The sequence below is a fragment of the Haemaphysalis longicornis genome, unplaced genomic scaffold (assembly GCF_048455015.1).
Source record: "Haemaphysalis longicornis isolate Haplotype H1 unplaced genomic scaffold, Haemaphysalis longicornis Haplotype H1 scaffold_1, whole genome shotgun sequence".
Classification (NCBI taxonomy): domain Eukaryota; kingdom Metazoa; phylum Arthropoda; class Arachnida; order Ixodida; family Ixodidae; genus Haemaphysalis; species Haemaphysalis longicornis.
In genome coordinates this window covers 419,264,230-419,336,318 of record NW_027526203.1, presented here as the reverse complement: position 1 = coordinate 419,336,318, position 72,089 = coordinate 419,264,230, and the positions used below count along the sequence as shown (strand labels likewise).

General features: G+C 47.0%; 1 protein-coding gene and 1 long non-coding RNA gene across 2 annotated transcripts; one reads left to right on the top strand and one right to left on the bottom strand.

The window, feature by feature from the left end:
* The first annotated feature begins 14,395 nt into the window (after nucleotides 1–14,395).
* Nucleotides 14,396–68,825, top strand: LOC144155621 (calcium-activated chloride channel regulator 4A-like). The gene is made up of 13 exons (XM_077687179.1): nucleotides 14,396–14,737; nucleotides 18,755–19,022; nucleotides 23,630–23,780; nucleotides 25,461–25,581; nucleotides 26,435–26,562; nucleotides 29,257–29,374; nucleotides 32,037–32,276; nucleotides 34,350–34,634; nucleotides 37,205–37,411; nucleotides 37,605–37,739; nucleotides 40,693–40,849; nucleotides 42,033–42,356; nucleotides 67,149–68,825. The coding sequence occupies exons 1-13, from the start codon at nucleotides 14,546–14,548 to the stop codon at nucleotides 68,279–68,281; spliced, it is 3,459 nt and encodes a 1,152-aa protein (XP_077543305.1). The 5' UTR covers nucleotides 14,396–14,545; the 3' UTR covers nucleotides 68,282–68,825.
* LOC144155620 (uncharacterized) lies at nucleotides 47,846–53,319 on the bottom strand. Its single transcript, XR_013319602.1, has 5 exons — nucleotides 53,204–53,319; nucleotides 51,916–52,084; nucleotides 51,579–51,724; nucleotides 51,370–51,492; nucleotides 47,846–50,318 (listed from the first exon to the last, which is right to left on the bottom strand). It is a non-coding gene; the product is annotated as an uncharacterized LOC144155620 (long non-coding RNA).
* Nucleotides 68,826–72,089: the final 3,264 nt, after the last annotated feature.

Sequence of the window (72,089 nt, the reverse complement as noted above, 5' to 3'; positions counted from 1 at the left end):
CGATGACTCATCGGGAATCTCAGAATGGCCGTAATGGTGACAATGAACTTGTACGCTGTGGCTCGTAGCAAGCTCGATCTTTCCAGACTATGTCTTTGAGCCTTCAATAAAAGCATAAATAGAAACAAATCAGGAAGCCTCGATCTCTGAAATTCAGTTTACAGCGGCAATATCAATCGCTTTCACTGGTAGCATGACGCATTCTTGCATTTTTAACTGCCCCGAAATTCTTTCTAAGAGCTTACGATATTTTTTTGTGTTCAAAAGGCAACATAAAATTACTGAATTTTGATCAGCGCAGAGATATAAATGTAACCGCTCTAACGGGTCTTTTAAATGAAATTTTAGCGACTCTGAAGAAAGGTTTGATGAACAACGGTTTCGGATCTTATTTACGGCTTTCGTCGCAAGTGTACTTGCGAATTGAATTGTCGACGCACGCAGTACAATCAACATCTCATGTTTAGCTAGGTTTTCGCAAAGTGTAAAGCAGGTTTACAGTGTGCAAAACAATTAAGCTTCTGCGACCTCACAGTGAGCACAAATTTTCTTTACGGCTGCTCTGTTGACCATTTGCGTTCCTTTTAAAATCTAACGTGTGCCTGCAACAGCAGATGTGTTTGCATTCTTGCGTATAAGGTCGTATACGAACCCTAAAGATGGCAGTAAATGAAGTTGCGCTGTTGCAGATGTAGTAAAACATTTCCTTTTTATTTCTCGTTGCAAATCAGCGCAACGGGTTCCCGGTAATTACTTTGTTTTGTAAACTGAATATCGCCTTTGTCCTGGAATTTAATTCTTTAGGATTGATTAAAAAATTAAATTCTGTGCATTTCGTTTTTTTTTCGAGAAGGGGGAGGGGGGGGGGGGTCCTGCCAACGTTGCAAGAGCAGCGAGAAGAGAACGCATGTAACGCGCGCGAAAAGCCAAACTATGGTTATCAGTATTACTTCCAATCGAAACTACACTAGGCGTCGTGTTCTGTAGCGGTGAAAAAGCAGTACACGTATTTTCAAAACTGATTAACCCCCCTTTGGTCCGAGATTGTCCAGGAATTGTGGGACGCCTTTTTCAAAATTTATTGAAAGCAAGCATTGTGGGAAAAAATTAAAAAAAAAAACAGCGAGTCATGGCACACACCCCACACACACGTGGGCAACAACGTGCATTATATATTACGCGTTTTCTCCTCTTTCTTTAAACTTAGATGCACCTTAGGAGGTTAAGACGTGACCAAATTAAGCATTTGGTTCTGCTGAGTGAGGCACGTTTCCGGACAAGGTGATTCATGTCGGATTTGAAAATGATATATATGAAAATGACACACGAAATGCCACATGACTGACGCAAACTCACAACTGCTTAATTTTACCGAAAAATCCCCCCTAAATACTCTTGCGCATCCATAGAAACGTATTTTAAATAATACGTAAAATTAGCAACTCGATACAGTTGAATAAATGTTTATTCCTCCTCCTGAGTATAACCAACGACTGTCCAAAAATGTTATTTATTTTAGAAAAGGTACAGGAAGGACACGATCACACAGGCGCTTGCGGGTGTAACATACGTGTCCGGTAATGTATGGGCGATAGCACACGGGTCGTGTGCAGTGTAAATGTTTTTGTTTGTTTCTTCTTTCTATAAGGACACAGCGTAATTTTGCAAGAGTGGGGAATTTGCACGCGTATGCACAGGTTTTGTCGCTTCTTACCCGTTTCGCGTACTAAACTTTTATCCTTTAAATAATCACCACGCCACCTTCAAAAAGCACCCTTCGACGTTCCCGAAACGGCAGACGACTGCACTCAACAATACGAAAAGTGCAATGTGTGGAAGCAATATTTATAACACGTTTCACACTCAAGCGGTGACCACAGCGAAGATGTTTCGTGGAATTAAACCAGCGCATTAACCCGCAACGGCCGCTGATTAATGCGTTTCTAGAGGAAATGCGCACGCAGAGGTAACTATGTCACTGCTTACTGCCAAACGAGCACATATATTGGTTGTTTTGTCGTGTGCAGCACACGTCTTGCGCCGCACGCAACGTGAAAAAGCAGACGACGCGAGAGTGCCATCCACACTAGGAGCGGTTCGTCCCGCCGCCGCCAGGGGCCGACTGTGTTCGCGCTCGGGGCGAATAGGCCTCCTGCGCTGGAGTTTTGGCGACATGCAGCGCCCCTAGCGGCCGACGCCTCTGGGTAGTACAAAAGCAGACGACCATCGCCGCCCTCCATGTGTTTTCAATTACAAGCCAGAGTGAAAGTTGGTTGTGGCGCTTTGTGGCGTGTTTAAATGACTGCATACTGTATGAAATAGCCCTTAAAGTAGTTGCAGAGGCTAAACAAAATAATATCCGCTAAAAGAAGCCGATTTGTCTGCTTTCTTTTGAGCGAGCTGTCGCGGCGTGGGACAGTATCGCCAGGTCGGGTGGTTTAACTGTTTGACGACAGTTACAGTTTTTTCTTCTTGCGTGCGGTCGACAAAGGAAAGTTCACGAGTAGCATAAACACGGAGCGCTGCTCATCCTATATCCTGAGGTAACTGCAAAATGTTGCTTCAGCGGGAGCATGCAAGCGAACGCAAGAATAGCGCAGCCGACTCACCTGACACTTCTGGCCTGGCACCGCGATTGAAACGAGTGGAAATTTTGTTTCGTATTTTCGCAAACTAAATGATTTTTGCGTAACGTTTTACGCCGCACGATTTACGAACGGGAGGGTACATGTATACTAGCGAGTAGGGGTGGGGGGGGGGGGGGGCAATATATAGCGCCAAATAAACGCATTGCGCGCTATTAAAGGACGCAAAACTTGCACCAAATCACACGCCCGCTGCCTGCAGAGATGTGTACTTCTATAACATCACATAACACAGCCGCATACACGGCACGGGGCCCCGAATATTTACATACGATCATCACTGACTGCGTTGGTTTTCTAGCGCAGGGCTCGTCGAGTCTGAACACCGACACGCCAGTTTTGACTTCAAATGGAGTTAGACAGCAAGACAAGAACAGAGAATTGGCGTCCTCCAGTTGAACTGCCCCCCCCCCCCCCCCCCCCCCATCTTCACACTTCGCCAGATTATTGCTAAATATTATTAGAAATTCGCTGATTTTTTTCTTTTGCATTCAAAGCCTCCTCCTCCTCCCACCCGATTTGCCGTCCAGCCCTCCGCCGTGTCGGCTGCATGGAACTCGGCCGTTGCTGATCATTATAGGCTATTAAGTGCGAACTGGGAATGTATGCTGCAAGAGCGTAATTAAGTAAAGTGAGAGCAAACAAGGAAAGCGAGCGTCCTCTTAGTTCGCCCGACCACTTTGTTTTGCGGCCACTAATTTCTTATTCGCAAAACAGATTTCAGTGACGCTTCTGACGGTCGCGGCATTTTGTCACTGAGACACACAACAAAACGGCAAGCTAAGCTGCACACCATGTATTCGTAACGGCGACGCAAACGAGCACTGTTTAATGAAAGTGCACGCATAGTGTGCAGGTACGCAAAAGAGCGGCGCACGGCAGCAGGCGAGCCTGCGGTCCGCCGGCTTTTTAAAGCGCGATCATCGCCGATTGCGTCACTCTTCTTTTTTGATCGGCTGTTTTTGAGAAGTCTACTAGAAATTTCACTTAAAATTTCACTTCGTACGACCATCGATCGGTGAACCTGCGAGTAGCAGACGCCGTGACGGTCCCGACACTTTCGTCGGCGCTGTAAACGTGTTTAGCGCTGCAAAGCTTTTTCCAGTAATGCCAAGTTGGTCGCTGAAATAGATCGGGCGCGTCGAGGATGAGCTGGTGACCACGTCGCAAAATAATCGGGAGCGTCGAGCTCATTTTGCTTCTGTCAACACTGGATCCTATGGGACCCGCGCAGCTTTGTACTACCCGGAAGTACAGCCCGGAAGCCGTTTGCGCAGCGCCCCCTGGGCAGCGCAGGAGGCCTATAGAACTTCTGGATTGGAGATGGTGCTCGAAAACTGACGCCGACAGCCGCCATCTTGCCGTGGGTAGAAAACTCGTTCCGCGGTAGCAGACGCCTTGCATTCGTCGCATAATGTACTTGTTTTTGCGGCGGGTTACGTTATATTTTTGCTTCCGTTCTTTTTTTGTTTTGTTTTGTTTTGTTCTGTTTTGCAAGTTGATTCTCTCATGCGGCTACCTTCAAGCGCACCGAGCTTTTCTTGCGCGCGTTCATTTCGCCGCATGTGGTTTCGGTTATGCTCCCCTCTCCGTGTTTCTAGTTAAGCGCTTCGCAAGTCGCCCGTGCGTGCGCCGGGGGCGCACACATCTGGTAATTATTTACATTCTTGGGCGCTAACAACTAAAATAAACAGTAGACACAATGACATTTTTTTCTGCCCCATGTGTCGTTCTTCCGAGTTCTCTCTTGCCAAAGAGCAAAACTCGTGTTCGTTCGATCCTCGTTCGCGGATGGATGCTCCAAAGGTGTAGAAAGCAGAAATGGTCTGCTCGTGCGTCGCGTTCGGCTGCGCTAATCGCGCGAAGAAGGCGTCGGGGATCACCTTTCATCTGTAAGTACTGAGGGTATCTGTTTGTTTTGAGTTTCGAGGGCATTACTAGTATTATAACGTTATGAGTGCACATTTGCCCGCCGTTTGTGCGTGATGTAAAGGGAAAATTTGCCGTAGCACCTGCCGTCCGCGTACTGAGCATACCGTACGCGCTTGTTTACGCAGATATGCGAATGTTTTCGCTCGAAGTTGTGGTGGTCCTGTAGTCGCTTGGCTGCGCGAAATCACGTGTTTGTAAATATGTGGGGCGGAAATTGTTTCTCCGCACTAATTTAAATTCAGAGTATTGCTAAGGCAGTTACCGTCAAAAATCAAGGCGCTCTTGTTTAATACATTTCCTTTACATCCGGCCATACGTGAATACACTGACGTTTCTCGTTAGCGCTGTTTCGTAGAAGTCTTTGACGCACCGCAATGCTCTCCCGCGTTCTTCGTCCGCGTGATTTTGTTACCTCAGTGGCTAATGCACTGTGCTGCTCATCCCTAGTACGCGGGTTCGATTCCCGGCCGCGGCAGCCGCTTTTCTGGTGAAGGCGAAAAGCGAAAACTACTGTGTGAACGAGATTTCAGTGCACGTTAAAGATTCCCCAGGTGGTCAAAACTAATCCGGAGCCCTCCACTACGGCGCGCCTCATCGCCTGCGTTGCGTCAGCGCCTTAAACCCCACAATGAATCAATCAATCAATCAACCAATAAATCAATCAAAAGCTCGTGCTTAATTTGGTCTTCGGCAAGGGCAAAACTGGGCATGTTGTTTAAACCAAAAAATGTGCATTTGCACTACATATAAAGATTACAATATCCTGATGGATATGATTCTTGCAGTACCTAAATCTTGCAGTACTTAAAAATCATTCGAACCGCTACTGCATTATTATTTATTAATCATTAATGAATAAGCATTCATTAATCCTAGCCACGCCGCCAAAAGAAACAAGCGTCAAATAATCGCGCTTTAGCGTGTCCCGCACTTCCAGCGTGAAATCACGGCTAATAGTAACCTTGTAACGCGGAATCTCTTGCAATGGCGCGCAACATGAGGTAATTTTAATGTTAAGGGGGCGGTCTATAGCCTTAGCTATACCGAATAAACGTTTATTGAAATAAAATCAGGGGTGGTGCCTTTAGCATAGCGCTGCGCGTTTTCCCGCATCGACAGCTCTGTTGACCACCGTAAGATATACTCGCTGCTTGAACCATATCTTAAGTCAAAACCTTACGCGTAAGGTAAAATTAAGTCTGCCCTCAAATATCGTAATCGATACACTAGCTTACCATCGTTTTCTCCCTTGTAAAGCCAAAAAAACGCGACCGCACTTCAAAGTCCCTGCCGGCGCAGCGCCTTTTCTACCCACGGCAATATGGCCGCCGACCGGTTCGCCCGGCTTCACCTCCCCACGTTGCCCGCTATGGGCGGCCTCCACTCCAGAAGTTTTATACAACCTCCTTGGCGGAGATCACGTATCGGATGGCCGTCGAGGCGGTGGCGCCATCTGTCAGCCCAGCGAGGTACCTTCTCCTGGCGTGACAGGCAACATTTTCGCCGGGTGTGACAAGCAGCGCCGGACTTTGCGAGCCCCTTAACAGTTGCGCAGTCGCTGTTATCAAAGTTCTCATTGGTTGCGAAACCTGTCATCAAAATTCCCATTTGCTGCGTCTAGCCCGAGGCCTACCATCAGAATTATCATGGGCTGCGCTGGCCTAACGTGCCCACTCAGGTGGATTTACCAGTGATGATGACAGCAGCCTTCAGAAGCTCACGGCACAATTCCCATGCGGCTACAAACGGGAGCATGCGTCAGTGTGATGTCCGCATCGTGTTTGCGAAAGCCCGCTTGAGCCTCAACGTTACGGTTTGAGGTCTAGCGTAGTCAGTGTGCCCGCAGCTGAAATGAATTTGACGTTGCATGGCACATCTCAGTGTAGACGTAAGGTGCCCTATAGAGCTGATAGCCCTAACAACGTATCCACAGGTTCATTGGCCAGTGAAAATGACAGCAGCTATCATAATTAGACCATTCACCAATTTCTATTTGGCTAAGACATCAACATACCAAAATTCATACACACCCACTCAAGAAAATTGGAAATTGATGGATCGTACGGTCAATTCCCAACTTGAAAGAACGCACTACCATTCAAATTTCACGATTTAGTATTAAGGGCGGCTCAACTCGAGTGGTGTATTGCTAGTCTCCTACGAAGTGAATTAATTCTACAAAAGACCTCAACAATCGGCTCACGATGCTCAATACTGAGAACTCCACTCCGCGTCTCCTCCCCTCCCTACCTACCCACTACCACTCACAGGCCTCGTGCCTTCCTTTGACCAATTAATTAATGGTTTACAACAACCAATTTGGCTGCGACGTCAATATACATTACAAGATCGCGTTATCCCCATCGTACCGTGCATACCTGGTCTTGGACTCCGTATTCCACAATCAGGCTCCAATACGGACAACCTCAAAGCCCTCTCTGCAAGGTTCTTACAAATAAGCCGCCTTATTTCGCGAATTGCGCACCGCTACCATGGACTTCGAGTTGGGAACTATGGTCTGGGCTGTAGAAATAGCAGGGGGGACCTACTAGTTGAGTTTGCAGAACGGAATAACCTACGCATAATGAATACCTTCTTCTGTAAACGGGAGAGTCGGAAGTGGACCTGGAGGAGCCCGAATGGGGAGCACAAAAATGAAATAGACTTCATATTATGCGATAACCCTGGCGTCGTGCAGGATGTGGAAGTGCTCGGAAGGGTAAAGTGTAGTGACCACCGTATGGTAAGATCTCGAATTAGGCTAGAGTTGAGGAGGGACCGCAACAAGCTAGTACGAAAGAAGCCGATAAATGAGCAAACAGTAAGACGTAAAGTAGAAGAATTCAGGATCGCGCTGCAGAACCGATATTCCGCCCTTAACGAGGGAGCCGAGCTTACGACACAGGAAGCCAGCGACAACCTTACACGCATTCTCACGGAGTGTGCAGTAGAAGTCGGGGGCACTATGGCTAGACAGGATACTGGTAAACTTTCACAGGAGACGAAAGATCTAATCAGGAAACGGCAAACCATGAGAATCTCTACCGCAGCTGACAGAATAGAACTAGCAGAGCTCTCGAAGTTAATCAATAAGCGCAAGACAGCTGACATACGGAAGTATAATATGGAGAGGATCGAATACGCTGTAAAGAACGGAGGTAGCCTGAAAGCAGTAAAGAGACGTCTTGGCGTGGGGAAAAATCAGATGTATGCACTTAAGGATAAGCAAGGCAATGTCATCACAAATAGGGATAAAATAGTCACAGTGGCCGAGGAGTTCTATAGGGATCTGTACAGTAGCCGGGACATACAGGATAATGCCGAACGAGACAGTAGTTCAGAGGAGATAGACATCCCACCAGTAACGACCGAAGAAGTAAGGAAGGCTTTGAAAGAAATGAAAGGGGGCAAAGCACCTGGTGAGGATCAGATAACAGCAGACCTCTTGAAGGATGGCGGAGAAATTGTACTTGAAAAACTGGCAAACCTGTATACGCAATGCCTAATGACCGCAATGGTACCGGAATCTTGGAAGAACGCGAACATCATCCTAATCCATAAGAAAGGCGACATGAAGGACTTGAAAAACTACAGGCCGATCAGCTTACTGTCAGTCGTCTACAAGGTATTTACCAAGGTAATCGCTAACCGAATCTCTGCAACCTTAGATTTCAGTCAACCTAAAGAACAAGCAGGGTTCCGTAAAGGTTATTCAACAATGGACCATATTCACACGATCAATCAGGTGGTAGAGAAGTGCGCTGAGTATACTCAACCCCTATATATAGCCTTCATAGATTATGAGAAAGCATTTGACTCGGTCGAAACCCTAGCAGTCATTCAGGCATTACGGAACCAGGGGGTAGATGAGCATTATGTAAGAATACTAGAGGATATCTATAATCGGTCTACAGCTACTATCATCCTCCACAAGGAGAGCAGCAAAATACCTATAAGGAAGGGTGTCAGGCAAGGAGACACAATCTCTCCAATGTTATTCACAGCATGCTTACAAGAAGTATTCAGAACGTTGGATTGGGAACAGGTGGGAGTAAGGGTTAATGGAGAATACCTCAGTAACCTCAGATTTGCTGATGACGTTGCCTTGCTAAGTAACTCGGGGGACGAATTGCAAAGCATGCTTTCCGCACTGGGCGAACAGAGTAGAACCGTGGGCCTGAAAATTAATATGCAGAAAACTAAAGTAATGATCAATAACCTCGGGACAGCACAGCAGTTTGAGATAGATGGCGAGGCAGTGGAAGTGGTAAGCGAATATATATACTTAGGCCAAGTTGTGACCCCAGATCCCAACCATGAGGCAGAGATAATTAGAAGGATCAGAATGGGGTGGGGTGCATATGGCAGACATTATCAGATAATGAATAGCAGCCTACCATTGTCGTTGAAGAAGAAAGTGTATGACAGCTGCATCTTACCGGTACTCACCTACGGGGCAGAAACTTGGAGGCTCACTAAGAGGGTTCAACTTAAATTGAGAACGACTCAGCGGGCAATGGAGCGGAAAATGATAGGTGTAACATTAAGAGACAAGAAGAGAGCGGAGTGGGTCAGGGAGCAAACTGGTGTTAAAGACATATTAGTAGAAATTAAGAAGAAGAAATGGACTTGGGCAGGACATGTAATGCGAAGGCAAGATAACCGCTGGTCATTAAGGGTAACAGAGTGGATCCCTAGAGAAGGCAAGCGCTGCAGGGGGCGGCAGAAAGTTAGATGGGCAGATGAGATCAAGAAGTTTGCGGGGATAAATTGGTCACAGTTGGCACAGGACCGAGGTAATTGGAGAATAATGGGAGAGGCCTTTGCCCTGCAGTGGGCGTAGACAGGCTGGTGATGATGATGATGATGATGATGACCATGGACTTCAGGAGCGCAATCTCATCCGGTTAAGGGAAGCCTTTATTATACGCCTCGAGCTTCGCGATCGCTGCGCCGGCTGCCGCCGCTTCTCCGCGGCGTTGACGGGATTTGCGCTGCGTGACTGATAGGGGCTCGTGCAGTGTTTTGGTTCTATTTCGCTTCTTTTCGCCTTTCCGGGCCCTAAAAAAACTTGTTATGGTGACGACTATAGGCAAAGAGTACGTTTAGGTCACTTAAAAAGCAGCTGCGTCTTCGTAGAGTACGCGATCGCCTGCAAGAGCTACCCGGGGACGCGGTTCTGCGCGCTCCGTCGCCGCTCTTCCGGGCGTCGGCGACGGCAGCAACATATCACCCATGTCACCCCCAAAATATCAGGCACAAATGAATTCTACTGACGCCTCGTTTAGACCTGATACTGGCACAAGGAGAGGTTGGCTTCATTTTGCAGCGTGGACAACGAATGCGGCTTCGTTTCGCATATATACGCCGCAGAAAAATATGTTTCGGGGATGTGATTACCCAATCCCGGACAATAACTTATGCCTTTTATAAAAACATAAACCATGCGAAAATGTAAAGTATATTCCAAGCCTGTGCGTCGTTAAATATGTGCCCACACACGCCATATAGCAAAAACCAAGGAAATGAAACCACAGAAAAATAAATGCTGTGCCAATGCGGAATTTAGAAACATAATAGCTCTAACGGAAATGAGAAAAAAAAAAAACAGTGCAGCTTCTGGCATGATAAAGACGTTCGTCTAAACTTAAGTCAGGTAGGTTTCACTAGACCAACTATACGCGAAATGCACTGCTATTTCGCGAGAAATCGGTGGGGAGGCGGGGAGGGGGACGCCGTGTACAAATGCGGAGCGGAATCAAGCAATGAACGTTTTATTAATCCCACACATAAATCTCGCGTTCACTTTCCTTTTGTTTTTCTACTTCAACGAAGAGCTGATCGTACGGCGGACGCATTTTTGGAAGTAAACAGGGTAGGCTGTTCAACAAGCGATGAAATGTGTCGTTGGAAGAGTGGTATGTGATAAGGCCCTCTGATTTCAGTTTCTGGTTTATTCTGCAGGCTCCCTGTGCCATATGACGATATTTCGAAGAAGCATTTAGTCGCGGACGCGGATTATATTGTAAGCCCGTCTCCGCGCTGCTCGCAGAGGATATATGTAGCAGATGAAGGTCTGCGGGAGCGCACCTCACGACAAGACGACTCTGTCGTGTGCTAATCCCCGAGTATAATTATGCATTGTCCATCGTACTTTTGTTGAATATTCCCGAAATTAACACAGACTGGCTTGTAAATGGTGGTGATCAATATCTGAGGTATAATATTGGCAAACGTAACTGGTGTGCTGTCAGGTATGAGTGCTCCGCTGATTATGTAAGCGCACAAAACCGATTTAAATCGTAGTGTATAGCCATATCATGAACATCTGAGGAACCGGTGGTTACGGAGACACGGCTAGTAAATTCAGGCCAGTGTAACTACAATAGGCTCCATCATACGCCGGTTCCGCGACGCTGGCCTGTGACACACACCTGGCGCTTATACAGACCGAAAATACCACACTAAGGTCACGTCGGAAACATTTACACTCTTGTAAACACACCCAATTTGCGAACAGAGTGACTGCTCCACACAAACATGAATTTCAAGCGCCCACAAACGGTAAATCTCAGTCGTGAACGTGCCGCAAAAGCAGCGGCGGCACTGGGGAGCGCGGCGCGGACTCCCGCGCCTGCTTTCGAAACGGGCCGCTAGGGGGATTTCAGTGGCGCCCCTACAGGCCGCGCTCGAGGCGTATAAGCCGTATCACGTATGTCATTCCATACTTCTAGCTCGAAAAAGCTGAACAATGTAAAATTGACTGCATAATGTGCAAAGCCTTTAAACAGGCTGCGGGCATTCTCATCCCGGTACCCACCGTACGCTTCATGGCTGTGGGTATACATAATACTCTAATGGAACTTCTAGAAGCGCAGCGCACCGCCCAATACCAGTGATTATCTAGCAGTAACACAGGACGCCTACTATAGAAACTACGCATTCTATACGCCAGCCAACACGGAAGCAAAACTTCTATCCATCACCGCCTTCAAAAGGCGATCTACGTCTTCCCCATACCTAGAAACATGCACCCGATACACCACCAGGATCGCCGTCATGCACGAGCGTCTGCCCCGCACCAGCGTTTCAGAGATGACGCTGACGTATGCTACGTTGACGCTGCTGACTACCACCCTACGCGCGTCATGGCCATCGTGGCAAGAGATGCTAAACGCAACTCTCCGGCATCAGCCTCTATTTACACTAATCACGCTGAAGATGGAGAAGAGGCGGCTATGGCGCTTTCCATCGCCTCCACAACGGCTAAAACCACCGTGAGCGACTCTAAAACAGCTCTCTGGAATTACGAGCTTGGCAGGATCTCTAATACAGGCCTGCGCATCTTACGCTGCGTCCAAGCCCCTCGTATGCGAAACGTGCAAATAATCTGGACAGCGGCCCATGCATCTCTCCCAAGCAACGAGCTAGCACATAAGGCGGCCCGAGGTTTCAGCTCCCGAGATTGCTCAGACGACGCTGCTGGCTCGGACCAGGGGGCTAGGGACAGGCTGGAGACCTACCGGGACATCGCTCAACACTAGTCGCATGGAGCGCCAAAAATATCCCGCAGCGCATCCCATGCTCAGCAGACGTAAATCTGTAGCCTAGCGTCAGATACAGGCTAATGCATTCCCCAATCTTGCATTATTCAGCCACATTTACAATGACCAATGCAAGTGGTGCACCCAGCGAGCTACACTCACTCACATGATTTGGGCTTGTGATGCTCAGCCACGAACTCTACGAGCACGCTTACGAATCACCAGTCGGAGCAGTGGGAGACCGGTTTGCTTAGCTCCGACCCCGTAATACAGATCAAGGTTGCCCAACTGGCCGAAGTTGCCGCTCGCGCCCAATGGCTGAAGAAGGCCATCTGAGGGGGAGGAATTCAGGGAGACTCCCACTTAGCCTGCCTCCTTTCCCCCAGTTTTGGGCAAAATAAAGTTAGTATCACCATCATTACCTGTCTGGTGTCCAACTCAGGGGGATTGGCCAGTTGCCATGATAGCAGCCGCGAGAGACTCAAGGCCCATCGGCCAATTCTCATAGGCAGCGACGTCCGCATATGGTTTAACAACTCAAGGAGAATTTATTCTTTCGCATTCTTGCATCAGAAGAGAAAGCTTAGGTGGCCGCATAACTTTTTCAGCTGGAATTAGGTCGTACGTGTGATCCATATGTTGTTCTATACTGCACTTCTGAACGCGTCCAAGAAGGTAACACGGCACGTGCTTGACCGGTGGCTTGCAGCATTAAAGACTCTTTGGATTTAGTAATGCAATTTGTTTTATTACTTTCTGCCAAGGAAAAAAGTACCTGGGACGGAATTTTGAGTTTGTCCGTTTCAGTCATGACGTAGGTGCACTTGAGACGCCGCTAACCAATGGCGTGTCATGAGCAGAAACCGACGCCTCGCCTTGCTTCACACATTGCTTCATGCCTGTGTCACACCTGAGCGTCTGCTTACAGCCAGTCAGGGTTCACTTGAAATGGACACTTTGAAGCGGACCTGAAATAAACAAAAGGGAGAATTCCGCACCTGATGTGGCATTTTTCCTCTAGGCGTTCAGTAAACAACTAATTGAAATACTAAAGCAAAATGATCAAACCGATGATGATGATTAGTGGCTCTCCCTTTGAATCGGGGAGCTGGTTGTTAGCAACCGACTTGCCTGTTTTATTCCTCGTACTTGCTCTACTCCTAGCTAACCTAATAGATTTGCCTCCCCCCATCTTCACCTCACTCCTTTTATAAACTCTCATCGCTCCCACTCCCTTTTTTTTCTCCCCGCGCCCTTGTAAATTTTCACCCGTATGATTATTCCGCCTGCGTGCCCCTCCCTTCCCTACTTTTCCTCCACCACCATTCCAGCCGCTGCTGCGTCATCTCTATGGCCCTGAAGTGGAGGCTCCCCCTCACCCCAAATCACAAAGCCTCCTCCTACCAAAAAACATTAAGGAGGCCCCTTGGTGGGTGGTAAATTAAACAAGTATGCACAATGCCTAATTTAGAGAACAGAGCATGCAATGAGAGCGGTATACATGGCGTTGCGCAGGAAAACCGTTGCGACATGCTTTGTAGCTTCCACTGTGCTGCGGCCAGCTTGTGAAATGGAGTTTGGGAGAAGCCATGCCGCGCCACCTGCTCACCGCACTCAGGAGCTGTGTGAATGTGTGTGTGACCCCATGATTACATACCGTGTCCTCATCGATCCCTTCTAAACAGGAATAAACCCGCAATTATCATGCGCGATTGTCCAGCGGGACATATTACCCATCCTAGGCGCACAATTGCCGCACTGCATTCCTCTGAGTATTGCAGCTAAGTTACCCCCCCCCCCCTCCTCGGTGGCTCACTGGTAAGGGGTTGGGCTGCTGAGCCAAAGGACGCGAGTTCGATCCCAACCATGGTGGATCCTTTTCAGATCGAGGCGAAAATCAAAAACGCCCGTGCGTCAAGATTTCGGCGCACGTTAAAAGTCCCCAGGGGATCGAAAACGGCGCGCCTCATAGCCCAGGTGTAGCTGTACCTTCGGCGCGTCAAACCCCATATTGTTGTTGTTGCTAAGTTTGAATAAATCCTTCTTCTTGGCGCAATAGGTATTGAAGTAGGAACCCACGAAAACGAGGGTGAACGTTGTAGGTCTGAGATAAAAGCAAAGCCGCACGTCGTACGCAATCGGGTGGAGAGCAAGAACACAACGCGCGCCTTCCCCTTTACGAGCTACGCAACGACTTTCGACCTGCCCTCCGTTACCCCGACAACAGAAGTGCGTCCGATAAGAGGATAAGCGTATTGTCATACGGCAGGCCGACCGGCGAACACATCACACAACTGCCCGGTATCTCGGAAGCTCGGTGAAGCACGCAGGGTGCTGGGACGGCGTTTGGTGTTGTAATCCCGGTCCCCCCGCCATCACACGTTCGAACCAAAGCATGCAGGGTCTAGTGACCATTCGCGGATTATGAACGTGAAATCGGGAACCGCGTTAGTGGTTCTAGCCTTTTCTGCGCTATGTTGGCCCCGAAGAAGTCACGTTGGCGGCTCCAAGCTCGAGGCACCCTGCCTCGAAGGTAACGGCTACGCAGACATCATAGTGCGTTTGCCGCGTGGCCTCAAGCCGAGGGATTCCGGGGAGTTCTTCGGACAGCTTGAGGCAAGTGGTTACCCTTTCTTGTGGAAGAGGCTACGTCGTCTTTGTTCGAAAAGATGTACATGCTGTGAACTGAATTCTAGTTGATTTTCCACTAAAAATTCCGCGCACTGTGCGCATCGTACACCCGCCCTTAAGCGCAGCCTCCACTTCCTTTTACGTATGTATGAGTAACATCGCCTTGAATGTAGCATCTATTGTTCTTTCAAACAACGCAAGAGCACCTCACAAAAGAAAATGAGCTTGCTTTGTTGTACGGGCAGAAAACCGCTTTAGTATCTGTAGGAAACTTTCCGGTTTCCCGCAGATATTTGGAAAAGAAAAAAAAAAAACGGCGAAAGAAAGGTGGCTTCAATAACGAACAATTCTATTTTAGTGTATTATATTCTCAATCCTACGGGACCAGGAAAATTGAAGACTTTGTGCACTGCGGTTTACAGCAGCGACCCCATTTCATCTTACGAAACCTATATGGGGATGACTTCAAGGGTCTGATCGATGCCGTTCATAATATCAACGCAGAATGCACAACTGCTACAGATAAACAATGAAAGCGGAGTTAAAAATATAGCTTTCGTTTGACAGCTTTTAGGCACAACAAATGAGCCATTGAAGTGGGTCTATGTTGATTAAAACATTACCACACCATTATGATTCCTTACTTATGGACAACGCGCGCATAAACCCACCCTGTATCTGCATTGTTCAATGTTTTTTTCAGCATAGCAAATTGCGCTATTTGGAACGAGGTAGCGGTAGCAATAACTCAATGAATTCAACACGTGAGTACAAGAGGTGGAAGCGAGGATGCGGTGACGACCCCAGGCCAACAAAAGAATCTTGCTTTCGGTCGTCCTTTTTTATTTTTTTAAAGAAAGAAATGAGCTGTTCTTTGAACATTTTTTTTAAATTAATGGTATGGTATTGAGACTCACCGGAGACGGTAATTTAAGTGACGCCGGAATTAAAATTCCCGCTTTGGCTGTTACTAATTGTCAAAGCTGCATACCTCGGCCAGCTACGCCCATGTATAGGTGGAGCTGGTTGCGCAATACTACTCGGTTACAGGCATGCGTCTAATTCGATTAAGTGGGAGCAATTCAAATAACTCCAAGCCCTCGCATCGCTATAGTTGCAGATTCAGATCGCTATAGTTGCAGATGCCTTCAAATAGTTGCAAGGCCCAATGCTCGAGTATAGAGTAACTCGCTGCACATGTTCGCATATTGTTCGTATGTTAAGCTCTAAAGCAGTATTTAGTGAAAGTATACGAGTGTGAAACTATTTAGCGAGACTATACGACAGGTATAACACCTCTGGATACCAGAGGAGGCTACCGATACTATAGGTGCAACCATACGAAAAAATGTTCCCTGGGATACAAACGGTATTCCATCACCAGATCAGGATTTGCCCCTCTGGTGTGAAATTCAGCTGAACCCTCCCAGTTACTGAGCGACCTTCAACGTTCATTGGACAGGAATAGGCAGACAATGATGCTGATGATGACAAGAGTGCGCTTCCAGTTAGCGTCTGCAGCCAGCCGGAACAAACGTCGGCGAATGATACGGAAATTAACGCGGTGGCAGCGATCTTTACAGCCGCACAGAAGGGATTTCGCTGAGGCCCTATTTGTGTCTGCGTTGTGCCGTTTACGCCTTTTATTCATTATTTTGGTATTAAGCGAACGTCTAGAGCCTTAGTTTATCCGCAGTGTGGGGCAAAAAAAGAAAGCACCATGGGCAGTGGGGGGCCGCTTCACTAACTACCGTCATGGCGCCACACGTGTTTTCACTGTGCTTTAATCCTATCGCAGCCTTCAAAATTTCAGTGTTAACCAACTTGATCATTAGTTCACGCACAAGTTGAGCAGGTTAAACATGCTAGCACGTCCACTATGGTTAGTCCTGTCCTCTACGGCATGCTCTCAGGCAATTCCATGGTTCAGCTTCAATGCAACGCACTCGAGTGACCAATCTATGCCGCCAACGAATACAATTCGGCGAATGACAGCAACATGCATATCATCTGACTCAAAAATTGGACCTGCGCTGCAGTACTGCGGAATGCGGAACGTCATGCTTGCATTGCGTGATGCCACAGTGCAGACCAAACCTTTTGAGACAAATCATATGCTCGATATCGCCATTCGCCGAAATTTTATTCTTGGATGAATGAAATTGGCAAATTGAGTGCATTGTGGTGAAGCCAAACCACAGGAATGTCTTCGAGTGTGCGGACCTGCCAGTATACCGTCACACAAGACTTAAAGGGATTGTGCAACGCTTCCTATAAACGCTTTCACTCTTTCCTTCGTGTCTGGAAGAACTGCGAAAGCTACATAGTTATTGTCAGCACGGAGCGTCACTGCGTGATTTATTCGTCACAGCAGTTACGTTTCCCGTTCCGGTTTTGCTTTTGTGGCTTTCTTTTGAAATTGGCTATCGAATGCGTTTATTGCTGCAACTGAAAGAAAGCCGACCAATAGCCGCTACACCGCTGTAAAGACGTAATTCCAGCGGCCGAAGAACGCCAAGACCGGGAAAGAGGGAAAAAATCTTTTGAGCAACTTGCTAAGTTATCTGATGGGCACAGAGTAGTCAATTTTGGCTGAGGTACATTGCGGTACCCTAATTTAAGTACTGAATTAGGTTGGTTGACTACGTTGTGCAAGCATTTAAGATTTCAAAAAAAGTTGAAAAAGTGTTGCAGGGCCCCTTTAAACAAATCGGCAGAGGGGATGATACAAGGAAAACAACTCTTTAGAACAGTTTTCTTGTTAATAATGAGCATAAATCGGCCGGAAAAACCCGAAACATGGTCCAAATATTCTGGACTTTAATATGCTAAAGTAGGTAATTACATAACCTTTGCATGTAACTTCTGAGTCTCTTTAAAAGCATTTATAGTGCCCAAATGCGAAACTGCCCTCCCATGGTTCGCGGGGTAGATAGAAAGTTTCCGCACCTAGGTTTCCATTCAGCTCCCGGCTAAGTTTTGATTTGTAATAGATTTTAATGAGAGCACGCTTCATTTTATCCTCAGTAGCCATTATCTTGGAACAATAGGATGAGTAGTAGAATAAAAAATTGGCTGGTGATTACGATACTCCCTAATGCGATATTTGGGCGCAGCAGCAGTGCGCTGAGGCAGCACTCACTCGTGGGTTCTCTCGACGGAAGCGATGATGAGCCTCTGCGTCGGCGGCGCGAAGTACGCCTCAGGAGGGGACCGCGAACTGCGTCTTAAGCGAACGCACATCGTAGACACGCGCACGCTTCCCTCACGTTTTCGCCAAGCGTGGCGCCGTCGAGCGCCTCGTGCGGCCACAGCATGCTGCCCCGTCCCCTCCCCCACCACACACTTTGGGAGAGCGCTGGCTCGCGCCGCCACAGCGAACCGCCATCCCCTCCCAATTTCGCGACACCCTCCACCTTTGCTTTCGTTCACTCGTCGGTCTTCCCATCATTCGCTCTTTCTTTCACTCGTTGGTCTTCCCATACTTCGCTCGGTCATGACGACGGCGACGCGGCTTAGCCCAGAGACGGGCGGCAAAGGGATGCTCCCTAAAATAAATTAAATAAACACCGAAGTTATATACACATGAAATCGAGAGGAAGATTTTTGAAAATAGACTAAACCGCAAAAAACAGGCTACAAGTTGAGTTTTTTATGGGAATTCTTCTGTTAAAGTCGTTTATCCCGCTCTCACGTTTTCTTAGTGTATTATGCCCGGAAAATTAAGACGTGCAAATTATGAGCTAGGGCATGCTCCATCAGCTGTTACGCCTTTTTAAACGCGCGACTTGAGGTTTTTCTGGTTTCTTTGTAAATGGAGAAAGCAACTACCCGACCTTTCTACGAGTTGTGCTTCTTGTGTCATCACAAAGAAGGATTCTGTTTTTCTTTCCACAGAAAAAAAAATTGAAGTAACGCTAAGTAAACGCGTCCTCTGTAGGGTGTTGCATACAGTCATTCTTGTTGCTTCTTTTTTCTATCGTTCTTCACACAACATCTCAGAGGCTGCTGCGCAGTGCGTCAGGCAAACTTCTTCGTGCGTCTGACGGACTTTGGTACCTGAAAAGTGTCCGAGTGCTCGTGCCGCCAGAGATGGAAACTCCCAGAAACCTGCTGCTTCAGGACGCCACCTGGGAACTTTTCCACGACGCTCACATAGTGCTCACCAGAGAAGGACACAAGTGCAAAGCTCGGCAGAGCAGGGGCTGTGGCGAGCTAGGTGACTTCGTTGCCGTGCCCATCAGCGCACTCGAGTCTTCAGCGGACATCGGTAAGGAAGCGGCATTTTCAGTAAACATGCGCGTGACTCCTTTGTGCCGGACGGCGAAAACACAGTGTGTACTGATGCGTACCGCCGTTAATAGTGAAATAAGGGCCAAAATGACGTAACAAAAGCTTGGCCAGACGGTTTTCTTGCAGTGAAGCTGCGTTTAAAGTGTCATTGAGCAGGGAAGAGCAAATTTTGTTTACGAAATCAGTGCCCTTCCACTCTGTTAAAAAGGATGACCAGCGAGCTGGCTGTAGTGCAAGGAGTGCACGAAACAAAACACGTTTGTCTGTAATTTGCGGTCGAGCCTACTTCCTAGCTAATCAGTTGAATGAAACTTGGAAGGACTACAGTTTTACACTAGGGAATAAGCATGGGGCTGTCCGTTTCCCTCCCGAGTCGTAGGCATCTTCGTCTCTGTGTGGGTAACACACCAACCCAAACCACTCGACCGCGGAGGACAGCGGTCAGGCCGCATCGGGAAGTGAGACGTCCACGTTGAAATCTCCCCCCAGCAGAACGGGTATGTCAACGCTGAGCGCTGGAAGCTTGCCGGAGATGGGGTAGGCGCCGCACTCGGGAAAGAGGCGGCGGTGGTGGAGAGAAGTATACATTATACTCTATCCGTAAACGGCCATGCTTCACTGCGCGACACATAATGTGGAAAAGCCAGCTTACAAAAATCACGCCCACACCGAGCTTTTTACAGTCGGCTCCACCTCTAAAAACAGATGCATGGCTGTGAAGATATTTTTTAGGGCAATATAAGGGATCTTGCATTAAAATACGGAGGCCCCAACAACCTTTGTTTAATTCTTTTGGAATTTTTCCATACGCTGAACACAGATTTTCCTTCCACGCGGGTGCGAGAACTGGGGGATCAGACACATACAGCTTCGCTGTAAAAGAGAGGAAAATTTTAGGCAGGAGGGGGAAAGTGATTTCGTCCTAGCAGAGCTGGGCTACCAAGCAAGCTATCTCACACTGTCTGCTCAACTGCACCGCACGTGAAAGAGCAACCGTTGCTATCGAATGGGCCAGGTAATCATTCGATGAGGTTTCCGAAACGGGCGGTGTGCGCTGTGGTTTACGCAAGGAAAAAATTACGTTTTACGATGTTTGGCGCCACAGAACAGATAATAATCTGAATTGACTCGTTTATCTAGATTTGTGAGATTTGCTTCTTCGTTGAAGTGATTGGTCATACAAGTGCAGCGTTCAACGTACACCCACATATTCTTTTAGAGTGCAAAAAAATTCAAGTCGCTTCACTTGTACACGAACAGAGTGGCGGATGGGTGCGCTGTGACTCGAGGCTGCTGCTGTTGTTGTTGATGTTGATAATGATGATCATGATGATGAGGACGATGGTGGTGGTGGTGACGACGACGACGATGATGATGATGATGATGATGATGCGAAATACGAAAATTTTGTTGTGGGCGAGTTTTCGGAGTACGTTAAGGATGCCCAAATGAACTAAATTATTTCGCAGCACCTCCACTCTCCTCATAGCCTGAGAGTAGAGCCGATGCACGAAACACGAATAATCCCAAGACTGTCAATCTGATCAAACTCTGCGCATGCCAACACTCGACAAGACAGGCCTTGCTTCAGTCGCTTGAACAGTGACTGGCTATGCGTTTCTTAGTCACCGTGCCCGGTGAGATTGGTGTATGGATAGAGGGGGGTCCAGATGGACCAGGGGGGCGGAGGGGTCAATATCCTTGACAAAGACCCACCTCCGCTCCTTTGATCTACTGCTGCTTGTACGACACGAATATACTAGCACAGAAAACGATAACCGGATAAAAGGGACAAAGTTTTATGATCATGCACCTATGTTATCATCCAAGAACACGAGTGATAATGTAGCGACACGGGATAACACTACCGTTTTCTGGTATCTTCCACCTTAAGGTGAAATCTAAAAGTACACATGGATGTGATAGCAGATATATAAAAACAAAAAGGTAAATGACCCGAGATGACACCTTGTGCATGTTTCTTGAGGCCTCAGCATATCTTTGGTTCAAAGCTGGTTTTATGCTGCATTTGTGACTTGTGCGGTAGAAGTCACATCCTGTGAATCGCAATCGTTTGAAAAGCGCTTGTTCTATGTGACGAATTTATTTTTTTTCTCACGGAAATCTGTACGCTCCGAAATCCACTAGCCACAAGCTGTTCCGTGTGACAATCAACGTTCGTTATCTGACACCGGCGACTTATTGCAAGCGCAAACAGAACTCTGTATATACATTCAGTGAAGGTGTATTCAACTAAATTTAGTTGTACAAAGAATAGGCGTAAACAAATAACCAAATTGTAGTCGTTCCTTTGAATTATGGCAAGCCGAAATGCTTTCTGATTAAAGAAATAACTGGGATAGGCAAATCCAGAAAGCACTATGCCTTGATGGCTGTAGCGCTCAAGGTAGGCTAGGCTAGAACGAGGACCTGCTTATACTGTCACTTGCGTTCGAAGGGGATCAAATGGCCTCTATAGCATCATTGAAACATCTCACTTAAACTGGTTTTTACTACCTTACCTCAACCCTAGATTCACCCTTTAAGGTACACTGAAGTGATTTTGCCAAGTTTCTGCGTTTATTTGTATTGCATAAACTGGCTCAAGTAAACACACTTTTTAACGTTTATCCGGTCTTTAAACAGCATTTAATTTATAAAGCCTGAAAGGAGAAGTAATGTCATGCGACATTTGGGGCGGCAGCAACAACAGCAGTGACGCGTATACGAGATGCGATCTCATTGGACGATGTCCAATATTAGAATTCAAACCAGTTTCGGTTTTGGTTCTGTGAAACAACATGCTTGGCATCCGACGTTATCGTTGGCAGGTTATTCTCGATATCTCAGTAGTCGGCATACCGCGCTTCTCTTCTAACATGTTGCCGGCTGTAAAATCCGTCAGATAAGCCTACCAGCAAGCCTTGGAATCGTAACAATCACTAGCCGAGGCGGACGCAGTGAATGAACGCCCTCCGCGTCACCGGAGACGCCCCGATGCGATGCTCTTTGCCCACATCTTTGGAGCTTGCCTGGATCGTGCCTGCATTGTAAGAGGCGTGTTAACACTAGGCCAAGGGTCGGCTGATTCGTCAGTGTACCCGCAAGCAGTCAGTGCTTATGGCAACACCACGCAAACGAGAACTCGCCAGCCCGTCAGTGTCAGTCTGCACGCGTTCTGCGAGCTCGCTCGTAGGGCAATGGACGTTACAGCGCAAAAATGGCGAATAGAGCATTAAAAACATTACACCAAAACAAATAAATCAGCTTTAAAAAACACAGGCTATCGAGCATTCGAAATTGAAAATTGAAAACACTGCGCCTACAGCTCCAGAACACTCGGCCATAAGCCAGATTTCCTTTTGTTTATTACGTGGAAAACTATCCCTCAGAAATATAAAACCGCAGGCTATCTACAATATAGCACATTCAATAACATACATTAACATACATTAGGTTTACCTGTACATATTTTAAAAGTCAGGCAGACACACACAAGCTTGGAAGAGGGGCAACCAGTCCGCAGTCAGGAACGGAAATATGAAGCATATATCGTACAACCTGTTTACATTTTTATTTAGTTTTAGCATTCCAAGCAGCTTAATGACTATTTCTTGAATAACGCGCGTGCATTAAGCACCCCCAAAATTCCAACAAATATCTCATCTCTAGCGACTGCATTCCCTAGGCAGAAAAGCGATCGCAAATGTGTGGTCGTGCTTCTGACCGCTGTGCTAGTTCACAGAGCGCCAAAAGTGCATCCCGCACTTCGGTTTTACACTGTACAATTGAAGTTTCGGTTGATATTAGTTCCTTAGTACTTATTAACTTCGCTGACTCTTCTCCCACCTTTAATTGGCCTTTGATTTTTATACTAGCGTTGATACAGTCTCTAACTAACAAACTAAAGGCATATTCTTCCAAGCACAAATCGTGTCGTGGCTTAGTTTCAAATGAGAGAACGAATTGCGACGACACTCCGGCGGCCGGCCGACTAAACGCTGGGCCGACTGATTCTGTCGGAGGGTCGGCGATCCGTGCGGTATCGCAGTCAAACCAAGCCATCTCGATTGAGCTTCATACGAAACGTCATAGGAAATCGGCAAGGAAAGTGCAAAGAGGGGGACAGCACTTTGGAATTGGTTTTTCTACTATATAAATTCGCGTAAACGCAGCGAGAGTGGTCGAAACATAGAGACTTCAGACTACAATTTGCGCAAGTAAATCCGCAACGCTTACAAATCACTTCAGTGTCCCTTGAATGACGCAAGCTTACCGCAACAACATCCGCAAGTGGAGAGAGGCAGAGGAAGACAGAGATAGGCAAAGAGAGAGGAAAAAGCGAAACAGACAGACAAACACAAAGATGGATAAATGGAGGGCATGGGATGGAATAGGAATTGGATGGGATGTAACTGATTGCTTGCTTGCGCGATTGATTGATTGATTGATTGATTGATTGATTGATTGATTGATTGATTGATTGATTGATTGATTGATTGATTGATTGATTGATTGATTGATTGATTGATTGATTGATTGATTGATTGATTGATTGATTGATTGATTATATTCCGCTTCCAGAAACGACGGCATCGTCCGTAATTCGCAGCTGGGCTCAATTTCGATACGGCGTATTTGAAGAAACTGCGTTCGGTTCCGAACCACAATGGTGCTTCTACGATGGAACTTTCTGGCGTCCCACGGGCTGTTACACGACGGACATCACTGCGAGGTACTCCATAAGTTGCTGTTGTGGAGCAGCACGCTTTCTATGTCTGTCTTTGCACGTTTTCAGTCGGTCTGTCTCTGCGCATGCGCTACGCATGCACATTAAGTCCGTGCTTCTCTCCCTTCCCCGCGGGGAATCCGGAGGACCCTCTCTGTGCTCACAGTCCTAACAAGGTGCTCAGTTCCCTAATCGAGTGTTTAAACAGTGTAGCTTAAAACATGCATGCTATTTGGCACGCAGTGATTTCCAACGGATTGGAGGCGATAGTCCGCAAACAATAAACTGAATTTTATAGCGAATTCATAGAGAAATAAAGCCTCTCGTTGGCCGTGGTTTTTCATGGGTCTCCGCGCACACAAAGAAGGTAGACGCCAAAAGGAGGAGAAAGCTACGATAATGAACGTGACACTGCCGTTCCCGTGCCCCGACAGTAAAAAAAAAAAAAAAAAAACGAAAAGAGAAACAAACATGCCAAACCGTCTACAGTGACTGAGTGGCTTAGACGTTGTGGCTCTGATCCTAACTACGCGGGTTCGATTCCGGCCATGGTGGCCGTTTTTCTTGATAGAGGCGATAAACGAAGACGCCCATGTGTCGAGGTTTCGGCGCATGTTAAAGATCCTTAAATGGCCTAAATTAATCCGTAGGTCTCCAATGCGGTGCGCTTCAAAGCCCAGGTGTAGCTTAGGCGCGTTAAACCACCAAAGTTCGAAACTGTAACAAACAGCCCGAGAAAAGAATGAACGCGACGCAGGTTATCACGTGGCTCCTTTCCATTGGCCTGTCGGGAGAAGACAACATGAACATTTGAAGCACGAAACCTTCAAAGGCTACGCCACGCGCAAAGCCAGCCTCCGAACGCATGGCCATCTGTCGCGGCGTCTCAATTACTGCAGGACGCGTTTCCAGGCGCGATGAATGTACTTACCCTCCCCAATCAAGAGAGCCTGTATGCTAAGGCGAAAATGTTAAGTGCCCCATAATGGGAAAAACCGTCGTTGTCGCTGTACTTTTGCGGGTACAGAAAATGGCTGCCGTTGTAAAGAATAAATGGAAAACACAATTGAGTTCATATGGGGATTAAGCCCGGTTGTTCGGAGTGGTAACGTGCGTTACCACAGCGCTATCTCCGCCCACTGCCAGCGGTGGAACAAAAGACCAGGGCGTTCCCAGGGCAAGTGAATGTGACGGCGCGTGAGTAGAGCGGGGGCACCCAAGCCACGCAGAACTCTGACTCTGGGGAGGCTGTGGCGTGTGTCACGCGTCTGCTTGTCGAAATAATTTAGGCCAAAAGATGAAGAAACTATTGCGAAGGAAGAGACGCAAATCTGACGCAGCAGTAAAGGAGTCCTTTGTAAATATCGCCACGATTTCGTCCTTAGAGCACGTGAGCAGACGTACATACGTGACCCGAGTAATTCTTTTGGTGTTAGCTAGGAATGTGGCGCGGGTTGTGACCGAGCCGAATTGAGTGCACCACAGTGACCACAAGGCCATTCTCGCTATGGTTCGGACGAAATAAAACTCTTCTAAAGTGTATTTATTTGTGACATTGATTGTATCGTGTCTTCGGCATCCGCTCACGAAAAAAACGTAACACATGGACAATCGGTGGCATATAATAATGTGACACTTCATTTTTGTTCCGCATTACTATAATACAAGAAATCTTGTTTTTCCTAGGCCTGAAATGACAGAAGATGGGATTTTACAATGTTCAAAAAGGGATGTCAACACCAGACAAATTTTTCAGTCTGCAAGTGAACCCGCGTCATCGTTAATGTTTACATCGACCGTCCAAAAGGTACGTATCGCGTTTCCGTGTTTCACAAATCAGAGGAGTGTAACATTGAAACCAAGGAACATTGGCAGAAAAAAAAATGATAACAATAACAATAACACTCTAAAAATGGTACCCCCTGTGCCGCTCCTAGACATAATTGATATAGCCAGCAGCATGAATTCGGCATTGCCTTTTAATTAATACTGCGCTTTTGCCGCTGAAATTTTACCGTTAAAAAGTTTTCTTCCTGGGACCTGATAACGAGCGATCAAAGATCTAGCAACAAGAATTGGGCAACCGGCACAAACCTCCATGGTAAACATGATACTTTTCAGCCGGATTGAGCGTGAATGAGGCACCTGGTTTAAGACTTTTTTTATTTAAAAGATTAACTATACGTTGATCGCTCGATCAACTCGACTCCGGCCCCTCAAGGACATTATCATTAAGACTTCGTCAATATTTGGAATATTTTTCTAAGTAGTTTCTACAAAAATATCCCTAGCTTTTGTAAGCGTTCCCAATAGCAGGAACTATGCCCCTTTAACGTTATAGAGGCAATGCGAGAAAGCTGTTGGTAGGTCTCCACTCTTCATTTGTTTTTGTTACGCCACGTCAGAATCGCCACGTCAAAACAACCACCATGCTTTATGCATGATAGTTATTCTGACGTGGCGATCTTTTGAATGAACCAAGCTTGTATTTTGTCGTCATGGCTCTTTTCTCCTATAGAAATATGCTCAGGCTGAAAGCTATAAGAATAAAGTAATTAAAACGGCGACGTGGTAAAATCTTTGCCACCCCCTCCCCCCTTCCCCTTGTCATAGAAGTTTTGAAGGATTGCACAATGGCTTACAGCGTGCGCTGTCTTTAGGTGCAGAAGTTTTGTGATGCCCGCGGCAATCACAGCCATTTGCACTGGGCACCAACCAAGCACAACCTACTTTGCAACTCCCGCAGCGTCTGGGAAGTCATCAGGAATTCCCCTGACTACTTGCAAAGGTGCGCAAACGTTCGCGGAAGTGTTATCGATCGCAGCCAGGACTTTTTTATGTCTTATTCGTAGCGCATCTTTAAGCATTCCATGGCCCTTTTCAGCGAGCTCTACTCCAGCAATGCGGCCTTTTCTAACGTACTTTGTCGCAAATTGAAGTACTTTGTATTCAAGTGCTTTTTTTCTGTGCGCAGTGCACTTCGTTAGAAATGCAGAGTCGTTCAAGATTTTTTTATTGAGGTGTTACTATTCTCCCTAATGGTGTGCTACAAGGAGTACATGGCTCATTGTATCGAGTTCTAGCGTCGCCTTTCTTATATGCTGTGGATCACCCCTCATTTCCTCTCGGTCATCAATTAAACGATGGCCATTTCAGACTCTATAGGCAGGCAGCTCTTAGTATTGGCCACTCGCAAACTAAAAATGACAGTGTTCTTTCTCTCATTTTGTCACAGCCCTAATTTAGTTGAGTTCCCGTAGCATTGGAGCTGATAAAATGTTATGCTGCTGAGCCTAAGGGTGCGGGTTCGATGCCGGCCACGGCGGCCGTTTTTCTGATCGAGGTGAAAAACAAACACTTCCGTGTGTCCCTATTTCGGCGCAGGTGAAAGATCCCAAGGTGGTATAAATGAATAATTTAACACAAACTGCGACGTGCCTTATATCCCAAGTGCAGATTTGGCGCGTAAAACCCCAGAATTTGTACTTTGTTGTTACCTTCCCTCGATATAATCTATGACGCTGCCGCCGCCGTACGCCTCACATCCTGGCTCGAAAGATCAATCAATAATTGTTTATTATCAAGGAGTACATACAGAAGCAAAATGGGGCCGCCAAAGCCTACAGGTGGGCTTTGGCGTCGTGGTAAAGACCACCCCGGCAAAGACCAGCGTGGTAAAGACCGGCAAAAGATGAAAAGGAAGTTTATGAGCTGAGAGATTAGCCACAAGTGACGCCAGTCACGCTGTGACGTGATAGACGTAATTTTAAAAATTCACTGCTTCTGATCGCACAACCTGAGAGATATATGGGGGAAAGCTGGTGGGGCCTCCTATAAAAAATCGGCCACCTTCGCAGTTGAGATGCGAAGACTGAGGAAACAGCGGAGCTGGCGTTCTTCACTAGGTTTAACTTGGCTTTTCTTAGGTCTGCCCCTTTCTTAAGAGAAAGATGGTTGAAAAGCGAAATAGGATTTAACAAAACTTGTTGCTGAGCTAGTTGGTACATACTTAAAGAAAGAAGAAAACGTGGCGCCAAACTAGACGTGGACGAAGAAAACAAGGTAAGACAGATGAACAGTTGAAAGTTGGCGCCTGTGTCTGTCTTACCTTGTTTTCTTCGTCCACGTCTAGTTTGCGCCCCGTTTTCTTCTTTCTTTATGAAAGCGAAACTTTCTCCATTCGAACTGAGTTAAGTCAAAGTCCACAATCACCATCCTAAGCCTGAAATTCAAACTGCCAAAGTCCGACGCCAAAGTACACTTTAACTCAGCCAAAGTCCAAAGCCAACGCCCGTGCTACGAACACATTCGGTTAGACACCGGTTTCATAACGCGAAGCAGCCAATTTCGATTCCCACCCCGGGATGATGATGAACAAACGTTTATTATAGAGCAAAGGGTTGGTTGAGGGAAGGGGGTGTGGTCAGCCTCCTACGTCCAGGAGGCCGCGAGAGGACGCCGCCGTCACCGCCCGGTCGACCAGCATAGCTTGATCTTCACGGTCGGAGCTGGTCAGCAACCTCACCGGGAAGCGTTTTTTTTTTTTTTTTTTCTTGAGGCGCGCACTTCCAACACCTGCTCATGGCCTCTTTGCCTCCTCGCCATTTTCTGTCACACTTCTTGGCCTAGCATTTTCTCCCTCTCCACTTCGCAGAACGGAATTTCCTGTTAACGATATGCACGGACAGAAGAATGCTTAAACAGCTCCACTGTTAGTACAACAGTATACCCTCAGATGTCATCGTAGCAGAAACTTCAAAATTTCTAGGAACAAGTCGTGAGTTCTTTTTTGGGAGTGATGTGCCACTCCCTTCTCGCCTCCGCATTGCGGAGAGCCCTCGTACTGTTTCCCAAATGACTTTGCTGCACGAACACCTTCCAAGAGAGTGGCGCTTGGAGCGGGTGAGTTCGGGTCGGCAGCCCAGCTTGTCGACGCCGTCCTTCCACTTCTACCGCGCGCGGCTCGACTTTTATTTTCTAGGTATCTTAAGAGATGCCCAATAAATGTTTTTAACACCACCACCACCACCTCGACGAGGTCACATTGCGTGACTTTGCCTGCAAATGAAAAGCATGGCGTGTTCTGTGTTAGCGCACTAGCTGGTTCAATAGCAACTAAAAATTTGGACATCTTCAGAAGTCAGTTTACGTGTATTTATGTGGACTCAGTACATGTAGCCACTTGTTCCCTTACGCATATTCCCCAGGAAGCCCTTGTTTCGCGTGCACACGCAGCCGAAAACTGTCAGCTCTTTCTTCATATCTCAGTTTTGCCTGTTCTCGTTAATCTTTGATGCCAGGCTTTGAGCACACTGATGAAGACGCCGCAGTTACCAATGGCGTAACATTATGGAATTGGTCGTTGAAAACTAGTTAATGTCTCCTAAGAGACTTATAAATGCTTACATTGACCTGTGTCTGTTCATGTCTGGCTTACAGTGTTATAAATACATGCCGCTGAACAGCCGTCTCTTTTGCGCAGTGTTTCACGGCTGAGCGCACAGCCGGCCACCTTATTCGACTACGTCAAGCCACGCACGCACCGCTTCTTCTACGTTGTGCAGGCGTGCGCACCTGATCCAGCCAACCAAACATATAGTGTAAGTGAGTCGTCACACGATAAAGGTCCAAACTCTCAGTTATAAGAATAAACGGCATAGTAATAGCGCATTTCAGCTAACCATGCTTGCGCCTCACCGATGAGCGGAGGCGGACATCGGCAAGCATACCTAAAGCCTTCCCGGGTGTTTTGCGCATGCGCTTGTTTGCTCATTCGCCCTGCAAGGAGCAAGCACGCTGGGCTAAAACAGCTTGATGTGTGGTATTTTTATCTTCACTTTCCAAGAGTGCACATCCATGCCGCGTCTATTGTTTTTGTTTTTTTGTTTTGCGAATGGGTATTCAGTCGTAAACATGCATACGTTTATACAATACATTCGTGCTCATTCAAATCGCTAAAAGATTTGCGAGCATTTTCTCTTCCCTCATTGGGGTACCTTTCGTTATTTTGACTACGCATGTGGTTGGGTTTGTTTGCACGCTGGCTCGTGTTTTAGTAAGACGCTAAAAGCGACTTGGCGACTTTGTTTAGCCAGTTATTTGTGCCTGAGCTTCGTACCTGTTCCCAGTGTAATACACGCCGTCAGCATGCAGCGCAGTGTGTTTGCTTGTAGCCCATGCACGTTCGCCGTGAGGCGTACCATGTGCCTTCGTAAAAAAATCTCCCCGCATGGCTTTGAGGGATACCGTACAGAGTTATAAACAATATAATTTCCTTTTTATCAAATGCAAGCTTATAACATGCAACTTGCTTTCTGAGTTCTTCCGGCCAATTTATTCGATTTTTCCGCGAGAAGTGTGCGCGAAAGCGCCCTTTCTCGCTCACCCTCTCCCTGTCATGATCTAGTGGCCTCGGCTGTTATTATATCTATAGATTCGGACGAGTCCGCATGGCACCAACCAGGCTTTTTTTAACGTGCATCGTGTATAGTGCATAGCTTGTGTCTGAACAAAGCCAAAGTCAAGAATAGAAGTATTGAAGACATTGATAGCGCTCCGAATCCGATTGCAAGCCAGCGTGACGTCGGTACGATAGTTCGCGGGCAGCCGCAAAGAGTTTTTGGTGATTTAATTTTCTTCTTTTCGTAATTATAAATAAACTAAGGAAGCCAGCCGAAAAGAATGTCTAGTGTTTGGATTCTTTTTCTTTTCACATTTACACATAAACTTGAAGACTTACACCGCACAACGACGTAAAAGATTTCAGGAAGCGCTACATTATCCAATCACAAAATAGGATATAAGCTTGACAGTTTACTTTATAGTGTCCTTTCAAAACCTTACCGTATACTTAAGCCAGATCAAAAACTTTTAAGCGCCCCGACATCCCCATAATCAATCACAACAACAGCATGCAAGACGTTCCTTTTATAAATTCACATGAATCAAATGCATGTGAGCCACAGAAAACCCGAAATATACTGAGATTAAGGAGGAATAAAAAAAATCATGAGCAATTTCACTCTGTGAAAGTGCATGAGCAACGATAGCTAAGGTGACAGAGAATTTTGAGCACAGGTACGAACTCATTCATAGTGAACTATTTATGATAAGTAAATCAAACTTGGTTTAATAATATGGTTATCATAGCGACTAATTATCGTATAATTTTTTTAGGAAAGCTTCTATAGAAGAACAATTACAGGCGTTCTCTGGAAACATACTTCTCCCGTAGATGCCCATATTCACAGCAAACTGGAATTCTGTAACGTTTTCAATTTCGCTGTTAAAGAATTATGACAATTAAATGAAACACGTCTTAACGGAAAAATGTCCCATACTTTTTCGTTGGAAAAGTTCTGATAAAAGAGGAGTTACAGCCGTTTTTTCTAACCGTACCACTCCCGTATATATGCCCGTGTATTGACAGGAGACGGGATTTCTGTAACGTTTGCAGCTTCACTGAAAACTAACTATGACAAGTAAATGAAACTCTAAGAAATGATAGTGTCATCTTAGCGGCCAATTGACACATAAATGTTTTCGACAAAGTTTGATAAAATAAGAGTTACAGAAGTTTTCTGCTGAACATTCGCGATGAAGTTTGCTTTGTCGCAAGACATTTTCGCACACCCACAGGGAAAATGAACCGAACCCTACCCATAGTGAAAAGGAACAAGGAAAAGAAAGACGACAAGACGAGCGCTGTCCATGTTCCTTGTTCCTTGTCGCGCTGTTAACTATTTCAATATGACCTACCAACTGGCCCACAGTACACTTTGCCATGTAAAGCTCTGCTATAAAACACTCGCGAAAGAGGTTGTCAATTTTCTGTGTCTGCTGGAGGTGTTCACGCTGCCTTCCGTGGCTTCGGGAGTAAATTTCAATTTTAAACTCAGTCAGTAAATTTCTTTTCATTCATAGCTGAGAGAATTATTGTATGAATGATGTACCCGGTGCAGCTTCTACGGCGACTGCAGCTGTGAACGGGAGGAGACATCTGTGATACCCCTTTTAATCACCACCTGTTTAGGGCCCCTTAACTTCGTATCGTGCACATGCTGCTCGATGTTTCCATAGCTGCGAGATGTTATCGCTTCCCCGTATGTAGATGGCAAAATCCAGAGGGTGTACCCTCTGGATTTTGCCATTTAACACCTAAATAGGGGTTGAATGCGGGAAGAAGAAAAACTTCCAGCTGCTGCAGCTGCCGGTGACTACTTTTCCCTGACTGACAACTTTACCCTACCCTGACTTTCGCAGAAGATAATGGCTGCCATGAATGAAGGACTGCGGCGATTTCTCTATGCCGCACCCCGCAGCGCGCGGTGGAATTTGGTTCTCCTTGACGGGGGAAACAGCACCGCTGCTACAAACGCTGAATTCGACACCAACAACACTACGTGGCAGGCCCGACGGGAATACCTCCGGGAGCTGGACAGGAGCGTCAAGTACTCCTGCACGGACGCCAGTGTCGAGAGCACTTTTAAGGACATTTTACAGGTAATACCTGAAATTTGGTTTGTTTTATATAGGTGTAAGTTTTACAGAGAGAAAAAAATAATTCGATTGTACGGCAGTGCATTCGCATTATAGAAGTATTTGTATGCTCGTTGTAATCTGGTGCTGCCATAGATTTTCTTACGAAATTAAAAGTGTCCTCCTCGAGGGTTGCTCAGCCGATGTGATGTTTATGTTTGCTCCATCGCGTAAAAGAGACTCACTGTGAGGGATCGCTTGCATGTCCAGCCATCTGGTTAAGGTTAGAACGTATTTTTTTCCACTGGCCTCAACTTATGCTGCGGAATCCTCAACCCAAAGTAATGAGGCAGCGCTGGCAATTGTAAAGAAACCAGCTCGCCTCTTTCCGGCGTCGCTTTTTTTAGTTTATTGTGCAGCAACCAATTCAATCAGTATATTTAATTAAAAGAACACTGCGAAGCTTTGCTTAGCGCGAAGCAATGATGGCATGTATGAACCTCGCAACCAGTGCTGGTAGTTGGCAAAATTTGTGCCTATATTTGTCCCGTATTCACACTCACCGTTATGGAAAAAAGTGTTTTTGCAGCAGTATACGCAACCCCAAACTCCACCCCCGCAGCTTAACGTCATTTTGCGAGGTGAGTTGGGTATGCTGCTCCTTGGCCATTTTGGTTATTATTGCGAAAGGATTACATGTCTCCGTACGCGAAACATTCGGCTCCACCCACAGCGGATGTCGCGAAAATTCACGTGTCGCGTGCCGTCATCTAACTAAATATAAACCATGGCAAGGACCGGAATAGAACCTGGGGTTGAGAGGGGGGAGGATGGGCACGGGATTTAACAACCACCTTGCGCCGACGCCGCCCGTAACACAGCAAAGCAAGCCAAGAACACACAACACCAAAACCAGCACGCGTCCCTCGTGGCTCCTGAGAGCGTCAGCCATAAGGATTTCAAATTCGAAGTATGTTAGCAGACTTAAGTGCCCCGGGAAAGTTTTCTTGCTTATGCAAGGTTATAGTTGCATTAACGGTGCTTATGCATATACAAATTAGCAAAGCCATTCACACACCCCAAAACGTGTTCCACACTCTTAATAAAAAAGGTCGTAAAAAGGTAGTAACGGCCGTATTTACTAACTCCTTACGAACCTTACTACCCCGTGGTTTTGTACGTAGACTCTGGCACTAACAACTGCATGGTTAGTAAATTAACTGAGTGTAGGAAGTGGTAGCACTAGATTAAGGTCGTGCTTATGACTAGGTTGTGCATGGCCAGTTAGTAAACGCATGTAGCTCAGAACAGTGCTGTCGCTGGGACTTTACTAGTGGGGGTAGTGGTGCTTACTGCCTGCTTCGGTTAGTAATTTTGACAAGTGCTACATTTACTACCTCCAGTTACTAAGTACCTAGTGTATACTGGGACAAGTAACTTGTTAGTATTCCATTAGTGAATGCTCCGACCTTTTTTTTAAGAGTGCAGGTTAAGATATACAGCCCTGAGTATAAATTTAAATTCATATTTAAATTTAGATGCACAGAGAGACGAACAAAGCGGACGCTGTCGATGTTCTGCTTTCTTCGCACAACGGTCCGCCTTGCGATCAACTGACTGTGCGCTTTATTAATGTCTGCACCAACGCTTTGCTTGGCCTTCTTGGTACTCTTGACACATTTTCACAGCCAATTATGTTTTAAGCCAAGTCAATGACAAGGCCAATACAGATCTTTACATTGCCCATAATTCCCATTTTGGCACTCCCTTGCAACGTTAGAGTCTCAATATAGTATGTTTTGTTAGGAACTGAATGGATGGGTGCCACGCTCGGCGTTAGTCACGTGCAAAAAGCGCGGTCTAGTTAAAGGAACGACAATCCGCACTTCAGCCTATGACACCCGTCCCATCCTAGCATAGTCTGAATGGAGGTAAAGTACTGATGGGGCGATCAAGCTATCAAAAGGAAAAGCCTCGCGAAGAATTGGTTTAACGCACGGTGCCAACCACTGAACCGTTTAAATAAGACCACAAGTGAAGTAACCTCGCTGCCTGGCCCACCAAGCGCTAACCAGGAGACGTGCGTTGTGCTTTCAGGTGGCGCAGAACGAGGCCACGACTGTGCTTGCACTGCTGCACAGCGATGCGGTCACCGCGAGAGCCATCCAGGCACTGGCCGCCGTGGACACGCTTCGGCTGGCCCTAATACTGTTCGACACAGCCACGCCCCAGGGCAGCACATGGAGGTCGGCTGCGTTAGGAGGCAGCCAGCTGTTCATGGTGCCCACAACAGCCACCCAGGAGACCATGGCGGCCCTGGTCGACCTCGCCTTGCACACTGTGCACCACTCGACAGCGGCCCTCGATGGAGACGTGGTCAAGGCGAGCCGTCTACGCCCGCAGGGTTGCATGAGAGCAGCCATGTGTGCAGATGCCTGCAGTGGGCCGCCATGTAGTACCTTTTTTGCGTCATTGCTGGGCAAGACCTAATGGTGCAGTAGCTATGTCTGCGCGATGTGTTGAGGAGTCAGAGCCACCAAACCTTTCGCTCGTAAGATCAGCTCGTGAGTGGCTCCATGTTTTCTGGAACCATGAAAACGGAACTACAGGAAAAGGCAGCAAATAATGATGACATCACGAACTGTTCTTACTACCCACCAGTTTTGTAAAGGAGGGGCGGAAGTTTTGTTTTAAGAAGAGGAACCCAAGTGGTGCGAACTTCTGCTGTTATGAAATAATTGACCAACCCACGCTTTGTACTTGCCGCCTCCCACGCTTACCGTTACGCAAAGATGCCTTTTGTAGCTTGATCTACACTGGCCGAGATTGAGGGTGTTTCGCGTGGCTCCTGGAGAGCCGTGCTGCGCATGCGCGAGGAACAGTGACGTCACACGGCGCACAGAACGTTGCTCGCTGCCCGGCGTCTCTCTGACACCCCACGCGCCCTGCGTCTTCGCCGACCTCCGTTCCGCACGTGGCGGCCCGGTCCACTTGATGATCATGCGAGGAGTGGCCGGGTGTGGAACCGATGGCTTGTGCGTCGCAGCAACACCGGCGTGCGCCTGTGGAACCAGCTTAGCTCTGGGGCGATTGGTGACGCTGCGCCGTAGCCGCTGGATATATATACATGTGTCACATAATGCGTATACCGTGTGTGTGTCATTGAAGCAGCAGTAAGCATGATAATCAAGCTAATCATAGACAACCAGGAAAGCTAAGAATTACCAGCTGAACCTTAGCTCACGCTACGTATATCCTGGCATAGCCGAGCTAAGCCACTGCTAATTTTTTTCTAGTAAGCTACATGACTATTGGATGCGCCGAGAGTAAAAAGAACACACCATCCCCATCATCAGCCTGCTCAGGTCCACTGCAGGACAAAGGCTTCTCCCATTGACCTCCAACCACTCCTGTCCTGCGCCACTGGAGTCCCCAGTTTACCCCCGAAGTTCCGTATTTCATCCCTCCATCACATTACTGGCCTTCCCCTTCTTCTAGACACATCTCTTGGTATCCACTCTGTTACCCTAATGGTCCACCGGTTCTCGGTTCGTCTCTCTACATGGCCAGCCCTAGTTCGCTTCTTTTTCTTTATTTGAACTATTATATCGTCAACTCTAGTTTGTTCTGTGATCCTGGTAGCTCGTTTCTTGCCCTTGAGTGTTATTCCTAACATTATTCGTCCCATGGCCCGTTGAGCTAACCTAAGTTTCAACTTCGTATGTCATTACCGGCAGTATGCACTGGTTGTAGATGTTTCTTTTTACCTATGATATACTGTTATGGATCAAGTAGACACTTATACTTGGGGAGAAGGGCAATACCCCTAGGGCTGTGAGCCACTTCGACAGAGAGATGGGCTGGGGAAGAGGAAAGGGGGGGGGGGGTAGAATAAAGTTAGTTCCGCGGCGTTTACTATGCAAGCTTTATTTTCGGATTTCAGATCTATGGAAATAGGATCGAGAACATTGTCGAAAAAACAAAAAAATCGAATTAGTGACAAGGTGACACAGTTTCCATATCAAACAATATTGCATGACGCGATGTACGACAAAAAGAGAGTCGGTTGAAACACCAGATACGAAAACCGGAAGCGGCCACGCGAGGTTGCGAAACAAATAAAACGAATCCTAAGCGATAGTTCGTGGAAATATGAAAAGTAAAAGCACAAGGACATCACGAAGCTTTCTTTACATGCGAGCCTGAGCGCAAGGCAATACAAGTTTGCTAACAGGTAATGCAGCACAGCTACCTGACTGATGTGACAAAAATCCGGTTTAAGTTAGCCTTGTACAATTATAGGTCCAGGAGGCTCTCAAAAGGGTACATTGCTTTTTTTCATTCTCCCACACATTGCATTCGCATACACTCTCACATACTTGGAATCGAAGCTGAATCGCCCGTTTCTTGCCTTGGAATGGCGCGCTTTCATTTCTCACGCAGCTCCCCGTCGCTCGGTAAACAGAACAAGGAAACTTTTTCTGTTGTAGCCTTGTGCCCGGAACGATATTCCGGACACAGCACGTGTTCGGCATCGTCGTTGCATTACTTAAGTCGCACCACAACAGCGCGAGATTCACGTTACATTTCTTTCCCGCACAAAATAAACACAACTCGCCGCGTCTCGAGATCCGTCGTTCGAGCCAGCGCAACGCCGCCCGAGGAGTGACCTCAGTCGGATGGTGGCGCCACCGCGCGGCGGCAGCGTATAAAGTTCTCCCATTGAGTTACGGAGCAGTTTTGTGACTAGTAAAGCATTGAAGGAATTTATTTTGGCTATAAATTGGGTTCTCTCGTGTCTGATATCATGTAAAGAAAACAACGTGAACATCCAGTTTTCGTTTATGTATTCGCACATTTATTTCAGGTCTTTGTGAGTGCCCTGCTTCAGCACCCTTACGCATTTCAAAGACGGAACATGAAGTGATTTGCCCTACACCGCCCGCCCGCAGGTCTTCCAAAGGACGGACGTGATTCTCAACGACGGGATCAGCGGCAGCTTCAGCTTCAGGCCATTTGATGCGGACGTGCTCTCATTCATCGTGGCCTGCCCAGACGTGTACAGCATTGAAGAAAGCGATGTCACATTCAATGGGTCGGCGGTGCCTTCGTACAGGGTTAAAATGTCGATGTTTGCCACGGAGCAACTCCTTACAGAGGTGCGAGGCATTACGGCGACTGTGTACAGTTGTCTTTACTGAACACATGTTTTTCAAAAACAAAAAAAAAACATTTCATGCGCATGTAAGCTCTAACCACCTTCAATGAACAATTATTGCGCCAAATTAACAAGAATTGTCATAGCTAGCATTATACGTGCAAACAAGCCGGCTTTTGTTTTTTCGTTTACAGGATCCTGGTGGGACGACCGTAACTTACGCGGTCAAAGCACGGAAGAGCAGTCAACGCTGTTCTTTTATGGCCAGCGTTCGTGGTACTTCGCAAGAACCTAGAGTTCGCCTACGTGGGTGGTTTCGCCGGAAAAAGGTGCGTTAATGTTCCTTTTGCTCCGTGAATTTGCAGAGGGCGTCATTGAACACTGCTGACCTTTTTACTCCCGACACGTTATCACAGTTTGTTTTCGTTGATACATATTTCGCCGCCCCCTTACGTTTGTAACTACTATGCCGACATGATCCCCACATGAGGATTTCCGTCCAATCCACATTGTCACGAAGCCAAAGATGTCGCAATTGGCTTGAAGGAAAAGCAAGTTTATTGGAACGAACTTGCGCTCCCCTAACAACTCAAAGAATACACAGGCGGTGAAGCAGCAGTCAACAAAGTGTTGACTCTGGCGAGTGTCTGCGAATCGAATACCCGCGGCGTCTGCTTTGCAGGCTTTTATCCTTCGGCGCGAGTGTTTCTCGAACCGTCGATTTGCATCCAGAACATTTTAGATCAAAAAAGATTATTCTGGCCTAGTGAAGTTAGGGCGAAACGCTCTCCTTATCAGAATGAGATAACCCATGCGGCATAAAAATAAAGAATGGAACACGGGCTTCGCTTAGGACACTGATAACACAGCTAGGTGCGGCCGGGCAGTAAAGACGAAACATAAACAAGCAAACCCCATGCATGGTTCGCTGCAATATTCAGCCCAACTGTCACCACTTGCACCCAACCTACACGCCATCCAGTTTAGCAATTGCCCTCACATTTTCAATGGCCTCCCTGTCATACGAAAACTCACGCCAAGGTTATTGGAATTTTCAACGACCTCAGGCGTTCTTAACTGCTTATGCGACACGACGTCCAAGACCGGCGCGCATTGATGCACTAACCTCCTGCTTATTTACGACTGAATGTCTCGTTACTAGCATACACACGCGAAAAAAAAAATTAAAGCTCTTCCATCTTGCGTAGAGGGAAGAGCTTTCTATGCCACGCTTCGGGTGCAGGTTGACGACGTTTTACCTCAAAGCGTGGTGTTAGTCCTAACGTCGGGGCGTCGCATGCCCGCGTCTTCCGCTCCCGCTGCTGCGCATCAAACTAGGCACAAGAGTGCTATAAACTGCAATATACGGAAGGCTTCACAAAGAGTTTGTGTTTCTACATCCGCGGAATCCACCATCGATTGATTTCGCGGATTTAGATTTCGCGGATGTAGCCCATGGGCGGGCTCTTCTTTGTGTTTTATTTCTGATGTGCGAGATACGGAACTCGCCGCATCCAATGGGAATTGAGCGTGCGCCGAGTGTTTCTGCGGCATGTGTTATGTGGGCGCCTTTTGCGGACGCCGGCTGGGGTGCACGTTCGCCAAAATAGTTAAGTAAGCCTTCCCGCGTTGAAAGGATCTGCACGTGCAGAAGTTACTATTTTTAAACATGTAGAGCTTCTAAGTTCACCAAAACGCAGCTGAATAACCAATCACTGTGATAAAGGAGGCAAAATAACCTATTGACGGGGCCCAATATACCATATAGTGGGACCGGAAAACGTGCGGCCTGTGCTGTGAGCAATGCAGTTTCGGCCAATAGTATGTCTGGCCTCTTTAACATTAATTAAATTTTCTCTTTCATGATCGGCGATTTATGATTCCTGTGCAACGTGGCCAAGTAGACGCAGCAAAATTTTTAGACAACACTCCACCCACAGTCCAAATCACAGCCACAGTTAGCATCAGCTAGGGGCAAAGTCGTATCGGGAGATACCTGCGATTAAACTATACCTAAATAAAAAGAGATGAGAATAGAATATAGTTGATTTTTTTAATCGCATTGGCCAAACATGCGTCCTGTGTCTGGATTGCTTGCCATCAACGGTAGAAAAATAATGGTAGTCGTGTCACCTGCCGTTACCAGCCTAAATAAGCTCTGCCATCCAGGGACGCCGGAACCGGGTGAGGGTGGGAGGAAGGGTGGGCCAAAGTTCCCCCTTTACCCCAAGTATTTTTACGTGCTGGCTTGTTAGCCACCTCGTTAACCCTGTCGGTGTACGACCTCTTCCCACCAATATGAGGGCTTCCCGCGCGCGGAGTCATTCCGCCTGCTTCGTCGTATCCTTGGCCTCGTCATGGTTTACTGTTGCTGGCGTGTTATTCAGGGCTACGCTGCAGTCTTAGAACCTCCCGAGGCACTTCTTTGCACTTCCGAACCTGTATCTTATCCCTTGAGTGTACGAGGGGTCGCAGGCAAGCAGTTCACCACCACCAGACCACGCCCCTTCAACCATGCTCCTGGCTCATAACCACGCGGAAAAGATGTTCACAGTGTGGGCCAACTGTCGAGGCGTGGTTGTTCCTCTCAACAACCGCTTACTCTCTGCCGGACCTGCCGGCCGTCTGGTGGGCAAATTCGTCTGCGCGGGAGGGGCCATGTGGCGGCGGCGCAGCGGCGCCGCTTCGTCATCCGCTGCTGGAGTTTGATGTCCAGCTCCTCACTGGCGACCCAGCTTGCGCTGGTCGACCGGTGTAGGCAGCCATGACGTCATATGGGCTCCAGTGAATAAGGAACCACTCCCAATTTAGACGCTCAATAAATGTATTCTCTCTCTCTCTCTCTCTCTCTCTCTCTCTCTCTCTCTCTCTCTCTCTCTCTCTCTCTCTCTCTCTCTCTCTCTCTCTCTCTCTCTCTCTCTCTCTCTCTCTCTCTCTCTCTCTCTCTCTCTCTCTCTCTCTCTCTCTCTCTCTCTCTCCCCCCCCCCCCACCGCTGCTGGGGTGACTCGGCTGTGGCAATGCTCTTGGCCTTGGCACGAGCCGTCACATTTCCGCCACAAAGCCATGCCACATAACACCACGCAGCGTCTAGGAAAACAAATGCATTCCACACTAAAATAAAACAACCTGCTTAAGTTTCATTTGGAAGTTCGTTCTATGATCATGCAGACAGATTAAAATTCATAATCCAAAATTTTCGCTCGATATTTCTAGGGTCAGTGCAACAGTACACGCTCGTCATGGAAGCTCATCCGTAGTTGTGATCCAATTTCCTTACATAGTTGGAGCTGCCGACTGGCCTACCCCAAGTTCTGTATGCTGAGCTCCTGTACGGCGAGCAGGTCGTGAAGGGGGCCCTTGTCGAGGCGGTCGTCTACCACGTCGCGCATGGCAGTGCTACTCCAACAGTCATCCAGCTCCGGGACAATGGACTTCTTGGTACGTCGCACGCGGTACGTCATTCAGAGCCCACATGCAAAGCATTACTCACCGTTGCCTGCACACACCCAAGAACGAGTCGTGAAACGCGAACACGCGTTGCTTTGTTTTGTTTTTGTTTTTGTTTTTGTTTTCAGATTAGGAGCATTCGTAGGGTATCCAGGCACACAGCACTTATTGTGGCCTTTCTCACGTAGTTCAGATTTATATTTGGAGTGTTATCCCCAGATTTGATGCTTTTTTTTTACAAATAGTCACATAAGTAGCGCGAATATTATACACCAGACGTTGTGTCTATAGGAGACGTTGTGTGCTTCGACATCAGCGGCAAAAAAATAACTTACCATTTTTCTCCAGTCTCTTAAAAAAACTGCAGTAGGTAAGGGGTATATATGTTGGGCTGCCTATATTGGTACAATAGAGAGGAGTGTACTGAACGATTGGTGTCAATTTTGAAAGATTAAATAGGTAATACTTGCAGTTCGCTTGGTTCGTGGCAAACTTGTTTGTAGTCCTAGCTTTTATACGCAAAGCATATAAACTAAATTTGACTGTTGGCTCTGTCTTCAGACTAGAAACCTGAGCCCTTGAATTTTTACTCTTCAAATTACCTTTAATATAAGTTAAGTGATGCAAAGATGAAAGAAAAAAACAATGGACCTTCTGGGTCATAAAAATTAGGTTGCAGAAATTAAATCTTTCGTTTGACTCCCAGTTTTATAGTTTTGTAGTGTACGTTTTAGCTTTCTTTGCGCGTTCATTCTATTTATGGGCACTCTTTGTGCGCGCTTCTTTTGTTAAATGTGAGCTTGTTTTGCCTATCACTTGTCTTCTGCGTAGGTGGATTAACGCACTCGTAGATAGCCAGACAAAAAAAAATTGTGCGAGGCGCTGTTTTCTGTCCCATCTGAATACAAATTTCTCAGGCGCAGACAGACACAAATAAAAGCAGTATAATAACCGTTCACCACACAGTTGCACGCCAAGCGGTTCACACTACACGGAGGAAGAAAATTTAAAATCTACATGGCACACCTGTTTCCGTGAATTATAGCTCGATACGAAAGGGAAGCGCAGGGACCATGCTGCGGTGCTACTTGCGCCGTCCTCTTCCTCTCTCTGGCGCAGAGCCAGAGCGGTGCGGTGCTACTTAACAGCCGTCCTCTTCCTCTCTCTGGCGCAGAGCCTGACATGACCAAAGGAGATGGCGTGTACAGCGGCTACTTCTTGCCGTCATCTAGGATCGGCGGCTGGTACAGCGTGCTCGTCAGGGCAAACGGCAGCCTCGCGGGAGCTGTTGCTTCGGATGACAGCACAGGCGCAACATTCTCCAGAGAAGAGTTTGTCGGCTCGTTTTGGGCGCCTAGTCCCGTCGGCCTTGGCCCCAGGCCGACAAATACCATGTTTTCGCCCGGCGTGGTACGTGACCTTAGCGTAAGGCGTCTCGAGTCACCCAACGTTACCTTGGAGTGGACAGCGCCGGGAAGCGAATACGACACCGGCGACGGTAAGTGGAGTGTATTTGCATTATAACGAACAGCCGTATTCGGATTTCCGTTGATAAACACACGGTGAACACCCATGAAGGAGGGTGGCACTGCTCTCTTGGGGTGTCCATCGTGTGCTGAATGTGTTCATCTGTGAGGTGAAACAGGGAAGACACCCTTCAAAGTACGGCAACCCCGTGGCCCAGCTTCCAAGAATGCACTACAGTAACCAATCCGTGCCGCCAACAAAGCAAATTCGGCGAATGGCAGTGCCGTGCAAACAATGTAAGTAAAACATCTGACCTCCGCCGTGGCGCTGCGCAAGGCAGAAGGTCACGCTCGCATTCGGAGACCGAACTTCTGAGTAAAATCGTGTGCTCAGCACCGTCGTTCGCCGAATTGCCATTGCAGGCTGCATGAATTGTTCATTCAAGTGCATTGTGGGGAAGGTAAAACTAAAGAGAGCTTTTTTTAAAGCGTATAAAAACATCCGTGGGCCTACACCTTAATGGCCAAGTGCTGCGTGAAAGTGGGGAAATCTCGAAAATTACTAATCCTGACGCACGATTGTAGCAAAAAATGTGATCTGCGCCGTAGCATCGCGCAATGCCAAACGTCGTTTTTGCATTGCGCGCGATGCCACAGCGCAGACTAGATTTTTCGAGTACAAACTTATGCTGCGCCTCGTCGTTGGCCTACTTTGCTTCTTTAACCGCAGGGGTTGTGCTCCTAGGGGCTCGCAGACTAAGAAGCATTTTTTAGATTGGTACAACCGAACAGAAAGGCCGAACTCCATGGGGTTGTCTCTGTTCGACTTCAGCCCGATCATATTTCCGATTGTTTAAAGCCACCGAGAAGATCGGTTGGTCACCGTCCGCTCAAAGGTTTGCACGTTGTTATAATCAGGGAAATTGGTCTAACAGCCTGACGGCTAATGGGTAGTTTTCATTGCTCGGGACACGGCCGCTCGATGGAAACTAGGTCCGGCCTGCCGAACGCGCCTCTCCGCCGGTGACGGCGTTAGTTTCCCTTTCCGCCGCAGCGTTAGTCGTGGCGCTAATCATCGGTGAAAGAAGAGCGGCGGCTGCCGGCCGCGGTCACGGTTTCAATGCGGTGTAAGTTGTTCATGACTGCACCGACGGCAGAAGTCAGCATCTATATAATTTATAATAATATGCGGTGATACGTGAGGGGGAAACTCACGATATAGGCGTCACGTACTAACTATTATTTCAGAAGTAGGCACAGCGCTAAATTTGTTTTCCTTTTAGCGCGCCGCATGCGACATCATCATGTGGCGCATTGACAAAGTCGAGCGCAATAGGCGGATTTCTTTCTAAAGACTTTCCCAAGGCTTTCAGGAATAATATTTGGCGTGGCAAGCTAGTCTGAGCAACCGCATTTATTTATAACAAAAGGCGTTATAACTTGCGCGTACGTAAAAATTACGTAAACGTTTTATGCTGCGCCGTACACGCCCATTTCTCAATGCGCGTTTGACAAATGTGACTGGATATTTTCACACCTTGATTTAACTGCGTTTTCAAAGGGAACTGGAATAATCTTAATACCTTTCAGGGTCCATTGGCCCATTTCTTTTGGAAATATTGTTAGACTGCGCGTTAGGTTACAGAGTACACAAAATTATGGAGGACACACGAATAAAGTGGACACGGTGAACGCAACTATGAACTGATTAATTGCAACAAGAGCACTATTTACATGGGAACCAAAACTCGGAAAGGATGCAGTTGGAATGGGGTAAAACTGTGGCAGTCGTTCTTTGATTTACACTAGTTGCAAAAAGTAATATACAGTTGAAAGGTAATTGAAATTAAATCGCTGGGACATCAAGGATAAATTTAATACACCATTTAAAGGGGGATTTATTGGGTTTGTCAGAAAATATGTAAGTCCTCTTCGCCTATGGCTCACCGGCCATCAGCTTTACAAGCGGAAAACCTTTGGCGAGAAATGTTTTCGCGAAAGCTTCAGTGAATTCTCCACTGAGCTAACGTCGCCAGCCCAGGTGGCAAGAAGCAGCCTCAATAGCTTTTTCAAGACCATTTCGCACAGCTCATGACAGTGGTGCCGGTCCCTGTTGATGGCGCACCACATCAGCGGACAGTCTGCGAGGTGTGGGAATACGGTGTCTGAAAGGAGCTTACAAATTTGTATGCTGTGTCGAACTGCCTGTACAGCGCGGTCCTCCTCGAACTTCTTCACTTGTTCGCGAAATTCGTCGCAGCGTTTTTTCAGTTTTTGTAGTTTTTCGTTTAGTCTGTTTTCTTTCATTTTAAGGCGGCGGGCATTTCTCTTGGTGTTATCAAAAAAGCCTGCCAGATCGAACCAAGTCTGGCATTCTCGAGTCTCAAAATTACGTTGGCCGCATGATAGCATGTCCGTGAGAGCGTACAGGATTGTGTCTTCCTCTGCCGGTGAGTGCGGTTGATCTCTTTCTTCATTCCCAGTTAGGTCCAGAATTGAACGTTCAATCGTCTAATTTTATGCAACCATTGTGCTCACTTGCTCTTCATTGCTTGTTTGAGATGACGGCGCACACGCCTCGAGCGGCGGCCGAACAAGCGCCCTCCTTCTTTTCGGGCTTCCCGGCTGCATGTACGTTGGGTACGACGGGAATCTTGTCGGCACAGCTGTTGGTAGCAAGAACTTGCGCTTCAATCCCACCTTGTAGTCATCCTCTTTGAAGTGCAGCGAGCAAACGACTGATCGGGAGCTTGGTTTCCATTGGCTGCCCTTGTCGATACCTTGACGGGAGATGTTGATGTTGTGCAGCCAGGCGTCACGGAGTTGCTCTTTGGCCGGAAACTCGTGGTAGCAGACGTCCGAGGTTTTCGAGGAATTCGACTTGCAGCGCGGCACGCAGCAGTACTTAGGCATTTCATAGCCTGAAGCACACTAGTACGTTATATTAAGCGCGCAATGCGCGGAAGTATGCGAAACGAAAAGCTCAAAGCGCTCACGCGAGCTTCAACACTCCCGCCACTGCTGCTTTTCGCGCCCAAACCGTAGTCTGCGCTGATACGTGGCGCCCCACTGCGAGTACAAGCGGCAACCGTAAGCTTCGCTTTCATGACCTCGCCCGTCGCCCACCCGCGATGGTGCAAGCCGAATTAATCCTTCCGACCACGGCTGCTCGATGGATCCCATCGAGGGGCCGGGTTCCAACCGTGTTGCTTGCCCGGGTTATTCCGGTTCCACTCTCCTGAAGTTAACATGTACGGATTACTAAAACTGGAAGCTGAGCTAATTCGTTGCTGTTCAGAATAAAACACGACAAGCAGTGCAAATGCTGACGACATAGAATCACGCAGAAATACACAAGTTCTCACTCGCACGCAGTTTTTATTACATCTTTGAATACACACCCAAGCGGCCTTTCAGACTTCACACAACAAATTTCACACATACGGGACACTCGATCGCACATGCGAAATCAAACCACGATTCAAACGAAATACGGAAAGAAGAAAGCAAACCACAAACACATTACCTATAGCACGCAGATGTTTCTCTAGCAAAACAATCAGGTTCGCAGCGCATCTCAGCATTTTACGTCCCTGTTTAACGAGTAAATAACTGGTTTACTAAGTGATGTGGCCAACTATTTCTCCGCATTTGGGGACACGTAGTTCGGGGCAAAATTACCGTGCCTGAATTCAAACATGAGACAGCCCTGGTGCTGCTGAGCCTGTGCTTGGCCATGTTAAAACACGGCCGTTTTAACATTGTCCTTCAATTAGCATATGGTGAATGGCAGCTTAACAGAATTTTATTTTTCAGCACAAACGGGCTGCAGTGTTCAAACCGAATTGGCATTGTAACATCTACAGTCATATTCCCGAACATCGCGGGAACTGGGTCGCGGGAGCGGTCGCATCGCTTTAGTCCTTTTAAACCGCGAGCAAGAATTACTTACCGCCGTCAAACAGATGAAATTCTTAGATGTTGAAGGCATGTCTTTGCCGTAAATTGTGGTGTTATTATTTTCCAGATACGCATGTTACAACGCGAGTGAACGACGTTTGAAGGAACGATGACCGTCGGTATTCCGTAGGCACCCCGAAGCGACCGCCGCGGGAGCTGTCACCGATGCGTGGCGCCCCCGCCGAAAGTAGCGGCGGCAACTGACAACTCCGCTCTCACGCCGCCGCCCATTGCCGGCGCGTGAATGAGCAGGCCGGACCTAGTTTCCATCGAGCGGCCGTGCTCGGGATGACCACCACCCCGAAGGGGTTCGGTCGGAACGATAAACATTCCGCCCGGCATAGAGTAACATACACGCTCAGCATAGCATACATTGCATACACTTTGTTCAAGACTAGAGTTCTCTCTCTCTTTTTTTAGGGGGGGGGGGGGGGGGGGGGGGGAGGGGGGGATTTTTAAAAAACCGGTACTGGATGTAATATTTTCGGTACGGATGTTGCGTTTTGCCGATGACAGCGCAGGCCTTGTCCATTGTAAACAATTTCATGAAGCCCGAATGTCACCTGCACACGGCACGTATAGGACAATGGTTGGAAATAGTTGAGATATTACGGAAAATTTTGAGATATTACGACGCACAACCACGTGGCTTACTCTGTTCTAGGCCAGACTAATGGCCATCCCGCGTTATGAGCATGGATAGTATACACCGCGTCACAGGGCTATAGGGCCAGCACACGTGCCGCCAGCTCGGTGTTCTTGGTGAACTTGTCCGGACGATTTCAAATTCAAATTCAAATTTAAAATCGAAATTTATTCATTTATGTATTTACATGTCACGTTGCAAGGAGAGTAGTCAAAAAGCCAGCACAGGCGCTGGCTTGAAGAGGACCCTACCCCGCGTACACACGTCGACGGCAGCACAGCACTGCCGTTCTCTAATTACAAAGCAAGTGTCATATGCTTAAAAAGTTAAAAAAAAAAGAAAAAATTCTAATCTTCATCCTCCAACAAGTGGATAGTAATCGCGTGGCCGTCAACCTCACGCGTTAATGGTAGCGAGCCTCGCCTCTAAAAACTTCGTCGCTGCTATATATCATTTCTGGGTGAAAAGAAGGGCATCGAATTTCCCCACTGCAAAGCGGCCATACGGACGCTCAAATGGAACGTATTGCATTACTGCTCAACAAAAACCCCTCACGACGAGTGCTACGTGAGCAATTCCGCACACCGGCACTCCTCTTTCTGCAGTTCGTATGGGTAATTTTGCATGAAAGCTTGGAGGAAAGATATGAACTCTCGACAGCCAAATAGTTGCATAAGCTGCTTTATTTTTCGCGCGGGGATAATGGATGGCCGCCAATCCATGATGGTGGCAGAGTCAGAGAGCTTGAAATTGCGGCGATACGATCTCTAACGCTAGGTTACGGTGTTCAATCTAGGTGTGGCTGATAAACATGAGAAACTCAAAGCAGACCAACAGGCGGGCATATACGAAAGCGCCTAAGGTTATTCGCAATGCGTGCGTGCAAAGTCTGTGGGATAAAAAAATCAATACCGTCACTACACTCTTAATCTGGTTCCACGTAAGATCCACTTAGTAACTGGAACTTTTTTGCAAAAAAGTTCCAGTTATATATTTGGAACCGTGTTCCACATATCCTGAAAATTAAGTGGAACAGTTCCCCACATATTTTTGCAACTAAATTATGTGGATCGGTGTTCCAAATAAAAGTATGCGGATCACTGTTCCAAATAAAAGGGTAGTTTAAGTTACTGGAACATTGATCCATGTAAAATGATTATGGAATTTATCCGGTGCGCCGTTCCAGGTATCTTCAGGCCAGCTGTTTATATAAAACGGTGTTCCTATAGGCATTGGGAAGCTGTCTATGGGACTCCACTTTTCCAATATTTCTGCTTTCCTGTCGGTATACACCGAGGTCATATGCCAGGCTGGCGGATGCATTGGTATCAGCAGGAGACCGCAAGCACCATTTTAACACAGCCTTGATATATGACCCGCAGTGATACCAACAATTTGAAAGTAGAAACCATCGGAGCAGTGTGGTCCCTGACAGTTCCCAACAGTTGCCTATCGGAGCACAGTTCTACATAAAAGTTGGTCTGAGGCACCTAGAGCGGCACACAGTCTTTGGCTTCACCCGCAGAATCCTCTTCTGACTTTCAGCTGCATGTAAAAGAAACAATATACTTGCATTAAAATACGCACGAAACCAACTATTATGACTCATACACTGCTTTTCAATATACTATACAACTTTATTGGGTGTTAGCATGAATACATTTCAGATTTTAATAGCTGTCTATTTTAAATTGCACAGAAAATGACCAACGTACAAGGAATAAATACCATAACGATAACACTAGGCTCGAAGTGGCATTTTCTCATATTCACCTTTACTCAAAAACATGGTTAATAAAGACGGTATTAGGGGCAACTGCTTCACAAATAAATATACGTGTGCGTCTACCGTGGCACTGACACAGACATTATACAACAGTGAGCATCAAATATGCTGTCTTATCAGATAAACCAAGGTAATTCAAAGGCGGAATGACTCATTGCGCTTGCCATACTATGTTTACGCATAACTGTTTGGGAAAATGCAGTTTGCTATTAAATTGTAGGGAAAGGCCTAAAAACAACCCATACACGGTTGTATTATCACAAACCTACAACAGTGCAGTGCAAGAGTTTAGGAAAACAACGCTCGAGCCAAGATTAACGATAAAACATTTTGACACGAGAGGTCACATGTAGCAGTATGCCACCATTAAAACGTGATTATTAAAGATAGTAGTTTCCTGACACCAGACGTAAGTGTAACATCAAGCTATTTGTAGGCAAAATAGACTTTATCAGCGTCCTGAAAAGGCCTGACTTAAGGCACGTTACTTGCCCAAACAATATGTAGTTGTTTAAAATAATTCATCCCAAGAAATCTCACAAAAGCCAGCGTGAATCTTATATAATTTTGCAAACCAGGTAGCTGGAAGCATGTTACACATATTAAAATTTAACAAGCAGACTAATCATATACGTCATCAATTCAAGCGGGAACAAGTCAGACATCCTTAAGAAGCAAACAAGCCAGCGTTTAATCATACAGGTGACCAGTTTTACAAAGCAGACTTGAAAGCATTTTTTCCAGCCTCAACATTTTACCTTAGGTGAAATTCACAGTTGCGTGCTATAAAAACCCTCCCGTCTTGCTATCAGTGTAATTGTGACCAAAGCCCTGCTTCTGCCAAGCAAGAAATGCAGCTTTGTTCAAAGAAGAAAACTTGTTCAAGCCAAATACGCACATTTTCAATTCTTCTAGGTCATGGGTGTCAGCTCATATCCGGTACTAAAATTTATCAATGAAAGCGAAAGCCATCTGCGTAAATAATCACTGTCACTTTTGCATCAGCAGCAGCACTGCCATGAAAAAAAAATATCATGAGCTACACTTGAATAATAAGGACGTTACAATGCGGTGCCATGAACTACATTACCACCCACTATAGATTCAAAGGCAGCCTGCGCATTGTGCCAATGATGAAAAATAAGGCATGACTTCAGTGTTCAGTTGACATGAAACTTGCATGTGCCAGTAACTTAAACCTCTTCATCTGATTTCACCCCCTCCATGCCTTTCATCTGACCTCCTTCATGCCTTTTAAGAGATACTTTAACCTCTACCAATAATTTAAAATCCCAAGTAGAGCTGAACACTTCAAGTATTTCAACAGAGACTCCAACTTAAATGACACCAGGCCACTGTCAAACTTCTCATGCTTTCCAAGAACTCCCTGCAAAAGTCCCAAGAACTCTTCATAGGCACACAACCATATGAACATGATGACACGAAAAAGATGACATATGCGGCGAAGAGGATGACCACATCCTGACGTGACAATGCAGGCGGCGAATCCGTGATGTGTTTCTTGCGGGCAATATTGATGCCGCCAGTCCCTTCTCTCAGAATAACTGGGCCTCGAGAAGACTTACTGCTCACCTCATGTACCTTCAAGGAAACAAGAAAATTTGGTGACATGGTTGGTTTAAATGAGTGAGTTGCTTAGTCCCTTTCATAACACAGTAATTAATTTAAAATCAGTGATTTCTTGGGTTTTTTTCTGGGAGTGCTGCTAAAGGTGAAAATGCGCTAAACAATATCACCACAGACAATCAATGAAATTGCCCTGATTCTGGAAAGTATCCCACTTTGCTGCATCGGTATCCTTAATATAACGTTTTTTATCCTTGAGAGGTTTCGTTTATTAATCAAATAATAATTACTATAATCACCTTTCGGCATTATATTTTACACACCTTCTCTCTGCAAAAAATGTTCTCTGTACTGTATAATGTGCTCCCTAGAATGCTGTAGTGAGGCTGGCTTAATATAACTTACAGCTAAACGATGTTTCTACCACAAAGAAATAAATGGCCAGTCACAAGAAAATCATAAATATCGCACTGTGGCAGAAATTTTTTGTGGCATTATTTCCACCTAAAATATTTCCCTATCGATGTGTATTCCTCCATGGTGCGTAGTGGTATGAGCCAGAAGTTGAGTTGTCTAACGCTGAACTAGGCTGTTGCACAATGTTCTTATAAATCACAACTATAGCACATTTTATTGCAGACATCACTTCCTGTACTCTAAACAATTCCCTTTAAAAAAATTACCCCTTATTTAATCACCTATCAAAATCCAATGCAAGCATTACTCATGCTACGCCTGTATTTGGGAGTATTATTGGTGCTACGGGCGTATTAAAAGCGGGAAATTTAAATCGTCAGTTGCCACCGTATTGTTGTAGCAGCAACCACGTTGGGCGTGTCCGTGGTGCTGGCAAATCACAACAACTCTCAAGGTGTAAAAGCTAAATATTTACAAAACTAAAATACAAAATAGTGGTTTTTTTTGGCCACTGTTGGAGCATCCGTAATAGGCGGAATGTGAACACAATGGCCAATATTGGCGTTCACTATAACTTCTTAACACTGAGATTTTATTAGGACGAACAGACCCAGAAATTGAGTCTCGCAAAAACAAAATGCCAGCTTACCCAACCAAAATTAAGACCCGGGTGTTTCTGCCAGGGCAGTCTCGAAGTGCACTTCAAGGAAAGTTTCGCTAACGTGTTCCGAAAAGCTCCTACTGTCACCTTGAGCCACAGGCCAAGCTGTCACTGAAAAGAAGTTTCAAACCATTAGTTATAAAGAAACTACCAAAAAACGCGCCATGAAAGACCCAAAAATGGCAGTGCGTACTTACTTGTAGAATGCAATGATTTCATCCCGTGCAAGAGCTTTAATGTGTTGCCTTCTGATGATACACGTCCAAGAAGGGGTCCAAATACAATTAAAATGGCCATATGCATTCCATGTACCACTGTTTTAGGTCTACCTTCGCCCTATTGCCTAGAAAATAAACAGTACAAAAATATCAGAGAATAAATTTATGCCTTGCTTTACCCAGGGAGCACGAGAAAATATTGAACAATGTCTGATTCGTTCGACGAAAGTAGAATGCCTTTTTTACAGCGGAAGCCCTGGTAATCTTTTCTTGCTAAACAAAAATATAAAAATATTTGAACATACTTTAAGCTCACCTGTCCTTGGTCTATGAGAACTGGTGAATATCTGCACAATATGCACGACTCAAAAAGCACTCTTTTGTGGCTTATGAGCTCCACAGGGCATTCATAATCCGCCACACTCTCCCCGACGACCCTTCAGCATGCCAAAGATGTCTTCAGCCAGTGAATGCCACAGCCATGACTTCGCAGGAGCATGTAAAGAAAGGAAATAATTTTTGATTTTTTTTCTGCAGAGGAACAAAAACATTTGTCACAACCTATCAGCGGAGGGCCAAATGTCTCCACAGTCAGCCATATACTCTTTCTGAACAGGTCATAGAGTATGAATACAGAATGTAGCAATCTGCTTTTGCAGTATAATTTCTACGTTCAAAGTAGAACAGAAATGGATTAATGTTTGGTGCACATCATGATGCAACAACTTTGCACCCGAGCGTTTTGAAAATTATTCCAACTCTCGAGCTGCCACTGAGATTAATAGCATAAAATGGCAGGAATGTATTATTTTTAAACTTACTTTGTGACGTTAAAGCTTCTAATAGTCCACACGTGAGTTTTATGGGTAATTATTCTGAGGTCTCAGGTTACCACTGACATTGACAGCATAGAAACGGCACCACACTTTCTGCGTGTTTCCACCTGCCTTCCCCTCCACAAAAGGAACGTTTTGTTACTACGCTACTGCTGAGACAACCACTTTCCCTTGCATTTCACTACACGTCAGGGAGCCAACTTAAGTTGACTAGTGTAAATCGAACATCTGAATTCATCGAAGGCATTGGAAGAAACCGGGAATAACTACACACACAGCACAGATAAACGTACGCAGTGCTGCCGCTAACGCCTTGAACGCACATTAACATTAGGCGGAATAGCGTAATTAGCACAGTAAATTTATGGCTCTCACAAGACCAACACAACGCAATTAACACGGAAGTTTGAAAATACCGATAAGTCTAAAGACAGACGCTCCGACAAACATGTTGTGCAGTGTGTGCGCGTGAGACAATAGCGTGCGACTAACCCGAGAAGATTCAGTACCGCTGACAGGTACAGCAACCGTCAATATACAACTAAGCAACACCACACCATAAGCGGACATGCAGACTCGAGAAATGCGCGCACCAGCCACTTTCTAAATAGCACTAGCTAACGTACGCAGCCATAAATGTCAAGCCGACTCCGACCCACATAAAACGTTTCTCGCATCGAAGAGGAAGCGGAGCGGCACGTTTATCGGACGCAGTGATGAACAAGTCAAAGAACAACCGTTACTAGAACATAAATAAGCAGCACTGACCTTTTTTGCGCCTCCCGGCAAAACTTCACTTTGTCGAAGAGTAAATACAGCCCGAGGACATGAAGAAATCCGCAGTTTGACGCCACAACCAAACCACAAACTGGTAACCGTTCCCGCCAGTCTGACCGACAGTTCATTTAGTACATCAGCGCATAACGCGAGCAATCGAGAAAACCGCTATAGAAGGCCACTGGTGGCGCTGCATGCGGATGAACAAAAACTAGCTTCCGTAAACGTTGAGACGTAGGGGCGCTGCTGTCGTTAAAAGTGTTCACGCAGTCCCGTTTTTCCCTCATCGTCGTTGTACCCGTTACCGTCCCACTATACCATGCATCAACGCAAGCGGCGCTGCCTTGTATTCTTTCCTCCATGCTGTCAACGCATGCGCACGGCATGCCGCACTGAAGTGGCGGTTGTTTCGTAATCGTTTCGGCCAACGTTTCTTTCTCCGTGCCTTTGGCGATGCACGCCGTGGCCAGTGACCAGTCCGCGGAAGAGATCACAAGCTCGGCACCCTTGATCGCTTATGTTTGCTTCGGAAAATGGGAGTAGGCCTCTAAGCGGATGTCTACGTTACTCTGAGGCTGGAACAAAGAGCTCAGATATTAGCCAATTTAACACGTTAGTTGGGCTGAAGTTGTTTCTCTCCGCGGTCCGTGAGCGCGTGCGGTATGTGTGCATAAACTTTGATGACAGCTTTATTTCTTTCTTTGCAGTGAAAACAAAACGACGCTTCTTTATTGACTGCGTTCTCTTGACAAGTCTTTCCAATACCAATAATAAATACTGCGACGCTCTTTGATACCCACGTTATAGAAAACTACTTCCGCATAGTGAATCCAGTGTGAATACTCGCTAATTAGCGAGTAATAATACATCTGCCCGTTTTCCAGCAGTTTTTCATCATGAACAACAATAGTGCAGGAAAAGAGCAACGGGGGGACCAGCAGGAGAAGGCAAGTCATTCGGTGAACTTGAATTACTACGGCAAGTAACAACATTAGGGTAACACTGCGAATTTTCGCGATACTGCAATGCATAATTTGAAATAAGAATACCATTTCAGTATAAATATATAGAATGTAAGGCAGATGCCGCGGGGTAGATTTAGTTCTCCGGGTTTTGTGTCATTCTCCTCCTGCAAAGAGGCTTTCGTTTTTGCTTGTGAAAATTACTAGCCGGGACGAGACAAAATACAAAAACTAACTTCTAAGCATATAACTGCATGCGTAGCATGATGTGTGTGGTGTAAAATTTGACGCAGTCGGTTACCATTATGTATGTACCCCATCACAACAAAAGTAACGTGGACTAAGTACCATTGAGCGCGTACTACACCACAGCGAGATGATGACTGAGTGTTGAACATAAACTGCCGTTTCTGCGACGCTTTGTAAACCAAATGCATAAAATTTAATGGCCTCAACAAGTATTTCGTAATGAAGATGTTCACAAAAGCACCACGAATTCTTCAGCCCCATAGCAGCTATGGCTTTGCCCGAACGGCATATGGGGAAAGGGAAGACGTTTAGTCCTTCTCAAATTGAAGTCACTGGTAATTTTGTACTTGACTCCTCAAATTAGAAAAATACGATGTTCACGAAAGCGGTTTGGGTGCCGCAGAACAGCTGGAAATGGGTTCCTGCAATTTCTTCTTTTGCGTAAGATATCCTCCTCTCGACATTTTGAATGCTTTGTACGCCGTTGACAAAAAAGTGGGATTTCGTTTTCTGTCAAAGGACGTCACTAAAACTACAGCTTAGCCGTATTATGAAAGTTAACTGCTGCAAGGCAGTATCATAGATGTCGACGAAGTTCATTAAATTTTATGTGCGGTTTGCGCGTGTTTATTAAACGCGCACGTGCATCTTGGGTCAAGAAGCACCTAATATATATGCGGTTCATTGTTCCAGTTGATGCATGAAAGAGTGCATACTTCACTGCCGTGCACGAGTTATGTGGAACAAGACAAGAGCAAAAAATATACAAACGCACTCTCCCCAACCGTTTACTGGGACATAAGTGGAACAGTAACAGGAACCGCCGACATCGCATGACCCCATTTCTTCGGTTCCAGATAAAAACCACGAACATAAAGAAAAGAAGCTGACGGTTCCAGATAAGATCCACCTATTTGTCTTGTTCCAGTTATTCTTTCGTTCGGATCCACATAAAATATATGGATCACCCTTTTTAACTGGAACTTATATGGAACCAGATTAAGAGTGTAGCATTGATCACACAGCGACAATATTATTGACCGCTTATTAGAGCTTTATGAACCGCAAATCGGCCTGAAATAGCCATGCATTACTGGATAGACAGTTGACCTACAAAGTTATTGCTCTTATACCGTTTAAGAGCGGAGCTGTTGTACAAGCCGTAAGTTCGGTGTTGCAGAAAAAAATACCAAGAAAATGTTAATGCTCGTGAGCTCTCACGACTGCGTGACGACGTGAGCGCTGTCGACAAGCCCTACCGCGCATGTAATGCTTGGCATGAGGAACACGACGATATCGATGCGTATGACGATGACTACTACTAGCACAGTGCAAAGCAACGACTGAACATGTCAATAAAGAATTTCAAACTTGTACAAAAATGCGTGGTGATGTGTCCTTCAGTGATCACGTAGCTTCGCTATGGTTCAAGCCTTGCGCGACTTGGGGCAAGCTTCGCCAGTTGAGCTGGCTGGTGGAAGTCTACAATGTGAGGATGACTTTGCATCCACCACTCGCCGCGAAGAAGACGACGACCTCATCTATGCACATGACAATGATTACTACCACCGCAACTATGCAAATAAACAATGATACTGAAACTTAATTATGTGTCCGGTAAGGCTCACATAAAACAACAAAGCTATTCGTCTTGCGCGTGAGCGAAAGCTTCCCTGAACTTTTTTATTAATGGCTACACAACTTTAAAACAGGTTGGTTACAACTGCTCTGGCCACCATTAGAATTCGATCATGTCGGCGCACTACTTTTAGCGCTCTCTACATTTCCCCCCCTCCCCGTCACCCCCCCTGCGTAAGCGAAGCTGCAATGGCGCTGTCAGCAGTTCCGGGGCAGAGCTACTTTGTGTGCTTCCTCTATCCCGACCTAAAAAGCCCCCTTCAAGAGAAAACCTTCAAAGCCACAGCGGTGGATCCAGGGGGAATGGGGTGGTTGGGCGATCCCCCCCCCCCCCTCCCCCTAAAGCACCTAACTGGTCCACCGCCAATCCCACTCTTCCACACCCCTTGACACAGATTTTTCGGCAGGTGTAATTTCTTAGACCACGGTGGGGCCATCGCTGGCCAGCAAGGCACCCCTCACTTCTAACTTTTTGTTAGGCGTGATACTGGCTAACGCAACCGCCGCCTTGGTGGGAGCGTGTTAATCGCTTTCTCCACACAGCCAATTTTTCCCCTTCAAAGAGTAGACGGTCGTTCAAGGCATATTCCGGCCATCAGCGTGGCAGCGAGGAGGGAGCCTTTTTTCAAACTGGCCACGTGGTCGTCTGCAATATGTTGATGAAAGAAACACTAGGTGTGAAACTGAGAACACATCATGGCATTTTGGTTGGTTGTGTCCGCTTGAAACTGGCTTCGCCGTGCAAACCATATTTTGCAGTCGGTAGACAGGTGAACAGCCTTGTTATACATCTGGTATAGCAGCGAATAATAGTCAACTGCACTGAGAAAATCTTTTTCTGTCTGCATTTTTTGCAAAAATACGGGTCATGCTTTGACGCTTAATTTTTTCATGTGCAAAATAAGAAAAACTCGACTACTATTTTATATTCTTTGTACGTTTTTATTCTTTAAATTTGTTTATTTATTTATTTATATTATTTATTTACATTTCTATTTGTGTTTATTCTTTTAGATTGTATATTTGTTGTAAAAATGTCAAACCCCCCTCCCCCGCTCCAGAGAATAATCCTGGGTGCGCTAATGGCCGTGTGGGAAGGAAAGCTGTAAGAAAGCGCATCTATAATCTACCAAACACTAGACTGAAAAATTCAGGCATCTCCACGAAGGGAATCATGACGAGTTGGCGAAGCACTGGGGATCGTTCTTACCGTAAATCACCCGTGAGTGCTCACTGCTGCTAAAACGATTTCCAATTCAAGTCAATTCAATCCAATTCAATTCAATCCAACCAATCCGTTTCAATCCAGTCCAATGCTCCTTGCGCATGCGCAGCACCGCTACTACAGTGTACTAGAAGGTCTCCAGGAGCTCTCTCTATCTCTCTCTCTCTCTCTCTCTCTCTCTCTCTCTCTCTCTCTCTCTCTCTCTCTCTCTCTCTCTCTCTCTCTCTCTCTCTCTCTCTCTATCTATCTATCTATCTATCTATCTATCTCTAGCCTTGTGTGAACCTTTTATTTCGTTCTTGTTAACCTTTTGTGAACATATTGTTCACACATGTTTCGATTTACACGGTGCTGCGCGTCTATCTCTCTCCCTCTCGCTCTCTATCTAACCTTTCGTGAACCTTTTATTTTGTTTTGTTTTATTTAAATGAACCAAACTTGCATTTCGTCTTCATGGCCCCTTTAAGGTGCTTCGCCCCTAAAACGCTGATAAGCAGCAGAAAATTTAGCGACGCCTTCTGGTCAAGAAGGTGTTGCCGCATGCCTGCATCGCATGCTCTGCCGCCACACGCGAGCAGTCGATGCACCGAACACACAGCGTTTACTTCTTCATTGCAGGGCCGTCCCAATCGCGGTAAGGGTAGAACCGCGGGAACGGCAGACCAGAGAGAGAGAGAGAGAGAGAGAGAGAGAGAGAGAGAGAGAGAGAGAGAGAGAGAGCTTTAGTGCAAATCGTGGTTACTAAAAAACCCATCCAAGAGCGCGAGTCCTTGAGCGCACGTTTGGCGCGCGTGTGGAATAGTGGCGCTCTCTCTTTGGTGCGCTGGTTACTATATAGACAGCGCTCAATTCGAATTGCTTCCATCTAAGCATCTCTTTCTACATCTGGGATAATAACGAGTGCGTTTAAGAGATAGCGCCACCGTTTCGGTCTTCCTATTGTTCACTCGTCTCAAAGGCGGTGTCTCCGTTGTTGACGTTGGCTCAGTCGCTCGGTGGTGACGCAACCCCGTGTGGGCGCTTGATTTTGAAAACCTTAATCCACAGCAGCCCCCCGCGCGATTTCGCTTGTTGAACGCGGCGGCGATTGTACCCCCACACTGTTGACACAGTCGCGGGTATTGGATGAGTTGGTTCATGATTGCTGGAAAACCTTCGGCTGGAACGTACGAGAACGAAGGACGGTCGAGAGAAACACGGACACAATGTTGGAGCCAGCTTACACACTGCCGAAAAGCTGAAATGGAAAACGGCTACTTTGTCACCGGGTTTGTAGCGTAGTCCGCTTCTCGTCTTGCGTCGTTTACCGTTTTGCAGTGAACTAGGGTTTCGTTGATTTTTCGTGTGCGAAAGCAAGAACTCCCAAGGCTCCACGTGTCTTTGAAGCACGAGGCATTCGTGTGTGTGTGTGTGTGTGTGTGTGTGTGTGTGTGTGTGTGTGTGTGTGTGTGTGTGTGTGTGTGTGTGTGTGTGTGTGTGTGTGTGTGTGTGTGTGTGTGTGTGTGTGTGCGTGCGTGCGTGTGTGTGCACGTGTGTGTGCGCGCGCGTGTGTGTATGTGTGTGTGTGTGTGTGTGTGTGTGTGTGTGTGTGTGTGCACGTGTGTGTGCGCGCGCGTGTGTGTATGTGTGTGTGTGTGTGTGTGTACGTTTGCTTGCTCGTTTGTTTCGTGTTTGCTTGCTTTTTCTTGGGTCACCATTTGTTTTAATTCGAAAGATTTCACAAAGATCGGCCTCTAGCTGTGCGACCGGCCTCGAACCCCGCTCTTTTCGCCGTCGTTCAACCGCTTGCTTTGCTTGGGTATCACGCTTCCTTTTCTTCCGCTCTGCCCTGGTGTGCCGGGTACGTCACGCATGTCTTTTTTCCGGCGGGTGGCCGAAACGTCGAAACGCCGCACCATGGCCGGACTCGACTACCCTCCCGCGAGCCGAGAGCGTCCGTGGCCACACGAGTTTAGTTTCGCCCGGCTCCTCGGGGTGGCGGTGGTCGTCCACGCGAATGTATGTAAATCCCGAAAGACAAGACAATAACTGAGTGCGCCTGCCTTTCGTCCCCATGACCACCGATCGAGACTCGTGCGGCGTCGTTCAACATTCTGCCACTGAAGTCAAAAGATGAAGCACAGCTTACTGACGGAGTCAAATAATTTCTTACTATTTTTGACTCGGTCAGCGGCCTGTGTTTTGTATTTTGTGTTATGCTACCTGGCCAGACGGTATGCCATCCATCCATCGACACCCTTCTGTCACCTCAGCTTCACCGCTCATCACCTTCACCGAGTGGAATTGCTCGTTATTTTTTGTTAGACGTTTGGTTAGCGCCTGTTTGCATTTGTTCTCGAGCGGCACACTCACCCTTTTTGGGATACACGCGACCTCATTGAATACGCCATGCATTTGCTCAGCTGTAGACGTACGTACGTTATCGTGCGTATTGGAACGTATCTCTACACGAGCAACCACTGAGCTAGACGATCATTTTGCTGCCTTCCCCTGCTTCCCTCAGTACTTATTTCACTGTACGATCCGAAGCGCTCGGTCCGCCAGATGGAGAGTAACTGTTCGTCGGAGCTTTGTACCACTCCCTCCTTGAACGAAGTCCCGGAGCAGTTTACAAGTGATTGGGGTTCCGTTGTTCGTAACGACGCATTTTCGTAGGTTAAATCTTGCGAGAATATCCGTATGTGTTCTAGAGTAGGGTCGGATGTGATTTTTGTCACAACGGTGACGTCCAGCCATTCCAACTCACACAATAAGTCCACCTTAAGTAACCCTAAGTCGTGGAGTGGAACTGGTCTTGAGGATGCGTGCTCAACTACCCTAATACTGATTCAAGGACGTGCCAAGCAACGTCAAATTTGTACGGCAAGATGCGTGTACCGGTTGTCGACGTTTCCTAAGTAGAAGTTCACGACTAATGCGACAGGGGGACCTTTGGTAGGCTCCTATCATGTAGTTGAGCTGGACGGGGGGATGTGTGCTTGATTCGCATTCTGGATGCCTGGGCGCGATTCCCTTCGAGACCCAAATTTACTTGATGTTCTTTTCCGCTATATTTCTTTACTTATTTTCTCTTTTTAATAGCCGGCCATTTTAGAAGCCATTTCGCTGCTACCGACACCGGACGCCGGATTTTCCATTCAATGGGCCATTTCATGCTTTTGAGGTTAAAAAGTTAAAAAAAGGGGGGGATGAAAGAAAATGAACCGTCCTTGTCAGGTCGGCTTGAAAGCTCACTTTCCCGCATTACAGGGGTGTCTACAGAGAAGCATTTTGTGTAGCTACTATACAAAATATTTACCATTATTGGATACATACGTGGTTTGTAGGGTCAGTCGGCTGAGGGGCAGCACAACGGCGGTACTTGGATTGGTATACCCGGGTACAACTTAAGAAAGCCAACGGAAGTTGCCCCTTCGCCTCATCAACGCAGCCGGCATTTCCTCCGCGCGGCGCAAAGAGTGCGCTACTACTGCGAGTATTTTGAATGTGACACGACTCATTTCCGTGATTTTTACGGGCTTAATCCGCTTGTACATTACTTTAGTGACTACAAACAAACTGAAAAAAAAAAAGCAGACAATGTCATGCATTAAGCGCAGTCACATTTCAAAACGCGTCGCTTCGGTGGAGGGATACACTACATGAGCTATGGAGACAAGGGGCCATGAAGACAAAATGGAAGTTTGGTACATTCGAAAGATTGCCTCGTTAGAATAACTCTGATGCCACTAGTAAGACACCTAGACACCAGCTATGAGTTGTGAACGCAAAAGCATTAAAGGGCTGGTGAAGAGCTTTTCAAAAAAAGTTTGTTGGGGGTTATGGTTTTCCTGACGCTGAATTCGAAAAACATGTTTATTTTATGTGTAAATACACCCAAACCACATTTTTTCGTCAAAACAAATGACCCCTGCCCGCGGGCACGGTGAGAACCCTGGCTGCCTTTCGCGATTGGCTGGCGGCAGATGACGTCATATTCGGAAGTGCCGGCGCTGCGGGGACCGTTCGGCCTGAAGATCTCATTCTGTTCCCGTTCAGGTACGGGCTAGAAGGTCCTCTGGTGAATGGAGGGCTCACATAATCTTTCCTTAGAATAGGAGAGCCTGAGGGAAGTATAAACGCAACAGGTTCGCTCGCGGCGACCTTTAGAAAGGGGTTCACCCCCGACGACTCATGGCCGGCTTGTTTCTAGGGTGCAGGGAAGTTGCGCAGATATTGGTTCGCCGCTTTCACTACCAGCGCTAGACACAATTCCAGCACAATTTTTCAACCCACCATCATCGCAATCCTCGAATGTGGAACTTTGTTTTTACATTTGGACAGGCGGCAACAAGCTCTGTGCAGCGGCCAGCGATGCGCACAGGCAGCGCGGCCGCTGCCGCTCGCCGCGTCGCGCTGAGGTGCTGGGCCGGGTCGCTGCTCGGCCGGTCAGCGGAACGCGGCATTGCTGCACATACGCATGTTTTAGAATAGGGGAGCCGAACGTTGGTCGCCCCCCAAAAGGCAGAGGAACCCAAGCGCAGCACGCTGGTCCCCGACGAGCTTTAGAACGCCTTCCCCAACAGCTCCAGCCGGCTCAGGTTGCACGGACATTGCCTGATGTTGGGAACTTTAGGCTTAGCACCAAGGTCGCCGCTATCGCTACAATTGCGAATGACTATCCTTAACACAGTTTTTCACCACGCTATCATCCCCTTTCTCGCACGTGGAACCTTATTCCTACGTTGATAGTCATTCTAGCGATCGGTGCTGTGCTCATTCTTGCGCGCAGGTAACGCCATCCATCGTCCTCTCGCCGCATCTCGTGCTCGGGCAGGTTCGTTTGTTGCCGTCGACGAGCCTCCGCAACCGGTCGACGCTCCGCATCGCGATACAAATTCGATCACCTCTTTCGAAATCACCTTGAATGACAATCCCTAGCACAATTTTTCACCACACTATCATCCTCTCTTGCACGTTTACCTTGCTTTTCGCGACGGCCTTGATTCTGGACGGCAGCGAAGGGCGGTCGCTGCCGCGGCATGTGGTGCGAGCCGTTTCGGGCATGCACGACCGGCGAGTGCGCGGAGCACTACCGCGCGCAGAAAACGCTTCATGCTTTCAGCTTGCTTGATTTCTTCGTAAAATCAAGCTATTCAGCTAAGCTGTCGTCACAGCCAACAACGTTGATCGGGAAAACGAAAGCCCAGGGCGCTGTGGTCCCACAAATTTTCTAATTCCCTTATAATAATGAATCAGGAACTTGGGGTACCTCCGTATTTGTTTGAGCCCGTCGCTTCGCGTACGAAGCACAGAGCACCCGAAGACACGGCCGGCCCCGCAACTACTCGTGAAGGCAATGTAGTCCTCCCACCCTCCGCACCCGGCGTGCCTTGTAGCTTGTAAGCCGACCTGGTAGGCATCTCACGGGAATACGGCGCCAACCTGTCGACAACATGTCCGTGTGTTGCAACGGGGCCCCGGGGCTCCAGCAAGTCAAAACCAAGGCAGAAAAAAGAAAATTGTGGGTGAGGGATTTCTGCGCCCGGCACCCGCCATTAGCGTAAGAAGCGAGGTTCGGATGTGTTACTGAGCTTTCTACCTCCACGCTCTGGTAGTGGGCAGCTGGGATATACGATTACTTTAGTTATTATATAAGACAATTCTTTGATTGATTGATTGATTGATTGATTGATTGATTGATTGATTGATTGATTGATTTGATTGATTGATTGATTGATTGATTGATTGATTGATTGATTGATTGATTGATTGATTGATTGATTGATTGATTGATTGATTGATTGATTGATTGATTGATTGATTGATTGATTGATTGTGGGGTTTAACGCGCCGACGCTACTCAGCCGTGCCGTACTGGAGGGCTCCGGATTAATGTTGATCACCTGGGGATCTTTAACGTGCGCTGAAATATTGAACACACGGGCATTTTTTCCTTCCGCCTCCATCAGAAAAGCGGCCGCCGCACCCGGGAATCGAACCCGCGTCCTCGTGCTATATAAGACAATGCAGAACACACAGCTGCCGAAAGCCGTTTGTTTGTAACAATGGCGGCTCCAATAGCGCCCTTCTTTGCGAGTGCTTTAACAGCTCTCAGCATTGCGACACCGTGCTTTGGTTCAATCGGAATGGGCAGCCCTCTCCTCCCGTTGTGCCAAACTTCTCCGTGGTTTGGTTGCTGCGCTTCTGTGCGCGTGGCCTTTGCGCCTGGGTACAAACGTACCTGATTATTGAAGCCTTAGTCGTTGGCTTGAAAGTTGGAGCATCGCCACTATTTAGGTAGGAAGGTCTCATTTCAAAATTCTGATCAGGTCCTCGTGCATATTGGTTGCGCGTTCATGGAAACAAACTGCCTGACCGTACTTTGTTTTGGCAGGGCTCCCGTCACGATATGGTTCTGTCACTTTAAATGAGGGGGTCATAAATAATGTCCTGTATTGAACGGATTGCTCTGATGTAGTGCCAGGGCAATAAACAAGCGCAATAGAGGTCAAGTGGAAGCGGTGGCAACTTTTCTACGGTATATGCAAAAACTGTTAACGGTGTTCCGCGCCGCTGTCCTCCCGTCTCTCGCGTTGGTACAGCAGCATTAGTGCTCAATGTTGTAAATTCTCTTGAAATCATTCAAGTAAGCATTTCGAAAGCGTGTACATGTGAGCAAGCTCCGCGCGACATGCCTGTTTGTTGTCCACAGCATACTAATTACGCTGGTATGACGGCACGCAAAGCAGATGGCAAGATAGCACGCCGGCAGATGGCAAGATAGCAAGCGCAGACATCAACGTAATAGCTGCTTCATATCGCGTCGCGCAAGAACAAACCGTTAAAACATGCTAACATGCAAACACTACAATAAGTAGTGGGATCCCGCTACTTATTATGCAAAAAGGGGCAGTGTGACACTGCCCCTTTTTAAAGCTAAAGATTTTTTAGTGGGACCAATCGCATTCTGCCAAAAAACTAATTCAGTCCCCCTTAGACCAGTTGGTCGACCGAAAAACTGTAAAAAGGTCTCTAGACACACGGCGCGTGCGTGAAACTGGGGACCGCAAATTTGATCTTTGTGTCTTCTCTCTCTTTCTGAAACTCGGCTTGCATTGTGTCAAAATGCTTATTTTAAAATCGCATAAACGAACGGTTCTAAATAAGACCACACACGCGTCAGTCATGAAGAAGGAGCACAATAGTAAACATTTATCTCATAAACCATGTAACGGTTACATTTAGATAGTTCGTAGTTGCGTTCACTTAGTGCGCGAAAAATCGTTGCATGGGTTCCTTCTTCGCTAGCGGTTTGGGCGTCTGATGGTTTGGCGTTCGGTTAGACGCACTTTCAGCGAAAGTTGGACGAACTTTTAGCTTTCGCGCTTCTCTCTACTTTCATTAAGAAGGGACGGTAATATTTTGCATTGGGTAGTTGTTCTGCACGAGATATGTAACCAACCTGCTACCACCTCCCAACTTCGGTGACAAGTGACACATTTTGCATACATTTGCAGTTTTCAACCCGTATGATAACGTCCGATTCATGTTGCATTCCTCGGTAACACGATATAGCATCTGAGGCAATTTTTACGTTGAGGAATTAAAGGAATGGAGTTGAACTTCCCGTCCATTCAAGGAGTGGTAATGGGCTAACTTCTGTCATTCCGAGGAATCGAAAGGAATGGAATCACGACAAGTTTTAATTCCTCGGAATGGAATTGGAATGTAATGGGGATGCCCATTCCACAACACTGGCTGAAATCCCGTGTTCTTTCACCACCTAGTCATCATGATCATCACCATAATTTTCCTCTGCACCTATCCTTCTTTACTATGACTAAGAGCCTTGGCCGATAGCCCTGTAGACTCAACGTTAGGTGGGCGTAACGTTGAGCCTTGCGACGTGCCAAGCAATGTCAAACTCATCGTACGAAAAACTGCGGGTACCATTTGAAGACGTTAGGGCTCATAGCGTAACCTTAGGTCTTACGTCAGGTCGGTGCATACCCACGCTGTCAAGTGCCCACTTGAACGGCGCGCTCCTTTTCTTAGTGCTGCGTTCGCAGCCACGTGGACGCGTCAGAGCCAATGAGGACATCAAGCTGGAGCGTACTTCGGTACGCTCAGTAGAACGCATCGAATCCAGTGGGAATTTAGAGGCCTCATACTGGCCGACGCCGGACAGCGCAGCCCTAAAATAAAATGGTAGCGGCATTTCGCAAAAAAAACAGGAAGCAGCAACCGGAAGGCCTTCCGGCTCAATTGATACGATTGCTTTGAAGGGGCCGGATCCGGAGCGGCGAGTTCCTTCCATGTGTCCACGCAAACGTAAGCTTGGTGAAACGGAGAAGTGCCGTAAGGAGGCGCATACCGCATTAGTAGAAAATTCTCAAAATTTATGTTCAGTGTTTTTACGTTTCACTGGTTCCAGCTAATGGCGTAAGATCTGTAGGTGTTTCTACCTTCCATCGACACTAAAATCCACTACCGTTTTTCTTCGGCGGCAATACTTGTTACTATTGGACTGTACATCAAAGGGTTCAACGCACGACAGCCAAGGTTTCTACAGTATAGCCCACTTATATCGAACCCGGTTTTAACAAAATCCTGGCTATAAAGAACAAATCTTTGTTTCCCGTTACCATCTGTGTGCGTAAATTCTAGGTTCAGATGTAGCGAAAAACGAATATAACGAACTGATTTCCGCTTCCCGATGTGTTCGTTATAAGCGGGCTGCACTGTATTTGGCTGGTGTTTGGGGGAGGCGCGTAGTTTTGCTTCAATACTAATTGAGAAAAGGTCTTACTTGCCTGGTGTTCTCTGAAATTGATGGCTTTACCAGCTCTTCGTCGTGAGTTTCTTACTCGTCGCCAGTTTACTCGATAACTTTAATGAACGAAGGAGTACATGAAAATTAGACTGCGCGCTGATTGCGCGGTTTTCTCTAAGGTCGCATTTCGTTACCCCCTACCTTCTCTGGCGCGCAAACCGATTTCCGAGATTGCGCATGTCCTTTGAGGGCGGGCTTGAGCACATGGCTAAGGCGCGCGTGAAAGGAGCTCTCTTTGGATGCTCTCGTTACTAGGCATGAAGCATCTTCATTTTTTTTTCGCAACATAAAATAGCTCGTGACACCACGTTAAGATTACACGCTGACCACACGCCGATCAAGCTGTGAGCTGGTGCCACCTAGGGTAAGGCGTGGACAGCATTAACTGTAAAGATGACAGCCAGCTTATTCGCCTCTCCCCTTCCGCTCTCCCGCTAATGATCTCTCATTTTTGCCACCGTTTGTCCCGTATATGCACGCTGGCATTAAGAAGTGATGGTTGTACTCATGTCAACCTTAATCGGTCTTTCTACTACATTTGTTCACAGAGGCAAGATATCAGACCAAAATCTAAGCTGAAATAACATCTAGCCGTGAGGGTGCCTGTTTGAACCGAACAGACAGCGAGGCTGCCTGTTCGGTAATACTACGCAAAAAAGAACGTGTTGAAGTAAACCCCCGAGTTACATATTAAACCCGAGTTAAACCCCCCCTTTCTGCTCTTTTCATAAAAACGCGCGAGCAAGCGCCACCAGTCCCGTTTTGCCATTCACGACTGGTGACGTCACAAGTCACACAACGGAAAGAAGTAAGGAGTGGCGTCACCGATTTTTACGTTATATGTGTTAGCTGCCTTATTAAACAACTGCTGCTGCCATCAGCAGAGTATTTTTGTCATCGGAACTGCAACCAGCCCATACAAGCCGTCTTCACACTTCGGTGACCCTTTAACGAAGCCATAGTAACCGGTTTGACTTTTGCTTGACAGAGCTCAAGGTTCATGGAAATGGTTCCTAATATTGTATCCTCCGGTTCATTTCGTTACAGGCGCAGGATCAGTTCACGAATTACGCTACTCCCGAGACCGACGCCGTCTTTTGGACGATTTCGCCAACCAGCCTGGCCTGCAAATCGATCAGAAGGTGAAACCCGGAGACCGAGAGTCGGCCATTATCCAGCTACCCGACAAGCGAGGTGGCATAAACACCGCCTACTATTTTGCCCTTCGCACAAAGAACAAGGCGCACCGCCGAAGCGAAATCTCTAACATCGCAGTAGCCGTCCTAGGCTACACAAACCCTGCGGAGCCTGCGAGCAACAGCACCAATGACAATTCTTCCATCGGCGTGTATGTGACCGCAAAGCAAATCACAGACACCCCTTGGCCGAATAGCACAGCAGGCAGTCTACTGGAGCCGACTCTCGACGCCACGAATTCATCTTTTGTTGTCCTGTACTTCAACCGCTTCACTGAGACGCAGTTTTATTACTTGGCGGGGGGCGTGGCGGGTGCTTTTGTCTTGTTAGTTCTTCTTTGTAACTGCATCATATGCCTGGCCTGCGTCCGGAAAAGGAGGTCTGCGGACGCGCACCACAAAAACCGTGGCGCCGTCCTGGAGAATTCCGTCAGTCCGGGCAAGCCGCTCAATGCGTACGATGAGCAGCCACAATTTGACACAGCAGCAAATGTGGGAGCACTGCGGCAAAAGCTATCGAACCTACACCAGCGGCCTGGCGGCGCTAATAGCGCTAAGCTAACTGGGCCAGAATTACGTCCAGAGCATTCTCCGAAAGATGCTGAAAAGACGCCTGCGCTGACTTCAAAGGGAACATCAAGTCACGAAGCTTTCGAATCGCCAGATCAGCGCACGCGAAGCCACGGGTCACCAAGTGCCACACATGGCAGCACTGCACAAGAAAAGCCACAGAACACAGTGACCCAGTCTAGGACGAACAACATCCCCAATAATGCACCCACCATGGTACTCTCCGAGCCACCGCTGCTGCTCCAGCGTAAGCCTTCAGGGTCGGTGCGCTCTTCCAAGAGATCCAACGCGTCTTCAGCGCGCACCACAAGGCTGTCCGACAGGTCGAGGCGTACGGAGAGAAGAGCATCACAGTTCCACGTCGACCATGTGCGGAAACGCAGTGGGGACTATTACGACCTGGGCGTTGTCTAGCCTAAAACCGTTGTGAGCACACTCCAGGAAGCGTGGATGCAATGAGGAACGGTGAGGTTGGCCCTCCGCGCTGTTTCCATCAGGGATCACACGTGACCGATGGTGAACCATTGTGACTAAAAAATGGCTGCCAGGGGAATCCTTAAACAACCCGAGGCAATTAACCGGCTATTAAGCAAAATAAAGGCTTTCCACGGCAACTTCTTCAAGATGCCGCGAAGCTCCAGAACTACTGTATTACAGTTGCGCACCTACCAGCTGAGCACCTAAGCGACTGCCTGTTCATCCAATGGTCCCCTTCACCACCTGCATTTTGGCTCGAGAAACGATGTCCTAGCGCTGCTTGGAACAAGTTCTAGGGAAAATACTATACAATGCGATGCATACGAAGGCGGGGCTGCACTGGCTTTTCCGTAGCAGTCACGGTGTGGCCGGGCACGGGGAACTACGTCCTTTTTCCATACTATCGTGTGGTCACGAGTGTTTTCTCATATCGCCACTAATTTTTATTATTTACAACCCAATAAAGAACACGGCTTTAGCATACCGGTTTCGCTGTTTTTCACGCTAGCACCATGTTTACCAACAGACAATACCTTTGCCCATCTGCGAACCTGCGCGCTTCCCTCCCAGACCTCTGAGGAAGCACCGATTTTCATTCCTTTGTCACCTTCCAAGATTTCATCTAACATTACAGCTCCTCTAGACGACATATTCCACCTGCTCTCCACAACGGTAAGATGGGGGCTTGTTGGTAATGGCTCGTGCTGAACTGCGCTGGTTGCTTACATAAGTCGAAGAAAACACAAGAGACACTCACACAAGCGCAAACTATCAACTGATTTATCCCCCAAATACAGACGACTAAATAAAGGTGGGGTGAGGACGAAAAGACAAGGACAAAATAAATTTGTTTTCGTACGTGTGATTTGTTATGTCACGTTGTTTTCGATTAGCTTTATCTCTCCATGGGATAATCCGAAAGAGGGAGCACTGACGCAATCGTCAACTTCGGTGCAAAAGTGGTAAACTTCGATAATCTCTCTTTTTGTGCGCTCTCCGGTCTTTGCCATTACGTATTATATAAACTTGAACGCCCACCAACATCTGCTGACGATGTGGCAGAGGGGGTACGGGGGAGTCTGTTGGATTTGTAAGTTTTGTTCCCCCCCCCCCCCCCCTCTCTCTCTCTCTCTCTCTCTCTCTCTCTCTCTCTCTCTCTCTCTCTTCTTCTTCTTCTTCTTCTTCTTCTTCTTCTTCTTCTTCTTCTTCTTCTTCTTCTTTTTCTTTAAACCTTTATTTTCCGCACGGATTGTGATTCAGCGCTCGTCCTGTCCGTTCCCTTCGTCCACGTCTTTTTTCGCGCTGCTGCCCAGAATGACGCCATACCAACTTACCCAGCTCGCCACTCCGTTACAGTTTATATATGGTCTCCAATGCCTTGACATCACGGTCGTCACATGGTCTTGTGGGCTGAGCGACTACTGCTACATTAGGCTCAAATAAAAGTGTTCCGAATCCTAACGGTAGCTCTTACGGTCACTGGACAACGCCTTTGAGTGGAGATGGGTATTTTGACGTCATAGCAAAATCAAAATTTATGAATGGGCCGTAAGCTTCTGGTGGCGGCTGTCATCTTTACAGGTAGATCCACCTGAATGGGTAAGTTGTTATGCACGTGTTCAGACTTTACCTTTACGTTAAGCCTAACGACGCGCCAAGCAACGTCAAGCTCGTTGTACATGTAGCCGCGGGTACCGGATGACGACGTTAGGCCTCAAAGCGCAACGTGAACGTCGGACTGCCGCATTGTGAATTGGGACGTCAAGCAACCAGCGTTCGCAGCCACATGTCACCTCGGGACGCTGAATACCCGCGTTCGTAACCAATGCATGCATACCCGTGTTCTTCGACACATGACGCGTAGCAGCAGCCAATGGAGACGTTAGGCCGGCGTGCACCCACGTCCGCAGTCAGTGCGATCAGAATGGTAGGCGGGTATGTGGGCGTCTCAGCCAAACGAATTTTTGGTACCACTGTAGGCACTCAGACGCCGACACTGCATTTCAGCACAACCTGCCACGTATTACTGTAAAAGAGTCGAAAGTTGGGCACGTCCTCGTTAATTTGCGCGCAGTTGGATTTTTAAGACACGTATTACTGTCGCCTTAAAGGCATTCAATTGAAGTTTTACAAATACGATAGCGCGTAATGGTGCTGCAGAGAAAGTGAAGTAAGCGCGCAAAATGGCATGATTTTTGCTCCTAATTATATTAGGAAATTTCAAGCGTTGGTGCGGGATTTCACTGACGCCACTGAAAAGTTAGATGTTAGTTTTGTATCACTCAACGTTCGCCTCCATTATCTGGACGTTGTTCTTTGTACAATCTTGGTCAAAAGTCCTAATTAATTAAGTCCATGCCAAAGGTTCCAGGCCAAACTAAATTCAAAGCAAAACATTAGTTGTCGAAACTACACGAAATGTTGTACACCGTAAAGTTGGCAAAAGTGTTATTCATAGCAGATATATAAAAAATATTGTGATTTCACTCGAAATTTCAGTTCCCGCTTCAATTATTTGTGGCCTGGGAACATTTAGAATAAGCTGGGTACTTCTGACCTCCTGGTAAAAAGCACCGAGCTTATTACGTGTTCTGCAGTGGGCGCGCACGACTTTCTCGGTGCCGGCACCACTGTGAAAAAGAACGAAGAAACTGCTAGAGTCATTCGGCGGACAATGTGCCTTTTTTTTTTTTCGCATATAACAGTACTGTATGAAGAGTTTGAAGACGCCTCAGCTCGGCGCCGCCACAAACACCTTACTCGGTTACAGACAACCGTACGACCGACCGACAGAACGACCGAAAACCTCACTGTGTTTGCTAAGCAATGCTACGCATTTAAAGGAAAGCACCGGATTTTATAGGGGAACTTTCGCCTCTAGAAAAAGGACTTGCAATGCACTGGAGGAACACAAACAATGGTCTATGGGATGGACTCTAAGCACACAAGGTCATCAAATTAATACGGTATATGAGAGCACAGTGCATCTCGAAGCACTTAGAACAAAAGTAAAAGGCTGTCAATAATGTCTGGGTCTTTAGTATTTTGAAGGGCTTCATATTGCTAAGGGGCGACATTGCGTTATTTACGCTTTTCGTTTACTGTACAGGAAGGTCGAACACACACCGCAGCTTAAGGATGAAACGTGATCATGCGGCCTACAGTTGCTGTGCGATAGTTTTTATAGCCTTAAAGCTCGCCAAACCAGAGGCATACTCGTAACTTTTTTAGTAGCCCGTGGGGAGGACGACTGGCGGATATAAATACGCATTAGAGGCACTCCGCGTTCCATAGTTGCTCCTCCTAAATAAGTAATGAACCTCGCGAGATAGCCGTGGCCCGCGCGCTCTGCTGTCATGCATGTGTAATACGGCGTATCGAAAAAGAAAATGTTGGATTGCGGGCACCGATGGGGCGGCCTTAACATGAATTCCGTAATAAAATGACACGGATGGATGCGCACGCCGCGGCGCCGAATATACTGCCAGGACGCAGCGCTCGACAAAGAATGCACACTCAAAGCGACCCAAGTCGTCGCTGATGTGGGCCATAAAACCGCTGAAAAATGCCCGAGCGCTACGCTAAGCTGCGGCAATGCATATCTTGAAGACGCGATTTCGAAATCCGCCGCACTCTTTCCCCATACCTTTATTTCTATACGCTTATTGTCGTTGCTTCAGTTGGTCGATATTGCGAAGTGCGCAGACTTGAAATGTGTGCACTCGGAGTCGTAGTCTCTCGCGAA

Bases quoted from the DNA above. Each gene is read 5' to 3' on its own strand.
- LOC144155621 (XM_077687179.1), top strand. From the start codon at position 14,546: ATGAACGTGAAATCGGGAACCGCGTTAGTGGTTCTAGCCTTTTCTGCG. The intron at 14,738-18,754 runs GCAAGTGGTTAC...ACAACATCTCAG, and splicing joins AGTTCTTCGGACAGCTTGAG to AGGCTGCTGCGCAGTGCGTC. The intron at 40,850-42,032 runs GTACGTCGCACG...TCTCTGGCGCAG, and splicing joins CCGGGACAATGGACTTCTTG to AGCCTGACATGACCAAAGGA.